Source organism: Narcine bancroftii, unplaced genomic scaffold, assembly GCF_036971445.1.
Source record: "Narcine bancroftii isolate sNarBan1 unplaced genomic scaffold, sNarBan1.hap1 Scaffold_157, whole genome shotgun sequence".
Classification (NCBI taxonomy): Eukaryota; Metazoa; Chordata; class Chondrichthyes; order Torpediniformes; family Narcinidae; genus Narcine; species Narcine bancroftii.
In genome coordinates this window covers 3063333-3134810 of record NW_027211892.1, presented here as the reverse complement: position 1 = coordinate 3134810, position 71478 = coordinate 3063333, and positions in this window count along the sequence as shown.

Here is a 71478-nt window from a genome sequence, read left to right as displayed (position 1 = left end):
ACCAAAGGAGGCAGGGGGAACAGCTCGGAAAAGTGGGAAACCGTGTGGAACAATGCAGAACAGTGGGGAACCAAAGGGAGCATGGGGAACAGATTGGAAAAAGTGGGGAATCGTGGGAAGTTCTGCAGATCACTGGGGAACCAAAGGGAGCAGGGTGAAAGGATTGGAAAAATTGGGAAACAGTGGGGAACACTGCAGAACAGAGGCGAACCAAAGGGAGCAGGGGGAACTGACTGGAAAAAGTGGGGAATCGTGCGGAACACTGCAGGACAGAGGGGAACCAAAGGGAGAAGGGCGAACAGTTTGGAAAAAATGTGGAGAACCATGGGGAAACTGCAAAACAGAGGGGAACCAAAGTGAGCAGGGGGTACAGGTTGGAAAAAGTGGGGAATAGTGGGGAACACTGCAGGACAGAGGGGAGCCAAAGAGAGCAGGGGAAATGGATTGGAAAAAGTGGGAAAGCGTGGGGAACAGAGAAGAACGAAAGGGAGCAGGTTTTACAGATTGGAAAATGTGGAGAACCGTGGGAACACTGCAGAACAGAGGTGAACCAAAGGAAGTAGGGGGAACGGAATGGAAAAAGTGGGGAACCATGGGGAAGACTGCAGGGCAGATGGGAACCAGAGGGAGCAGGGGGAACAGATTGGAAAAAATGTGGAGAACCGTGGGGAAACTGCAGGACAGAGGGGAACAAAAGGGAGCAGGAGGAACGGATTGTTAAAATTGGGCCCATGGGGAACACTGCAGGACAGAGGGGAACCAAAGGGAGCAGGGGGTAAAAGTTGGAAAAAGTGGGGAACCTTGGGAAACACTGCAAAACAGAGAGGAATCAAAGGAGGAAGGGGGAGCGGATTGCAAAAATTGGGGTACTGTGGGGAAAACTGCAGAACAGAGTGGAACAAAAGGGAGCAGGGGGTACGGATCGGAAAAAGTGGGGAACTGTGGGGAATACTGCAGAACAGAGGGGAACAAAAGGGAGCAGGGGAAATGGATTGGAAAAACTCGGGAACCATGGGGAACACTGCAGAACAGTGGGGAACCAAAGGGAGCAGGGAAAATGGATTGGAAAAAGTGGGGAACCATGGGGAACACTGCAGAACAGTGGGGAAGCAAAGGGAGCAAGGGCAACGGATTGAAAAAAGTGGGGAACAGAGTGGAAAAATGCAGAACAGTGAGTAAACAAAGGGAGCAGGGGAAATGGATTGGAAGAAGTGGGGAACCGTGTGGAAAAATGCAGAACAGAGGGGAACCAAAGGGAGCAGGGTGAATGGATTGGTGAAGTGGGGAACCGTGGGGTAAAATGCAGGACAGAGGGGAACGAAAGGGAGCAGGGGGAACGGAAATGAAAAAGTGGGGAACCGTGATGAAAAATGCAGGACAGAGGGGAACGAAAGGGAGCAGGTAGAACGGATTGGAAAAAGTGGGGAACCGTGGGGAACAAGGCAGGACAGAGGGGAACCAAAGGGAACAGGGGGTACAGGTTGGAAAAGGTGTGGAATCGTGGGGAACATTGCAGAACAGAGGGGAACCAAAGGGAGCCGGGGGAATGGGTTGGAAAAAGTGGGGAACCGTGGGGATCATTGCAGAACAGAGGGGAACCAAAGGGAGCAGCGGTAAAGGATTCGAAAAAGAGGGGAACCGTGCAGAACACTGCAGGACAAAGGGGAACCAAAGGAAGCAGGTGGAACGGATTGGAAAAAGTGGGGAACCGTGTTGAAAAATGCAGAACAGAGGGGAACCAAAGGGTGCAGGGGGAACAGACTGGAAAAAGTGGAGAACCGTGGGGTACACTGCAGAACAGAGGAGAACCAAAGGAAGTAGGGGGAACGTATTGGAAAAAGTGGTGAACCATGGGGAACACTGCAGGGCAGAGGGGAGCCATAGGGAGCAGGGGGTACAGAATGGAAAAAAAGTGGAGAATCGTGGGGAACACGGCATATAGAGAGGAACCAAAGGGAGCAGGGGGAACGGATTGGAAAAAGTGGGGAAGCGTAGGGAACACTGCAGAACGGAGGAGAACCAAAGGGAGCAGGTGGAACAGATTGGAAAAAATGTGGAGAACCGTGGGGAAAACAGCAGAACAGAGGGGAGCCAAAGGAGCAGGGGGAACAGATTAGAAAAAAGTGGAGAATTGGGGAAAACTGAAGAACAGTGGGGAACCAAAGGAACAGGGGAAACAGATTTGAAAAAGTGGAGAACAGTGTGGAAAAATGCAGAAGAGTGGGGAAACAAAGGGAGCAGGGGGAACAGATTGTAAAAAGTGGGGAACCCTGTGGAAAAATGCAGAAGAGTGGGGAACCAAAGGGAGCAGGGGGAACGGATTGGAAAAAGTGGGGAATCGAGGGGAACACTGCTGGACAGAGGGGAACCAAAGGGAGAAGGGCAAACAGTTTGGAAAAAATGTGGAGAACCGTGGGGAAACTGCAAAACAGAGGGGAACCAAAGTGAGCAGGGGGTACAGGTTGGAAAAAGTGGGGAATAGTGGGGAACACTGCAGGACAGAGGGGAGCCAAAGAGAGCAGGGGAAATGGATTGGAAAAAGTGGGAAAGCGTGGGGAACAGAGAGGAACGAAAGGGAGCAGGTTGTACAGATTGGAAAATGTGGAGAACCGTGGGGAACACTGCAGAACAGAGGTGAACCAAAGGAAGTAGGGGGAACGGAATGGAAAAAGTGGGGAACCATGGGGAAGACTGCAGGGCAGATGGGAACCAAAGGGAGCAGGGGGAACAGATTGGAAAAAATGTGGAGAACCGTGGGGAAACTGCAGGACAGAGGGGAACAAAAGGGAGCAGGAGGAACGGATTGTTAAAATTGGGCCCATGGGGAACACTGCAGGACAGAGTGGAACAAAAGGGAGCAGTGGGTACGGATCGGAAAAAGTGGGGAACTGTGGGGAACACTGCAGAACAGAGGGGAACAAAAGGGAGCAGTGGAAATGGATTGGAAAAAGTGGGGAACCATGGGGAACACTGCAGGTCAGTGGGGAACCAAAGGGAGCAGGGGAAATGGATTGGAAAAAGTGGGGAACCATGGGGAACACTGCAGAACAGTGGGGAACCAAAGGGAGCAGGGGGAATGGATTGGTGAAGTGGGGAACCGTGGGGAAAAATGCAGGACAGAGGGGAACGAAAGGGAGCAGGGGGAACGGAAATGAAAAAGTGGGGAACCGTGATGAAAAATGCAGGACAGAGGGGAACGAAAGGGAGCAGGTAGAACGGATTGGAAAAAGTGGGGAACTGTGGGGAACACTGCAGGACAGAGGGAAACCAAAGGGAACAGGGGGTACAGGTTGGAAAAGGTGTGGAATCGTGGGAAACACTGCAGAACAGAGGGGAACCAAAGGGAGCAGGGGGAACAGATTGGAAAAAATGTGGAGAACCATGGGGAAACTGCAGAACAGAGATGAAACAAAGGGAGCATAGGAACAGATTAGAAAAAATGTGGGGAACCGTGGGGAACATTGCAGAACAGAGGGGAAACAAAGGGAGCCGGGGGAATGGGTTGGAAAAAGTGGGGAACCGTGGGGATCATTGCAGAACAGAGGGGAACCAAAGGGAGCAGCGGTAACGGATTCGAAAAAGAGGGGAACCGTGCAGAACACTGCAGGACAGAGGGGAACCAAAGGAAGCAGGTGGAACGGATTGGAAAAAGTGGGGAACCGTGCAGAACACTGCAGAACAGAGGGGAACAAAAGGGAGCAGGGGGAAAATATTGGAAAAATTGGAGAACCGTGGGGAACACTGCAGGACAGAGGGGAACCAAAGGGAGCATGGTGTACAGGTTGGAAAAAGCGAGCAATCGTGGTGAGCACTGCACAATAGAGTGGAACCAAAGGGAGCAGGGGAAATGGATTGGAAAAACTGGGAAGCGTGGGGAACACTCCAGAACAGAGGGGAACCAAAGGGTGCAGGGGGAACAGACTGGAAAAAGTGGAGAACCGTGGGGTACACTGCAGAACAGAGGAGAACCAAAGGAAGTAGGGGGAATGGGTTGGAAAAAGTGGGGAACCGTGGGGATCATTGCAGAACAGAGGGGAACCAAAGGGAGCCGGGGGAATGGGTTGGAAAAAGTGGGGAACCGTGGGGATCATTGCAGAACAGAGGGGAACCAAAGGGAGCAGCGGTAAAGGATTCGAAAAAGAGGGGAACCGTGCAGAACACTGCAGGACAAAGGGGAACCAAAGGAAGCAGGTGGAACGGATTGGAAAAAGTGGGGAACCGTGTTGAAAAATGCAGAACAGAGGGGAACCAAAGGGTGCAGGGGGAACAGACTGGAAAAAGTGGAGAACCGTGGGGTACACTGCAGAACAGAGGAGAACCAAAGGAAGTAGGGGGAACGTATTGGAAAAAGTGGTGAACCATGGGGAACACTGCAGGGCAGAGGGGAGCCATAGGGAGCAGGGGGTACAGAATGGAAAAAAAGTGGAGAATCGTGGGGAACATTGCATATAGAGAGGAACCAAAGGGAGCAGGGGGAACGGATTGGAAAAAGTGGGGAAGCGTAGGGAACACTGCAGAACGGAGGAGAACCAAAGGGAGCAGGTGGAACAGATTGGAAAAAATGTGGAGAACCGTGGGGAAAACAGCAGAACAGAGGGGAGCCAAAGGAGCAGGGGGAACAGATTAGAAAAAAGTGGAGAATTGGGGAAAACTGAAGAACAGTGGGGAACCAAAGGAGCAGGGGAAACAGATTTGAAAAAGTGGAGAACAGTGTGGAAAAATGCAGAAGAGTGGGGAAACAAAGGGAGCAGGGGGAACAGATTGTAAAAAGTGGGGAACCCTGTGGAAAAATGCAGAAGAGTGGGGAACCAAAGGGAGCAGGGGGAACGGATTGGAAAAAGTGGGGAATCGTGGGGAACACTGCTGGACAGAGGGGAACCAAAGGGAGAAGGGCAAACAGTTTGGAAAAAATGTGGAGAACCGTGGGGAAACTGCAAAACAGAGGGGAACCAAAGTGAGCAGGGGGTACAGGTTGGAAAAAGTGGGGAATAGTGGGGAACACTGCAGGACAGAGGGGAGCCAAAGAGAGCAGGGGAAATGGATTGGAAAAAGTGGGAAAGCGTGGGGAACAGAGAGGAACGAAAGGGAGCAGGTTGTACAGATTGGAAAATGTGGAGAACCGTGGGGAACACTGCAGAACAGAGGTGAACCAAAGGAAGTAGGGGGAACGGAATGGAAAAAGTGGGGAACCATGGGGAAGACTGCAGGGCAGATGGGAACCAAAGGGAGCAGGGGGAACAGATTGGAAAAAATGTGGAGAACCGTGGGGAAACTGCAGGACAGAGGGGAACAAAAGGGAGCAGGAGGAACGGATTGTTAAAATTGGGCCCATGGGGAACACTGCAGGACAGAGTGGAACAAAAGGGAGCAGTGGGTACGGATCGGAAAAAGTGGGGAACTGTGGGGAACACTGCAGAACAGAGGGGAACAAAAGGGAGCAGTGGAAATGGATTGGAAAAAGTGGGGAACCATGGGGAACACTGCAGGTCAGTGGGGAACCAAAGGGAGCAGGGGAAATGGATTGGAAAAAGTGGGGAACCATGGGGAACACTGCAGAACAGTGGGGAACCAAAGGGAGCAGGGGGAATGGATTGGTGAAGTGGGGAACCGTGGGGAAAAATGCAGGACAGAGGGGAACCAAAGGGAACAGGGGGTACAGGTTGGAAAAGGTGTGGAATCGTGGGAAACACTGCAGAACAGAGGGGAACCAAAGGGAGCAGGGGGAACAGATTGGAAAAAATGTGGAGAACCATGGGGAAACTGCAGAACAGAGATGAAACAAAGGGAGCATAGGAACAGATTAGAAAAAATGTGGGGAACCGTGGGGAACATTGCAGAACAGAGGGGAACCAAAGGGTGCAGGGGGAACAGACTGGAAAAAGTGGAGAACCGTGGGGTACACTGCAGAACAGAGGAGAACCAAAGGAAGTAGGGGGAACGTATTGGAAAAAGTGGTGAACCATGGGGAACACTGCAGGGCAGAGGGGAGCCATAGGGAGCAGGGGGTACAGAATGGAAAAAAAGTGGAGAATCGTGGGGAACACGGCATATAGAGAGGAACCAAAGGGAGCAGGGGGAACGGATTGGAAAAAGTGGGGAAGCGTAGGGAACACTGCAGAACGGAGGAGAACCAAAGGGAGCAGGTGGAACAGATTGGAAAAAATGTGGAGAACCGTGGGGAAAACAGCAGAACAGAGGGGAGCCAAAGGAGCAGGGGGAACAGATTAGAAAAAAGTGGAGAATTGGGGAAAACTGAAGAACAGTGGGGAACCAAAGGAACAGGGGAAACAGATTTGAAAAAGTGGAGAACAGTGTGGAAAAATGCAGAAGAGTGGGGAAACAAAGGGAGCAGGGGGAACAAATTGTAAAAAGTGGGGAACCCTGTGGAAAAATGCAGAAGAGTGGGGAACCAAAGGGAGCAGGGGGAACGGATTGGAAAAAGTGGGGAATCGTGGGGAACACTGCTGGACAGAGGGGAACCAAAGGGAGAAGGGCAAACAGTTTGGAAAAAATGTGGAGAACCGTGGGGAAACTGCAAAACAGAGGGGAACCAAAGTGAGCAGGGGGTACAGGTTGGAAAAAGTGGGGAATAGTGGGGAACACTGCAGGACAGAGGGGAGCCAAAGAGAGCAGGGGAAATGGATTGGAAAAAGTGGGAAAGCGTGGGGAACAGAGAGGAACGAAAGGGAGCAGGTTGTACAGATTGGAAAATGTGGAGAACCGTGGGGAACACTGCAGAACAGAGGTGAACCAAAGGAAGTAGGGGGAACGGAATGGAAAAAGTGGGGAACCATGGGGAAGACTGCAGGGCAGATGGGAACCAAAGGGAGCAGGGGGAACAGATTGGAAAAAATGTGGAGAACCGTGGGGAAACTGCAGGACAGAGGGGAACAAAAGGGAGCAGGAGGAACGGATTGTTAAAATTGGGCCCATGGGGAACACTGCAGGACAGAGTGGAACAAAAGGGAGCAGTGGGTACGGATCGGAAAAAGTGGGGAACTGTGGGGAACACTGCAGAACAGAGTGGAACAAAAGGGAGCAGGGGGTACGGATCGGAAAAAGTGGGGAACTGTGGGGAACACTGCAGAACAGAGGGGAACAAAAGGGAGCAGTGGAAATGGATTGGAAAAAGTGGGGAACCATGGGGAACACTGCAGGACAGTGGGGAACCAAAGGGAGCAGGGGAAATGGATTGGAAAAAGTGGGGAACCATGGGGAACACTGCAGAACAGTGGGGAACCAAAGGGAGCAGGGGGAATGGATTGGTGAAGTGGGGAACCGTGGGGAAAAATGCAGGACAGAGGGGAACGAAAGGGAGCAGGGGGAACGGAAATGAAAAAGTGGGGAACCGTGATGAAAAATGCAGGACAGAGGGGAACGAAAGGGAGCAGGTAGAACGGATTGGAAAAAGTGGGGAACTGTGGGGAACACTGCAGGACAGAGGGGAACCAAAGGGAACAGGGGGTACAGGTTGGAAAAGGTGTGGAATCGTGAAAAACACTGCAGAACAGAGGGGAACAAAAGGGAGCATGGGGAACGGATTGAAAAAAGTGGGGAACCGTGAGGAACAATGCAGAAGAGAGGGGAACGAAAGGGAGCAGGGGGAATTGATTGGTAAAGTGGGGAACCGTGGGGAAAAATGCAGGACAGAGGGGAACGAAAGGGAGCAGGGGGAACGGATTTGAAAAAGTGGGGAACCATGGGTAAAAATGCAGGACAGAGATGAACGAAAGGGAGCAGGTGGAAAGGATTGGAAAAAGTGGGGAACCGTGAGGAACACTGCAGGACAGAGGGGAACCAAAGGGAGTAGGGGGTACAGGTTGGAAATGTGTGGAATCGTGGGAAACACTGCAGAACAGAGGCGAACCAAAGGGAGCAGGGGGAACAGATTGGAAAAAATGTGGAGAACCATGGGGAAACTGCAGAACAGAGGTGAACCATAGGGAGCATGGGAACAGATTAGAAAAAATGTGGAGAACTGTGGGAAACAATGCAGAACAGAGGGGAACCAAACGGAGCCGGGGGAATGGGTTGGAAAAAGTGGGAAAGCGTGGGGAACAGAGTGGAACGAAAGGGAGCAGGTTGTACAGATTGGAAAATGTGGAGAACCGTGGGGAACACTGCAGAACAGAGGTGAACCAAAGGAAGTAGGGAGAACGGAATGGAAAAAGTGGGGAACCATGGGGAAGACTGCAGGGCAGATGGGAACCAGAGGGAGCAGGGGGTACAGATTGGAAAAAATGTGGAGAACCGTGGGGAAACTGCAGGACAGAGGGGAACAAAAGGGAGCAGGAGGAATGGATTGTTAAAATTGGGCCCATGGGGAACACTGCAGGACAGAGGGGAACCAAAGGGAGCAGGGGGTAAAAGTTGGAAAAAGTGGGGAACCTTGGGAAACACTGCAGAACAGAGAGGAATCAAAGGAGGCAGCGGGAGCGGATTGCAAAAAGTGGGGTATTGTGGGGAAAACTGCAGAACAGAGTGGAACAAAAGGGAGCAGGGGGTACGGATCGGAAAAAGTGGGGAACTGTGGGGAACACTGCAGAACAGAGGGGAACAAAAGGGAGCAGTGGAAATGGATTGGAAAAAGTGGGGAACCATGGGGAACACTGCAGGACAGTGGGGAACCAAAGGGAGCAGGGGAAATGGATTGGAAAAAGTGGGGAACCATGGGGAACACTGCAGAACAGTGGGGAACCAAAGGGAGCAGGGGGAATGGATTGGTGAAGTGGGGAACCGTGGGGAAAAATGCAGGACAGAGGGGAACGAAAGGGAGCAGGGGGAACGGAAATGAAAAAGTGGGGAACCGTGATGAAAAATGCAGGACAGAGGGGAACGAAAGGGAGCAGGTAGAACGGATTGGAAAAAGTGGGGAACTGTGGGGAACACTGCAGGACAGAGGGGAACCAAAGGGAACAGGGGGTACAGGTTGGAAAAGGTGTGGAATCGTGGGAAACACTGCAGAACAGAGGGGAACCAAAGGGAGCAGGGGGAACAGATTGGAAAAAATGTGGAGAACCATGGGGAAACTGCAGAACAGAGATGAAACAAAGGGAGCATAGGAACAGATTGGAAAAAATGTGGAGAACCATGGGGAAACTGCAGAACAGAGATGAAACAAAGGGAGCATAGGAACAGATTAGAAAAAATGTGGGGAACCGTGGGGAACATTGCAGAACAGAGGGGAACCAAAGGGAGCCGGGGGAATGGGTTGGAAAAAGTGGGGAACCGTGGGGATCATTGCAGAACAGAGGGGAACCAAAGGGAGCAGCGGTAACGGATTCGAAAAAGAGGGGAACCGTGCAGAACACTGCAGGACAGAGGGGAACCAAAGGGAGCCGGGGGAATGGGTTGGAAAAAGTGGGGAACCGTGGGGATCATTGCAGAACAGAGGGGAACAAAAGGGAGCAGGGGGAAAATATTGGAAAAATTGGAGAACCGTGGGGAACACTGCAGGACAGAGGGGAACCAAAGGGAGCATGGTGTATAGGTTGGAAAAAGCGAGCAATCGTGGGGAGCACTGCACAATAGAGTGGAACCAAAGGGAGCAGGGGAAATGGATTGGAAAAACTGGGAAGCGTGGGGAACACTCCAGAACAGAGGGGAACCAAAGGGTGCAGGGGGAACAGACTGGAAAAAGTGGAGAACCGTGGGGTACACTGCAGAACAGAGGAGAACCAAAGGAAGTAGGGGGAACGTATTGGAAAAAGTGGTGAACCATGGCGAACACTGTAGGGCAGAGGGGAGCCATAGGGAGCAGGGGGTACAGAATGGAAAAAAAGTGGAGAATCGTGGGGAACACTGCATATAGAGAGGAACCAAAGGGAGCAGGGGGAACGGATTGGAAAAAGTGGGGAAGCGTAGGGAACACTGCAGAACGGAGGAGAACCAAAGGGAGCAGGTGGAACAGATTGGAAAAAATGTGGAGAACCATGGGGAAACTGCAGAACAGAGATGAAACAAAGGGAGCATAGGAACAGATTGGAAAAAATGTGGAGAACCATGGGGAAACTGCAGAACAGAGATGAAACAAAGGGAGCATAGGAACAGATTAGAAAAAATGTGGGGAACCGTGGGGAACATTGCAGAACAGAGGGGAACCAAAGGGAGCCGGGGGAATGGGTTGGAAAAAGTGGGGAACCGTGGGGATCATTGCAGAACAGAGGGGAACCAAAGGGAGCAGCGGTAACGGATTCGAAAAAGAGGGGAACCGTGCAGAACACTGCAGGACAGAGGGGAACCAAAGGGAGCCGGGGGAATGGGTTGGAAAAAGTGGGGAACCGTGGGGATCATTGCAGAACAGAGGGGAACAAAAGGGAGCAGGGGGAAAATATTGGAAAAATTGGAGAACCGTGGGGAACACTGCAGGACAGAGGGGAACCAAAGGGAGCATGGTGTATAGGTTGGAAAAAGCGAGCAATCGTGGGGAGCACTGCACAATAGAGTGGAACCAAAGGGAGCAGGGGAAATGGATTGGAAAAACTGGGAAGCGTGGGGAACACTCCAGAACAGAGGGGAACCAAAGGGTGCAGGGGGAACAGACTGGAAAAAGTGGAGAACGGTGGGGTACACTGCAGAACAGAGGAGAACCAAAGGAAGTAGGGGGAACGTATTGGAAAAAGTGGTGAACCATGGCGAACACTGTAGGGCAGAGGGGAGCCATAGGGAGCAGGGGGTACAGAATGGAAAAAAAGTGGAGAATCGTGGGGAACACTGCATATAGAGAGGAACCAAAGGGAGCAGGGGGAACGGATTGGAAAAAGTGGGGAAGCGTAGGGAACACTGCAGAACGGAGGAGAACCAAAGGGAGCAGGTGGAACAGATTGGAAAAAATGTGGAGAACCGTGGGGAAAACAGCAGAACAGAGGGGAGCCAAAGGAGCAGGGGGAACAGATTAGAAAAAAGTGGAGAATTGGGGAAAACTGAAGAACAGTGGGGAACCAAAGGGAGCAGGGGAAACAGATTTGAAAAAGTGGAGAACAGTGTGGAAAAATGCAGAAGAGTGGGGAAACAAAGGGAGCAGGGGGAACAGATTGTAAAAAGTGGGGAACCCTGTGGAAAAATGCAGAAGAGTGGGGAACCAAAGGGAGCAGGGGGAACGGATTGGAAAAAGTGGGGAATCGTGGGGAACACTGCAGGACAGAGGGGAACCAAAGGGAGCACGCGGAACAGATTGGAAAAAGTGGGGAATCGTGAGGAGAACTGCACAATAGATTGGAACCAAAGGGAGCAGGGGAAATGGATTGGAAAAAGTGGGGAAAAGTGGGGAACACTGCAGAACAGAGGTGAATCAAAGGAAGTAGGGGGAACGGAATGGAAAAAGTGGGGAACCATGGGGAACACTGCAGGGCAGAGGGGAACCAAAGGGGGCAGGGGGTACAGAATGTAAAAAATGTGGAGAATCCTGGGGAACACTGCAGAACAGAGGGGAACCAAAGGGAGCAGGGGGTACAGATTGGAAAAAATGTGGAGAACCGTGGGGAAACTGCAGGACAGAGGGGAACCAAAGGGAGCAGGAGGAACGGATTGTTAAAATTGGGTCCATGGGGAACACTGCAGGACAGAGGGGAACCAAAGGGAGCAGGGGGTAAAAGTTGGAAAAAGTGGGGAACCTTGGGAAACACTGCAGAACAGAGAGGAATCAAAGGAGGCAGGGGGAGCGGATTGCAAAAAGTTGGGTACTGTGGGGAATACTGCAGAACAGAGTGGAACAAAAGGGAGCAGGGGGAACGGTTTGGAAAAAGTGGGGAACTGTGGGGAACACTGCAGAACAGAGGGGAACAAAAGGGAGCATGGGGAACGGATTGAAAAAAGTGGGGAACCGTGAGGAACAATGCAGAAGAGAGGGGAACGAAAGGGAGCAGGGGGAATTGATTGGTAAAGTGGGGAACCATGGGGAAAAATGCAGGACAGAGGGGAACGAAAGGGAGCAGGGGGAACGGATTTGAAAAAGTGGGGAACCATGGGTAAAAATGCAGGACAGAGGGGAACGAAAGGAAGCAGGTGGAAAGGATTGGAAAAAGTGGGGAACCGTGAGGAACACTGCAGGACAGAGGGGAACCAAAGGGAGTAGGGGGTACAGGTTGGAAATGTGTGGAATCGTGGGAAACACTGCAGAACAGAGGCGAACCAAAGGGAGCAGGGGGAACAGATTGGAAAAAATGTGGAGAACCATGGGGAAACTGCAGAACAGAGGTGAACCATTGGGAGCATGGGAACAGATTAGAAAAAATGTGGAGAACTGTGGGAAACAATGCAGAACAGAGGGGAACCAAACGGAGCCGGGGGAATGGGTTGGAAAAAGTGGGAAAGCGTGGGGAACAGAGTGGAACGAAAGGGAGCAGGTTGTACAGATTGGAAAATGTGGAGAACCGTGGGGAACACTGCAGAACAGAGGTGAACCAAAGGAAGTAGGGGGAACGGAATGGAAAAAGTGGGGAACCATGGGGAAGACTGCAGGGCAGATGGGAACCAGAGGGAGCAGGGGGAACAGATTGGAAAAAATGTGGAGAACCGTGGGGAAACTGCAGGACAGAGGGGAACAAAAGGGAGCAGGAGGAACGGATTGTTAAAATTGGGCCCATGGGGAACACTGCAGGACAGAGGGGAACCAAAGGGAGCAGGGGGTAAAAGTTGGAAAAAGTGGGGAACCTTGGGAAACACTGTAGAACAGAGAGGAATCAAAGGAGGCAGCGGGAGCGGATTGCAAAAAGTGGGGTATTGTGGGGAAAACTGCAGAACAGAGTGGAACAAAAGGGAGCAGGGGGTACGGATCGGAAAAAGTGGGGAACTGTGGGGAACACTGCAGAACAGAGGGGAACAAAAGGGAGCAGTGGAAATGGATTGGAAAAAGTGGGGAACCATGGGGAACACTGCAGGACAGTGGGGAACCAAAGGGAGCAGGGGAAATGGATTGGAAAAAGTGGGGAACCATGGGGAACACTGCAGAACAGTGGGGAACCAAAGGGAGCAGGGGGAATGGATTAGAAAAAATGTGGGGAACCGTGGGGAACAATGCAGAACAGAGGGGAACCAAAGGGAGCCGGGGGAATGGGTTGGAAAAAGTGGGGAACCGTGGGGATCATTGCAGAACAGAGGGGAACCAAAGGGAGCAGCGGTAACGGATTCGAAAAAGAGGGGAACCGTGCAGAACACTGCAGGACAGAGGGGAACCAAAGGGAGCCGGGGGAATGGGTTGGAAAAAGTGGGGAACCGTGGGGATCATTGCAGAACAGAGGGGAACAAAAGGGAGCAGGGGGAAAATATTGGAAAAATTGGAGAACCGTGGGGAACACTGCAGGACAGAGGGGAACCAAAGGGAGCATGGTGTATAGGTTGGAAAAAGCGAGCAATCGTGGGGAGCACTGCACAATAGAGTGGAACCAAAGGGAGCAGGGGAAATGGATTGGAAAAACTGGGAAGCGTGTGGAACACTCCAGAACAGAGGGGAACCAAAGGGTGCAGGGGGAACAGACTGGAAAAAGTGGAGAACCGTGGGGTACACTGCAGAACAGAGGAGAACCAAAGGAAGTAGGGGGAACGTATTGGAAAAAGTGGTGAACCATGGCGAACACTGTAGGGCAGAGGGGAGCCATAGGGAGCAGGGGGTACAGAATGGAAAAAAAGTGGAGAATCGTGGGGAACACTGCATATAGAGAGGAACCAAAGGGAGCAGGGGGAACGGATTGGAAAAAGTGGGGAAGCGTAGGGAACACTGCAGAACGGAGGAGAACCAAAGGGAGCAGGTGGAACAGATTGGAAAAAATGTGGAGAACCGTGGGGAAAACAGCAGAACAGAGGGGAGCCAAAGGAGCAGGGGGAACAGATTAGAAAAAAGTGGAGAATTGGGGAAAACTGAAGAACAGTGGGGAACCAAAGGGAGCAGGGGAAACAGATTTGAAAAAGTGGAGAACAGTGTGGAAAAATGCAGAAGAGTGGGGAAACAAAGGGAGCAGGGGGAACAGATTGTAAAAAGTGGGGAACCCTGTGGAAAAATGCAGAAGAGTGGGGAACCAAAGGGAGCAGGGGGAACGGATTGGAAAAAGTGGGGAATCGTGGGGAACACTGCAGGACAGAGGGGAACCAAAGGGAGCACGCGGAACAGATTGGAAAAAGTGGGGAATCGTGAGGAGAACTGCACAATAGATTGGAACCAAAGGGAGCAGGGGAAATGGATTGGAAAAAGTGGGGAAAAGTGGGGAACACTGCAGAACAGAGGTGAATCAAAGGAAGTAGGGGGAACGGAATGGAAAAAGTGGGGAACCATGGGGAACACTGCAGGGCAGAGGGGAACCAAAGGGGGCAGGGGGTACAGAATGTAAAAAATGTGGAGAATCCTGGGGAACACTGCAGAACAGAGGGGAACCAAAGGGAGCAGGGGGTACAGATTGGAAAAAATGTGGAGAACCGTGGGGAAACTGCAGGACAGAGGGGAACCAAAGGGAGCAGGAGGAACGGATTGTTAAAATTGGGTCCATGGGGAACACTGCAGGACAGAGGGGAACCAAAGGGAGCAGGGGGTAAAAGTTGGAAAAAGTGGGGAACCTTGGGAAACACTGCAGAACAGAGAGGAATCAAAGGAGGCAGGGGGAGCAGATTGCAAAAAGTTGGGTACTGTGGGGAATACTGCAGAACAGAGTGGAACAAAAGGGAGCAGGGGGAACGGTTTGGAAAAAGTGGGGAACTGTGGGGAACACTGCAGAACAGAGGGGAACAAAAGGGAGCATGGGGAACGGATTGAAAAAAGTGGGGAACCGTGAGGAACAATGCAGAAGAGAGGGGAACGAAAGGGAGCAGGGGGAATTGATTGGTAAAGTGGGGAACCGTGGGGAAAAATGCAGGACAGAGGGGAACGAAAGGGAGCAGGGGGAACGGATTTGAAAAAGTGGGGAACCATGGGTAAAAATGCAGGACAGAGGGGAACGAAAGGGAGCAGGTGGAAAGGATTGGAAAAAGTGGGGAACCGTGAGGAACACTGCAGGACAGAGGGGAACCAAAGGGAGTAGGGGGTACAGGTTGGAAATGTGTGGAATCGTGGGAAACACTGCAGAACAGAGGCGAACCAAAGGGAGCAGGGGGAACAGATTGGAAAAAATGTGGAGAACCATGGGGAAACTGCAGAACAGAGGTGAACCATAGGGAGCATGGGAACAGATTAGAAAAAATGTGGAGAACTGTGGGAAACAATGCAGAACAGAGGGGAACCAAATGGAGCCGGGGGAATGGGTTGGAAAAAGTGGGGAACCGTGGGGATCATTGCAGAACAGAGGGGAGCCAAAGGGAGGAGGGTTAACGGATTCGAAAAAGAGGGGCCCGTTGAGAACACTGCAGGACAGAGGGGAACCAAAGGAAGCAGGGTGAACGGATTGGAAAAAGTGGAGAACCGTGTTGAAAAATGCAGAACAGAGGGGAACAAAAGTGAGCAGGGGGAAAATATTGGAAAAATTGGAGAACCGTGGGGATCACTGCAGGACAGAGGGGAACCAAAGGGAGCATGGTATACAGGTTGGAAAAAGTGAGCAATCGTGGGGAGCACTGCACAATAGAGTGGAACCAAAGGGAGCAGGGGAAATGGATTGGAAAAAGTGGGAAGTGTGGGGAACACTCCAGAACAGAGGGAACCAAAGGGTGCAGGGGGAACAGACTGGAAAAAGTGGAGAACCGTGGGGAACACTGCAGAACAGAGGAGAACCAAAGGAAGTAGGGGGAACGGATTGGAAAAAGTGGTGAACCATGGGGAACACTGCAGGGCAGAGGGGAGCCATAGGGAGCAGGGGGTACAGAATGGAAAAAAAGTGGAAAATCGTGGGGAACACTGCATATAGAGAGGAACCAAAGGGAGCAGGGGGAACGGATTGGAAAAAGTGGGGATGCGTAGGAAAAACTGCAGAACAGAGGAGAACCAAAGGGAGCAGTTGGAACAGATTGGAAAAAATGTGGAGAACCGTGGGGAAAACAGCAGAACAGAGGGGAGCCAAAGGAGCAGGGGGAACAGATTAGAAAAAAGTGGAGAATTGGGGAAAACTGCAGAACAGTGGGGAACCAAAGGGAGCAGGGGAAACAGATTTGAAAAAGTGGAGAACAGTGTGGAAAAATGCAGAAGAGTGGGGAAACAAAGGGAGCAGGGGGAACAGATTGTAAAAAGTGGGGAACCCTGTGGAAAAATGCAGAAGAGTGGGGAACCAAAGGGAGCAGGGGGAATGGATTGGAAAAAGTGGGGAATCGTGGGGAACACTGCATAACAGAGGGGAACCAAAGGGAGCACGCGGAACAGATTGGAAAAAGTGGGGAACCGTGGCGAACACTGCAGAAAAAAGGGGAGCCAAAGGGAGAACGGGGTACGGATTGGAAAAAGTGGGGAAGCGTGGGGAACACTGCATAACAGAGGGGAACCAAAGGGAGCAGGGGGAACAGATTGGAAAAAATGTGGAGAACCGTGGGGAAACTGCAGAACAGAGGGGAACCAAAGGGAGCAGGGGGTACAGGTTGGAAAAAGTGGGGAATCGTGGGGAACACTGCAGAACAGAGGGGAACCAAAGGTAACAGGGGGAACAGATTGGAAAAAATGTGGAGAACGGTGGGGAACACTGCGGAACCAAAGGAGGCAGGGGGAACTGCTCGGAAATGTGGGAAACCGTGTGGAACAATGCAGAACAGTGGGGAACCAAAGGGAGCAGGGGGAATGTGTTGGAAAAGGTGGAGAACTGTGGGGAACACTGCAGAACAGAGGTGAACCAAAGGGAGCAGGGGGAACGGATTGGAAAAAGTGGGGAATCGTGGGGAACACTGCAGGACAGAGGGGAACCAAAGGGAGAAGGAGGAACAGATTGGAAAAAATGTGGAGAACCGTGGGGAAACTGCAAAACAGAGGGGAACAAAAATGAGCAGGGGGTACAGGATGGAAAAAGTGGGAAATAGTGGGGAACACTGCAGGACAGAGGGGAGCCAAAGGGAGCAGGTGAAATGGATTGGAAAAAGTGGGAAGCGTGGGGAACACTCCAGAACAGAGAGGAACGAAAGGGAGCAGGGGGAACAGATTGGAAAAAGTGGGGAAAAGTGGGGAAAACTGCAGAACAGAGGTGAACCAAAGGAAGTAGGGGGAACGGAATGGAAAAAGTGGGGAACCATGGGGAATACTGCAGGGCAGAGGGGAACCAGAGGGAGCAGTGGGTACAGAATGTAAAAAATGTGGAGAATCATGGGGAACACTGCAGAACAGAGGGGAACCAAAGGGAGCAGGGGGAACAGATTGGAAAAAATGTGGAGAACCGTGGGGAAACTGCAGGACAGAGGGGAACCAAAGGGAGCAGGAGGAACGGATTGTTAAAATTGGGCCCATGGGGAACACTGCAGGACAGAGGGGAACCAAAGGGAGCAGGGGGTAAAAGTTGGAAAAAGTGGGGAACCTTGGGAAACACTGCAGAACAGAGAGGAATCAAAGGAGGCAGGGGGAGCAGATTGTAAAAAGTGGGGTACTGTGGGGAAAACTGCAGAACAGAGTGGAACAAAAGGGAGCTGGGGGAACAGATTGGAAAAAATGTGGAGAACCGTGGGGAAAACAGCAGAACAGAGGGGAGCCAAAGGAGCAGGGGGAACAGATTAGAAAAAAGTGGAGAATTGGGGAAAACTGAAGAACAGTGGGGAACCAAAGGGAGCAGGGGAAACAGATTTGAAAAAGTGGAGAACAGTGTGGAAAAATGCAGAAGAGTGGGGAAACAAAGGGAGCAGGGGGAATTGATTGGTAAAGTGGGGAACCGTGGGGAAAAATGCAGGACAGAGGGGAACGAAAGGGAGCAGGGGGAACGGATTTGAAAAAGTGGGGAACCATGGGTAAAAATGCAGGACAGAGGGGAACGAAAGGGAGCAGGTGGAAAGGATTGGAAAAAGTGGGGAACCGTGAGGAACACTGCAGGACAGAGGGGAACCAAAGGGAGTAGGGGGTACAGGTTGGAAATGTGTGGAATCGTGGGAAACACTGCAGAACAGAGGCGAACCAAAGGGAGCAGGGGGAACAGATTGGAAAAAATGTGGAGAACCATGGGGAAACTGCAGAACAGAGGTGAACCATAGGGAGCATGGGAACAGATTAGAAAAAATGTGGAGAACTGTGGGAAACAATGCAGAACAGAGGGGAACCAAACGGAGCCGGGGGAATGGGTTGGAAAAAGTGGGGAACCGTGGGGATCATTGCAGAACAGAGGGGAGCCAAAGGGAGGAGTGTTAACGGATTCGAAAAAGAGGGGCCCGTTGAGAACACTGCAGGACAGAGGGGAACCAAAGGAAGCAGGGTGAACGGATTGGAAAAAGTGGAGAACCGTGTTGAAAAATGCAGAACAGAGGGGAACAAAAGTGAGCAGGGGGAAAATATTGGAAAAATTGGAGAACCGTGGGGATCACTGCAGGACAGAGGGGAACCAAAGGGAGCATGGTATACAGGTTGGAAAAAGTGAGCAATCGTGGGGAGCACTGCACAATAGAGTGGAACCAAAGGGAGCAGGGGAAATGGATTGGAAAAAGTGGGAAGTGTGGGGAACACTCCAGAACAGAGGGAACCAAAGGGTGCAGGGGGAACAGACTGGAAAAAGTGGAGAACTGTGGGGAACACTGCAGAACAGAGGAGAACCAAAGGAAGTAGGGGGAACGGATTGGAAAAAGTGGTGAACCATGGGGAACACTGCAGGGCAGAGGGGAGCCATAGGGAGCAGGGGGTACAGAATGGAAAAAAAGTGGAAAATCGTGGGGAACACTGCATATAGAGAGGAACCAAAGGGAGCAGGGGGAACGGATTGGAAAAAGTGGGGAAGCGTAGGAAAAACTGCAGAACAGAGGAGAACCAAAGGGAGCAGGTGGAACAGATTGGAAAAAATGTGGAGAACCGTGGGGAAAACAGCAGAACAGAGGGGAGCCAAAGGAGCAGGGGGAACAGATTAGAAAAAAGTGGAGAATTGGGGAATACTGCAGAACAGTGGGGAACTAAAGGGAGCAGGGGAAACAGATTTGAAAAAGTGGAGAACAGTGTGGAAAAATGCAGAAGAGTGGGGAAACAAAGGGAGCAGGGGGAACAGATTGTAAAAAGTGGGGAACCCTGTGGAAAAATGCAGAAGAGTGGGGAACCAAAGGGAGCAGGGGGAACGGATTGGAAAAAGTGGGGAATCGTGGGGAACAATGCAGAAGAGAGGGGAACGAAAGGGAGCAGGGGGAATTGATTGGTAAAGTGGGGAACCGTGGGGAACACTGCAGAAAAAAGGGGAGCCAAAGGGAGAACGGGGTACGGATTGGAAAAAGTGGGGAAGCGTGGGGAACACTGCATAACAGAGGGGAACCAAAGGGAGCAGGGGGAACAGATTGGAAAAAATGTGGAGAACCGTGGGGAAACTGCAGAACAGAGGGGAACCAAAGGGAGCAGGGGGTACAGGTTGGAAAAAGTGGGGAATCGTGGGGAACACTGCAGAACAGAGGGGAACCAAAGGTAACAGGGGGAACAGATTGGAAAAAATGTGGAGAACGGTGGGGAACACTGCGGAACCAAAGGAGGCAGGGGGAACAGCTCGGAAATGTGGGAAGCTGTGTGGAACAATGCAGAACAGTGGGGAACCAAAGGGAGCAGGGGGAACAGATTGGAAAAAGTGGGGAATCGTGGGAAGTTCTGCAGATCACTGGGGAACCAAAGGGAGCAGGGGGAAAGGATTGGAAGAAGTGGGGAACCATGTGGAAAAATGCAGAAGAGTGGGGAACAAAAGTGAGAAGGGGGAACGGATTAGAAATGGTGGACAACTGTGGGGAACACTGCAGAACAGAGGGGAACCAAAGGGAGCTGGTAAAATGGATTGGAAAAAGTGGGGATGCGTGGGGAACACTCCAGAACAGAGGGGAACCAAAGGGAGCAGGGGGAACAGATTGGAAAAAATGTGGAGAACCGTGGGGAAACTGCAGAACAGAGGGGAACCAAAGGGAGCAGGGGGTACAGGTTGGAAAAAGTGGGGAATCGTGGGGAACACTGAAGTACAGAGGGGAACCAAAGGTAACAGGGCGAACAGATTGGAAAAAATGTGGAGAACGGTGGGGAACACTGCGGAACCAAAGGAGGCAGGGGGAACAGCTCGGAAAAGTGGGAAACCGTGTGGAACAATGCAGAACAGTGGGGAACCAAAGGGAGCATGGGGAACAGATTGGAAAAAGTGGGGAATCGTGGGAAGTTCTGCAGATCACTGGGGAACCAAAGGGAGCAGGGTGAAAGGATTGGAAAAATTGGGAAACAGTGGGGAACACTGCAGAACAGAGGCGAACCAAAGGGAGCAGGGGGAACTGACTGGAAAAAGTGGGGAATCGTGCGGAACACTGCAGGACAGAGGGGAACCAAAGGGAGAAGGGCGAACAGTTTGGAAAAAATGTGGAGAACCATGGGGAAACTGCAAAACAGAGGGGAACCAAAGTGAGCAGGGGGTACAGGTTGGAAAAAGTGGGGAATAGTGGGGAACACTGCAGGACAGAGGGGAGCCAAAGAGAGCAGGGGAAATGGATTGGAAAAAGTGGGAAAGCGTGGGGAACAGAGAAGAACGAAAGGGAGCAGGTTTTACAGATTGGAAAATGTGGAGAACCGTGGGAACACTGCAGAACAGAGGTGAACCAAAGGAAGTAGGGGGAACGGAATGGAAAAAGTGGGGAACCATGGGGAAGACTGCAGGGCAGATGGGAACCAGAGGGAGCAGGGGGAACAGATTGGAAAAAATGTGGAGAACCGTGGGGAAACTGCAGGACAGAGGGGAACAAAAGGGAGCAGGAGGAACGGATTGTTAAAATTGGGCCCATGGGGAACACTGCAGGACAGAGGGGAACCAAAGGGAGCAGGGGGTAAAAGTTGGAAAAAGTGGGGAACCTTGGGAAACACTGCAAAACAGAGAGGAATCAAAGGAGGAAGGGGGAGCGGATTGCAAAAATTGGGGTACTGTGGGGAAAACTGCAGAACAGAGTGGAACAAAATGGAGCAGGGGGTACGGATCGGAAAAAGTGGGGAAATGTGGGGAATACTGCAGAACAGAGGGGAACAAAAGGGAGCAGGGGAAATGGATTGGAAAAAGTCGGGAACCATGGGGAACACTGCAGAACAGTGGGGAACCAAAGGGAGCAGGGAAAATGGATTGGAAAAAGTGGGGAACCATGGGGAACACTGCAGAACAGTGGGGAAGCAAAGGGAGCAAGGGCAACGGATTGAAAAAAGTGGGGAACAGAGTGGAAAAATGCAGAACAGTGAGTAAACAAAGGGAGCAGGGGAAATGGATTGGAAGAAGTGGGGAACCGTGTGGAAAAATGCAGAACAGAGGGGAACCAAAGGGAGCAGGGTGAATGGATTGGTGAAGTGGGGAACCGTGGGGTAAAATGCAGGACAGAGGGGAACGAAAGGGAGCAGGGGGAACGGAAATGAAAAAGTGGGGAACCGTGATGAAAAATGCAGGACAGAGGGGAACGAAAGGGAGCAGGTAGAACGGATTGGAAAAAGTGGGGAACCGTGGGGAACAAGGCAGGACAGAGGGGAACCAAAGGGAACAGGGGGTACAGGTTGGAAAAGGTGTGGAATCGTGGGGAACATTGCAGAACAGAGGGGAACCAAAGGGAGCCGGGGGAATGGGTTGGAAAAAGTGGGGAACCGTGGGGATCATTGCAGAACAGAGGGGAACCAAAGGGAGCAGCGGTAAAGGATTCGAAAAAGAGGGGAACCGTGCAGAACACTGCAGGACAAAGGGGAACCAAAGGAAGCAGGTGGAACGGATTGGAAAAAGTGGGGAACCGTGTTGAAAAATGCAGAACAGAGGGGAACCAAAGGGTGCAGGGGGAACAGACTGGAAAAAGTGGAGAACCGTGGGGTACACTGCAGAACAGAGGAGAACCAAAGGAAGTAGGGGGAACGTATTGGAAAAAGTGGTGAACCATGGGGAACACTGCAGGGCAGAGGGGAGCCATAGGGAGCAGGGGGTACAGAATGGAAAAAAAGTGGAGAATAGTGGGGAACACGGCATATAGAGAGGAACCAAAGGGAGCAGGGGGAACGGATTGGAAAAAGTGGGGAACCATGGGGAAGACTGCAGGGCAGATGGGAACCAGAGGGAGCAGGGGGAACAGATTGGAAAAAATGTGGAGAACCGTGGGGAAACTGCAGGACAGAGGGGAACAAAAGGGAGCAGGAGGAACGGATTGTTAAAATTGGGCCCATGGGGAACACTGCAGGACAGAGGGGAACCAAAGGGAGCAGGGGGTAAAAGTTGGAAAAAGTGGGGAACCTTGGGAAACACTGCAAAACAGAGAGGAATCAAAGGAGGAAGGGGGAGCGGATTGCAAAAATTGGGGTACTGTGGGGAAAACTGCAGAACAGAGTGGAACAAAATGGAGCAGGGGGTACGGATCGGAAAAAGTGGGGAAATGTGGGGAATACTGCAGAACAGAGGGGAACAAAAGGGAGCAGGGGAAATGGATTGGAAAAAGTCGGGAACCATGGGGAACACTGCAGAACAGTGGGGAACCAAAGGGAGCAGGGAAAATGGATTGGAAAAAGTGGGGAACCATGGGGAACACTGCAGAACAGTGGGGAAGCAAAGGGAGCAAGGGCAACGGATTGAAAAAAGTGGGGAACAGAGTGGAAAAATGCAGAACAGTGAGTAAACAAAGGGAGCAGGGGAAATGGATTGGAAGAAGTGGGGAACCGTGTGGAAAAATGCAGAACAGAGGGGAACCAAAGGGAGCAGGGTGAATGGATTGGTGAAGTGGGGAACCGTGGGGTAAAATGCAGGACAGAGGGGAACGAAAGGGAGCAGGGGGAACGGAAATGAAAAAGTGGGGAACCGTGATGAAAAATGCAGGACAGAGGGGAACGAAAGGGAGCAGGTAGAACGGATTGGAAAAAGTGGGGAACCGTGGGGAACAAGGCAGGACAGAGGGGAACCAAAGGGAACAGGGGGTACAGGTTGGAAAAGGTGTGGAATCGTGGGGAACATTGCAGAACAGAGGGGAACCAAAGGGAGCCGGGGGAATGGGTTGGAAAAAGTGGGGAACCGTGGGGATCATTGCAGAACAGAGGGGAACCAAAGGGAGCAGCGGTAAAGGATTCGAAAAAGAGGGGAACCGTGCAGAACACTGCAGGACAAAGGGGAACCAAAGGAAGCAGGTGGAACGGATTGGAAAAAGTGGGGAACCGTGTTGAAAAATGCAGAACAGAGGGGAACCAAAGGGTGCAGGGGGAACAGACTGGAAAAAGTGGAGAACCGTGGGGTACACTGCAGAACAGAGGAGAACCAAAGGAAGTAGGGGGAACGTATTGGAAAAAGTGGTGAACCATGGGGAACACTGCAGGGCAGAGGGGAGCCATAGGGAGCAGGGGGTACAGAATGGAAAAAAAGTGGAGAATCGTGGGGAACACGGCATATAGAGAGGAACCAAAGGGAGCAGGGGGAACGGATTGGAAAAAGTGGGGAAGCGTAGGGAACACTGCAGAACGGAGGAGAACCAAAGGGAGCAGGTGGAACAGATTGGAAAAAATGTGGAGAACCGTGGGGAAAACAGCAGAACAGAGGGGAGCCAAAGGAGCAGGGGGAACAGATTAGAAAAAAGTGGAGAATTGGGGAAAACTGAAGAACAGTGGGGAACCAAAGGAACAGGGGAAACAGATTTGAAAAAGTGGAGAACAGTGTGGAAAAATGCAGAAGAGTGGGGAAACAAAGGGAGCAGGGGGAACAGATTGTAAAAAGTGGGGAACCCTGTGGAAAAATGCAGAAGAGTGGGGAACCAAAGGGAGCAGGGGGAACGGATTGGAAAAAGTGGGGAATCGTGGGGAACACTGCTGGACAGAGGGGAACCAAAGGGAGAAGGGCAAACAGTTTGGAAAAAATGTGGAGAACCGTGGGGAAACTGCAAAACAGAGGGGAACCAAAGTGAGCAGGGGGTACAGGTTGGAAAAAGTGGGGAATAGTGGGGAACACTGCAGGACAGAGGGGAGCCAAAGAGAGCAGGGGAAATGGATTGGAAAAAGTGGGAAAGCGTGGGGAACAGAGAGGAACGAAAGGGAGCAGGTTGTACAGATTGGAAAATGTGGAGAACCGTGGGGAACACTGCAGAACAGAGGTGAACCAAAGGAAGTAGGGGGAACGGAATGGAAAAAGTGGGGAACCATGGGGAAGACTGCAGGGCAGATGGGAACCAAAGGGAGCAGGGGGAACAGATTGTTAAAATTGGGCCCATGGGGAACACTGCAGGACAGAGTGGAACAAAAGGGAGCAGTGGGTACGGATCGGAAAAAGTGGGGAACTGTGGGGAACACTGCAGAACAGAGGGGAACAAAAGGGAGCAGTGGAAATGGATTGGAAAAAGTGGGGAACCATGGGGAACACTGCAGGTCAGTGGGGAACCAAAGGGAGCAGGGGAAATGGATTGGAAAAAGTGGGGAACCATGGGGAACACTGCAGAACAGTGGGGAACCAAAGGGAGCAGGGGGAATGGATTGGTGAAGTGGGGAACCGTGGGGAAAAATGCAGGACAGAGGGGAACGAAAGGGAGCAGGGGGAACGGAAATGAAAAAGTGGGGAACCGTGATGAAAAATGCAGGACAGAGGGGAACGAAAGGGAGCAGGTAGAACGGATTGGAAAAAGTGGGGAACTGTGGGGAACACTGCAGGACAGAGGGGAACCAAAGGGAACAGGGGGTACAGGTTGGAAAAGGTGTGGAATCGTGGGAAACACTGCAGAACAGAGGGGAACCAAAGGGAGCAGGGGGAACAGATTGGAAAAAATGTGGAGAACCATGGGGAAACTGCAGAACAGAGATGAAACAAAGGTAGCATAGGAACAGATTAGAAAAAATGTGGGGAACCGTGGGGAACATTGCAGAACAGAGGGGAACCAAAGGGAGCCGGGGGAATGGGTTGGAAAAAGTGGGGAACCGTGGGGATCATTGCAGAACAGAGGGGAACCAAAGGGAGCAGCGGTAACGGATTCGAAAAAGAGGGGAACCGTGCAGAACACTGCAGGACAGAGGGGAACCAAAGGAAGCAGGTGGAACGGATTGGAAAAAGTGGGGAACCGTGCAGAACACTGCAGAACAGAGGGGAACAAAAGGGAGCAGGGGGAAAATATTGGAAAAATTGGAGAACCGTGGGGAACACTGCAGGACAGAGGGGAACCAAAGGGAGCATGGTGTACAGGTTGGAAAAAGCGAGCAATCGTGGTGAGCACTGCACAATAGAGTGGAACCAAAGGGAGCAGGGGAAATGGATTGGAAAAACTGGGAAGCGTGGGGAACACTCCAGAACAGAGGGGAACCAAAGGGTGCAGGGGGAACAGACTGGAAAAAGTGGAGAACCGTGGGGTACACTGCAGAACAGAGGAGAACCAAAGGAAGTAGGGGGAATGGGTTGGAAAAAGTGGGGAACCGTGGGGATCATTGCAGAACAGAGGGGAACCAAAGGGAGCCGGGGGAATGGGTTGGAAAAAGTGGGGAACCGTGGGGATCATTGCAGAACAGAGGGGAACCAAAGGGAGCAGCGGTAAAGGATTCGAAAAAGAGGGGAACCGTGCAGAACACTGCAGGACAAAGGGGAACCAAAGGAAGCAGGTGGAACGGATTGGAAAAAGTGGGGAACCGTGTTGAAAAATGCAGAACAGAGGGGAACCAAAGGGTGCAGGGGGAACAGACTGGAAAAAGTGGAGAACCGTGGGGTACACTGCAGAACAGAGGAGAACCAAAGGAAGTAGGGGGAACGTATTGGAAAAAGTGGTGAACCATGGGGAACACTGCAGGGCAGAGGGGAGCCATAGGGAGCAGGGGGTACAGAATGGAAAAAAAGTGGAGAATCGTGGGGAACATTGCATATAGAGAGGAACCAAAGGGAGCAGGGGGAACGGATTGGAAAAAGTGGGGAAGCGTAGGGAACACTGCAGAACGGAGGAGAACCAAAGGGAGCAGGTGGAACAGATTGGAAAAAATGTGGAGAACCGTGGGGAAAACAGCAGAACAGAGGGGAGCCAAAGGAGCAGGGGGAACAGATTAGAAAAAAGTGGAGAATTGGGGAAAACTGAAGAACAGTGGGGAACCAAAGGAGCAGGGGAAACAGATTTGAAAAAGTGGAGAACAGTGTGGAAAAATGCAGAAGAGTGGGGAAACAAAGGGAGCAGGGGGAACAGATTGTAAAAAGTGGGGAACCCTGTGGAAAAATGCAGAAGAGTGGGGAACCAAAGGGAGCAGGGGGAATGGGTTGGAAAAAGTGGGGAACCGTGGGGATCATTGCAGAACAGAGGGGAGCCAAAGGGAGGAGTGTTAACGGATTCGAAAAAGAGGGGCCCGTTGAGAACACTGCAGGACAGAGGGGAACCAAAGGAAGCAGGGTGAACGGATTGGAAAAAGTGGAGAACCGTGTTGAAAAATGCAGAACAGAGGGGAACAAAAGTGAGCAGGGGGAAAATATTGGAAAAATTGGAGAACCGTGGGGATCACTGCAGGACAGAGGGGAACCAAAGGGAGCATGGTATACAGGTTGGAAAAAGTGAGCAATCGTGGGGAGCACTGCACAATAGAGTGGAACCAAAGGGAGCAGGGGAAATGGATTGGAAAAAGTGGGAAGTGTGGGGAACACTCCAGAACAGAGGGAACCAAAGGGTGCAGGGGGAACAGACTGGAAAAAGTGGAGAACTGTGGGGAACACTGCAGAACAGAGGAGAACCAAAGGAAGTAGGGGGAACGGATTGGAAAAAGTGGTGAACCATGGGGAACACTGCAGGGCAGAGGGGAGCCATAGGGAGCAGGGGGTACAGAATGGAAAAAAAGTGGAAAATCGTGGGGAACACTGCATATAGAGAGGAACCAAAGGGAGCAGGGGGAACGGATTGGAAAAAGTGGGGAAGCGTAGGAAAAACTGCAGAACAGAGGAGAACCAAAGGGAGCAGGTGGAACAGATTGGAAAAAATGTGGAGAACCGTGGGGAAAACAGCAGAACAGAGGGGAGCCAAAGGAGCAGGGGGAACAGATTAGAAAAAAGTGGAGAATTGGGGAATACTGCAGAACAGTGGGGAACTAAAGGGAGCAGGGGAAACAGATTTGAAAAAGTGGAGAACAGTGTGGAAAAATGCAGAAGAGTGGGGAAACAAAGGGAGCAGGGGGAACAGATTGTAAAAAGTGGGGAACCCTGTGGAAAAATGCAGAAGAGTGGGGAACCAAAGGGAGCAGGGGGAACGGATTGGAAAAAGTGGGGAATCGTGGGGAACAATGCAGAAGAGAGGGGAACGAAAGGGAGCAGGGGGAATTGATTGGTAAAGTGGGGAACCGTGGGGAACACTGCAGAAAAAAGGGGAGCCAAAGGGAGAACGGGGTACGGATTGGAAAAAGTGGGGAAGCGTGGGGAACACTGCATAACAGAGGGGAACCAAAGGGAGCAGGGGGAACAGATTGGAAAAAATGTGGAGAACCGTGGGGAAACTGCAGAACAGAGGGGAACCAAAGGGAGCAGGGGGTACAGGTTGGAAAAAGTGGGGAATCGTGGGGAACACTGCAGAACAGAGGGGAACCAAAGGTAACAGGGGGAACAGATTGGAAAAAATGTGGAGAACGGTGGGGAACACTGCGGAACCAAAGGAGGCAGGGGGAACAGCTCGGAAATGTGGGAAGCTGTGTGGAACAATGCAGAACAGTGGGGAACCAAAGGGAGCAGGGGGAACAGATTGGAAAAAGTGGGGAATCGTGGGAAGTTCTGCAGATCACTGGGGAACCAAAGGGAGCAGGGGGAAAGGATTGGAAGAAGTGGGGAACCATGTGGAAAAATGCAGAAGAGTGGGGAACAAAAGTGAGAAGGGGGAACGGATTAGAAATGGTGGACAACTGTGGGGAACACTGCAGAACAGAGGGGAACCAAAGGGAGCTGGTAAAATGGATTGGAAAAAGTGGGGATGCGTGGGGAACACTCCAGAACAGAGGGGAACCAAAGGGAGCAGGGGGAACAGATTGGAAAAAATGTGGAGAACCGTGGGGAAACTGCAGAACAGAGGGGAACCAAAGGGAGCAGGGGGTACAGGTTGGAAAAAGTGGGGAATCGTGGGGAACACTGAAGTACAGAGGGGAACCAAAGGTAACAGGGCGAACAGATTGGAAAAAATGTGGAGAACGGTGGGGAACACTGCGGAACCAAAGGAGGCAGGGGGAACAGCTCGGAAAAGTGGGAAACCGTGTGGAACAATGCAGAACAGTGGGGAACCAAAGGGAGCATGGGGAACAGATTGGAAAAAGTGGGGAATCGTGGGAAGTTCTGCAGATCACTGGGGAACCAAAGGGAGCAGGGTGAAAGGATTGGAAAAATTGGGAAACAGTGGGGAACACTGCAGAACAGAGGCGAACCAAAGGGAGCAGGGGGAACTGACTGGAAAAAGTGGGGAATCGTGCGGAACACTGCAGGACAGAGGGGAACCAAAGGGAGAAGGGCGAACAGTTTGGAAAAAATGTGGAGAACCATGGGGAAACTGCAAAACAGAGGGGAACCAAAGTGAGCAGGGGGTACAGGTTGGAAAAAGTGGGGAATAGTGGGGAACACTGCAGGACAGAGGGGAGCCAAAGAGAGCAGGGGAAATGGATTGGAAAAAGTGGGAAAGCGTGGGGAACAGAGAAGAACGAAAGGGAGCAGGTTTTACAGATTGGAAAATGTGGAGAACCGTGGGAACACTGCAGAACAGAGGTGAACCAAAGGAAGTAGGGGGAACGGAATGGAAAAAGTGGGGAACCATGGGGAAGACTGCAGGGCAGATGGGAACCAGAGGGAGCAGGGGGAACAGATTGGAAAAAATGTGGAGAACCGTGGGGAAACTGCAGGACAGAGGGGAACAAAAGGGAGCAGGAGGAACGGATTGTTAAAATTGGGCCCATGGGGAACACTGCAGGACAGAGGGGAACCAAAGGGAGCAGGGGGTAAAAGTTGGAAAAAGTGGGGAACCTTGGGAAACACTGCAAAACAGAGAGGAATCAAAGGAGGAAGGGGGAGCGGATTGCAAAAATTGGGGTACTGTGGGGAAAACTGCAGAACAGAGTGGAACAAAATGGAGCAGGGGGTACGGATCGGAAAAAGTGGGGAAATGTGGGGAATACTGCAGAACAGAGGGGAACAAAAGGGAGCAGGGGAAATGGATTGGAAAAAGTCGGGAACCATGGGGAACACTGCAGAACAGTGGGGAACCAAAGGGAGCAGGGAAAATGGATTGGAAAAAGTGGGGAACCATGGGGAACACTGCAGAACAGTGGGGAAGCAAAGGGAGCAAGGGCAACGGATTGAAAAAAGTGGGGAACAGAGTGGAAAAATGCAGAACAGTGAGTAAACAAAGGGAGCAGGGGAAATGGATTGGAAGAAGTGGGGAACCGTGTGGAAAAATGCAGAACAGAGGGGAACCAAAGGGAGCAGGGTGAATGGATTGGTGAAGTGGGGAACCGTGGGGTAAAATGCAGGACAGAGGGGAACGAAAGGGAGCAGGGGGAACGGAAATGAAAAAGTGGGGAACCGTGATGAAAAATGCAGGACAGAGGGGAACGAAAGGGAGCAGGTAGAACGGATTGGAAAAAGTGGGGAACCGTGGGGAACAAGGCAGGACAGAGGGGAACCAAAGGGAACAGGGGGTACAGGTTGGAAAAGGTGTGGAATCGTGGGGAACATTGCAGAACAGAGGGGAACCAAAGGGAGCCGGGGGAATGGGTTGGAAAAAGTGGGGAACCGTGGGGATCATTGCAGAACAGAGGGGAACCAAAGGGAGCAGCGGTAAAGGATTCGAAAAAGAGGGGAACCGTGCAGAACACTGCAGGACAAAGGGGAACCAAAGGAAGCAGGTGGAACGGATTGGAAAAAGTGGGGAACCGTGTTGAAAAATGCAGAACAGAGGGGAACCAAAGGGTGCAGGGGGAACAGACTGGAAAAAGTGGAGAACCGTGGGGTACACTGCAGAACAGAGGAGAACCAAAGGAAGTAGGGGGAACGTATTGGAAAAAGTGGTGAACCATGGGGAACACTGCAGGGCAGAGGGGAGCCATAGGGAGCAGGGGGTACAGAATGGAAAAAAAGTGGAGAATAGTGGGGAACACGGCATATAGAGAGGAACCAAAGGGAGCAGGGGGAACGGATTGGAAAAAGTGGGGAACCATGGGGAAGACTGCAGGGCAGATGGGAACCAGAGGGAGCAGGGGGAACAGATTGGAAAAAATGTGGAGAACCGTGGGGAAACTGCAGGACAGAGGGGAACAAAAGGGAGCAGGAGGAACGGATTGTTAAAATTGGGCCCATGGGGAACACTGCAGGACAGAGGGGAACCAAAGGGAGCAGGGGGTAAAAGTTGGAAAAAGTGGGGAACCTTGGGAAACACTGCAAAACAGAGAGGAATCAAAGGAGGAAGGGGGAGCGGATTGCAAAAATTGGGGTACTGTGGGGAAAACTGCAGAACAGAGTGGAACAAAATGGAGCAGGGGGTACGGATCGGAAAAAGTGGGGAAATGTGGGGAATACTGCAGAACAGAGGGGAACAAAAGGGAGCAGGGGAAATGGATTGGAAAAAGTCGGGAACCATGGGGAACACTGCAGAACAGTGGGGAACCAAAGGGAGCAGGGAAAATGGATTGGAAAAAGTGGGGAACCATGGGGAACACTGCAGAACAGTGGGGAAGCAAAGGGAGCAAGGGCAACGGATTGAAAAAAGTGGGGAACAGAGTGGAAAAATGCAGAACAGTGAGTAAACAAAGGGAGCAGGGGAAATGGATTGGAAGAAGTGGGGAACCGTGTGGAAAAATGCAGAACAGAGGGGAACCAAAGGGAGCAGGGTGAATGGATTGGTGAAGTGGGGAACCGTGGGGTAAAATGCAGGACAGAGGGGAACGAAAGGGAGCAGGGGGAACGGAAATGAAAAAGTGGGGAACCGTGATGAAAAATGCAGGACAGAGGGGAACGAAAGGGAGCAGGTAGAACGGATTGGAAAAAGTGGGGAACCGTGGGGAACAAGGCAGGACAGAGGGGAACCAAAGGGAACAGGGGGTACAGGTTGGAAAAGGTGTGGAATCGTGGGGAACATTGCAGAACAGAGGGGAACCAAAGGGAGCCGGGGGAATGGGTTGGAAAAAGTGGGGAACCGTGGGGATCATTGCAGAACAGAGGGGAACCAAAGGGAGCAGCGGTAAAGGATTCGAAAAAGAGGGGAACCGTGCAGAACACTGCAGGACAAAGGGGAACCAAAGGAAGCAGGTGGAACGGATTGGAAAAAGTGGGGAACCGTGTTGAAAAATGCAGAACAGAGGGGAACCAAAGGGTGCAGGGGGAACAGACTGGAAAAAGTGGAGAACCGTGGGGTACACTGCAGAACAGAGGAGAACCAAAGGAAGTAGGGGGAACGTATTGGAAAAAGTGGTGAACCATGGGGAACACTGCAGGGCAGAGGGGAGCCATAGGGAGCAGGGGGTACAGAATGGAAAAAAAGTGGAGAATCGTGGGGAACACGGCATATAGAGAGGAACCAAAGGGAGCAGGGGGAACGGATTGGAAAAAGTGGGGAAGCGTAGGGAACACTGCAGAACGGAGGAGAACCAAAGGGAGCAGGTGGAACAGATTGGAAAAAATGTGGAGAACCGTGGGGAAAACAGCAGAACAGAGGGGAGCCAAAGGAGCAGGGGGAACAGATTAGAAAAAAGTGGAGAATTGGGGAAAACTGAAGAACAGTGGGGAACCAAAGGAACAGGGGAAACAGATTTGAAAAAGTGGAGAACAGTGTGGAAAAATGCAGAAGAGTGGGGAAACAAAGGGAGCAGGGGGAACAGATTGTAAAAAGTGGGGAACCCTGTGGAAAAATGCAGAAGAGTGGGGAACCAAAGGGAGCAGGGGGAACGGATTGGAAAAAGTGGGGAATCGTGGGGAACACTGCTGGACAGAGGGGAACCAAAGGGAGAAGGGCAAACAGTTTGGAAAAAATGTGGAGAACCGTGGGGAAACTGCAAAACAGAGGGGAACCAAAGTGAGCAGGGGGTACAGGTTGGAAAAAGTGGGGAATAGTGGGGAACACTGCAGGACAGAGGGGAGCCAAAGAGAGCAGGGGAAATGGATTGGAAAAAGTGGGAAAGCGTGGGGAACAGAGAGGAACGAAAGGGAGCAGGTTGTACAGATTGGAAAATGTGGAGAACCGTGGGGAACACTGCAGAACAGAGGTGAACCAAAGGAAGTAGGGGGAACGGAATGGAAAAAGTGGGGAACCATGGGGAAGACTGCAGGGCAGATGGGAACCAAAGGGAGCAGGGGGAACAGATTGTTAAAATTGGGCCCATGGGGAACACTGCAGGACAGAGTGGAACAAAAGGGAGCAGTGGGTACGGATCGGAAAAAGTGGGGAACTGTGGGGAACACTGCAGAACAGAGGGGAACAAAAGGGAGCAGTGGAAATGGATTGGAAAAAGTGGGGAACCATGGGGAACACTGCAGGTCAGTGGGGAACCAAAGGGAGCAGGGGAAATGGATTGGAAAAAGTGGGGAACCATGGGGAACACTGCAGAACAGTGGGGAACCAAAGGGAGCAGGGGGAATGGATTGGTGAAGTGGGGAACCGTGGGGAAAAATGCAGGACAGAGGGGAACGAAAGGGAGCAGGGGGAACGGAAATGAAAAAGTGGGGAACCGTGATGAAAAATGCAGGACAGAGGGGAACGAAAGGGAGCAGGTAGAACGGATTGGAAAAAGTGGGGAACTGTGGGGAACACTGCAGGACAGAGGGGAACCAAAGGGAACAGGGGGTACAGGTTGGAAAAGGTGTGGAATCGTGGGAAACACTGCAGAACAGAGGGGAACCAAAGGGAGCAGGGGGAACAGATTGGAAAAAATGTGGAGAACCATGGGGAAACTGCAGAACAGAGATGAAACAAAGGTAGCATAGGAACAGATTAGAAAAAATGTGGGGAACCGTGGGGAACATTGCAGAACAGAGGGGAACCAAAGGGAGCCGGGGGAATGGGTTGGAAAAAGTGGGGAACCGTGGGGATCATTGCAGAACAGAGGGGAACCAAAGGGAGCAGCGGTAACGGATTCGAAAAAGAGGGGAACCGTGCAGAACACTGCAGGACAGAGGGGAACCAAAGGAAGCAGGTGGAACGGATTGGAAAAAGTGGGGAACCGTGCAGAACACTGCAGAACAGAGGGGAACAAAAGGGAGCAGGGGGAAAATATTGGAAAAATTGGAGAACCGTGGGGAACACTGCAGGACAGAGGGGAACCAAAGGGAGCATGGTGTACAGGTTGGAAAAAGCGAGCAATCGTGGTGAGCACTGCACAATAGAGTGGAACCAAAGGGAGCAGGGGAAATGGATTGGAAAAACTGGGAAGCGTGGGGAACACTCCAGAACAGAGGGGAACCAAAGGGTGCAGGGGGAACAGACTGGAAAAAGTGGAGAACCGTGGGGTACACTGCAGAACAGAGGAGAACCAAAGGAAGTAGGGGGAATGGGTTGGAAAAAGTGGGGAACCGTGGGGATCATTGCAGAACAGAGGGGAACCAAAGGGAGCCGGGGGAATGGGTTGGAAAAAGTGGGGAACCGTGGGGATCATTGCAGAACAGAGGGGAACCAAAGGGAGCAGCGGTAAAGGATTCGAAAAAGAGGGGAACCGTGCAGAACACTGCAGGACAAAGGGGAACCAAAGGAAGCAGGTGGAACGGATTGGAAAAAGTGGGGAACCGTGTTGAAAAATGCAGAACAGAGGGGAACCAAAGGGTGCAGGGGGAACAGACTGGAAAAAGTGGAGAACCGTGGGGTACACTGCAGAACAGAGGAGAACCAAAGGAAGTAGGGGGAACGTATTGGAAAAAGTGGTGAACCATGGGGAACACTGCAGGGCAGAGGGGAGCCATAGGGAGCAGGGGGTACAGAATGGAAAAAAAGTGGAGAATCGTGGGGAACATTGCATATAGAGAGGAACCAAAGGGAGCAGGGGGAACGGATTGGAAAAAGTGGGGAAGCGTAGGGAACACTGCAGAACGGAGGAGAACCAAAGGGAGCAGGTGGAACAGATTGGAAAAAATGTGGAGAACCGTGGGGAAAACAGCAGAACAGAGGGGAGCCAAAGGAGCAGGGGGAACAGATTAGAAAAAAGTGGAGAATTGGGGAAAACTGAAGAACAGTGGGGAACCAAAGGAGCAGGGGAAACAGATTTGAAAAAGTGGAGAACAGTGTGGAAAAATGCAGAAGAGTGGGGAAACAAAGGGAGCAGGGGGAACAGATTGTAAAAAGTGGGGAACCCTGTGGAAAAATGCAGAAGAGTGGGGAACCAAAGGGAGCAGGGGGAACGGATTGGAAAAAGTGGGGAATCGTGGGGAACACTGCTGGACAGAGGGGAACCAAAGGGAGAAGGGCAAACAGTTTGGAAAAAATGTGGAGAACCGTGGGGAAACTGCAAAACAGAGGGGAACCAAAGTGAGCAGGGGGTACAGGTTGGAAAATGTGGGGAATAGTGGGGAACACTGCAGGACAGAGGGGAGCCAAAGAGAGCAGGGGAAATGGATTGGAAAAAGTGGGAAAGCGTGGGGAACAGAGAGGAACGAAAGGGAGCAGGTTGTACAGATTGGAAAATGTGGAGAACCGTGGGGAACACTGCAGAACAGAGGTGAACCAAAGGAAGTAGGGGGAACGGAATGGAAAAAGTGGGGAACCATGGGGAAGACTGCAGGGCAGATGGGAACCAAAGGGAGCAGGGGGAACAGATTGGAAAAAATGTGGAGAACCGTGGGGAAACTGCAGGACAGAGGGGAACAAAAGGGAGCAGGAGGAACGGATTGTTAAAATTGGGCCCATGGGGAACACTGCAGGACAGAGTGGAACAAAAGGGAGCAGTGGGTACGGATCGGAAAAAGTGGGGAACTGTGGGGAACACTGCAGAACAGAGGGGAACAAAAGGGAGCAGTGGAAATGGATTGGAAAAAGTGGGGAACCATGGGGAACACTGCAGGTCAGTGGGGAACCATGGGGAACACTGCAGGTCAGTGGGGAACCAAAGGGAGCAGGGGAAATGGATTGGAAAAAGTGGGGAACCATGGGGAACACTGCAGAACAGTGGGGAACCAAAGGGAGCAGGGGGAATGGATTGGTGAAGTGGGGAACCGTGGGGAAAAATGCAGGACAGAGGGGAACCAAAGGGAACAGGGGGTACAGGTTGGAAAAGGTGTGGAATCGTGGGAAACACTGCAGAACAGAGGGGAACCAAAGGGAGCAGGGGGAACAGATTGGAAAAAATGTGGAGAACCATGGGGAAACTGCAGAACAGAGATGAAACAAAGGGAGCATAGGAACAGATTAGAAAAAATGTGGGGAACCGTGGGGAACATTGCAGAACAGAGGGGAACCAAAGGGTGCAGGGGGAACAGACTGGAAAAAGTGGAGAACCGTGGGGTACACTGCAGAACAGAGGAGAACCAAAGGAAGTAGGGGGAACGTATTGGAAAAAGTGGTGAACCATGGGGAACACTGCAGGGCAGAGGGGAGCCATAGGGAGCAGGGGGTACAGAATGGAAAAAAAGTGGAGAATCGTGGGGAACACGGCATATAGAGAGGAACCAAAGGGAGCAGGGGGAACGGATTGGAAAAAGTGGGGAAGCGTAGGGAACACTGCAGAACGGAGGAGAACCAAAGGGAGCAGGTGGAACAGATTGGAAAAAATGTGGAGAACCGTGGGGAAAACAGCAGAACAGAGGGGAGCCAAAGGAGCAGGGGGAACAGATTAGAAAAAAGTGGAGAATTGGGGAAAACTGAAGAACAGTGGGGAACCAAAGGAACAGGGGAAACAGATTTGAAAAAGTGGAGAACAGTGTGGAAAAATGCAGAAGAGTGGGGAAACAAAGGGAGCAGGGGGAACAGATTGTAAAAAGTGGGGAACCCTGTGGAAAAATGCAGAAGAGTGGGGAACCAAAGGGAGCAGGGGGAACGGATTGGAAAAAGTGGGGAATCGTGGGGAACACTGCTGGACAGAGGGGAACCAAAGGGAGAAGGGCAAACAGTTTGGAAAAAATGTGGAGAACCGTGGGGAAACTGCAAAACAGAGGGGAACCAAAGTGAGCAGGGGGTACAGGTTGGAAAAAGTGGGGAATAGTGGGGAACACTGCAGGACAGAGGGGAGCCAAAGAGAGCAGGGGAAATGGATTGGAAAAAGTGGGAAAGCGTGGGGAACAGAGAGGAACGAAAGGGAGCAGGTTGTACAGATTGGAAAATGTGGAGAACCGTGGGGAACACTGCAGAACAGAGGTGAACCAAAGGAAGTAGGGGGAACGGAATGGAAAAAGTGGGGAACCATGGGGAAGACTGCAGGGCAGATGGGAACCAAAGGGAGCAGGGGGAACAGATTGGAAAAAATGTGGAGAACCGTGGGGAAACTGCAGGACAGAGGGGAACGAAAGGGAGCAGGAGGAACGGATTGTTAAAATTGGGCCCATGGGGAACACTGCAGGACAGAGTGGAACAAAAGTGAGCAGTGGGTACGGATCGGAAAAAGTGGGGAACTGTGGGGAACACTGCAGAACAGAGGGGAACAAAAGGGAGCAGTGGAAATGGATTGGAAAAAGTGGGGAACCATGGGGAACACTGCAGGTCAGTGGGGAACCAAAGGGAGCAGGGGAAATGGATTGGAAAAAGTGGGGAACCATGGGGAACACTGCAGAACAGTGGGGAACCAAAGGGAGCAGGGGGAATGGATTGGTGAAGTGGGGAACCGTGGGGAAAAATGCAGGACAGAGGGGAACGAAAGGGAGCAGGGGGAACGGAAATGAAAAAGTGGGGAACCGTGATGAAAAATGCAGGACAGAGGGGAACGAAAGGGAGCAGGTAGAACGGATTGGAAAAAGTGGGGAACTGTGGGGAACACTGCAGGACAGAGGGGAACCAAAGGGAACAGGGGGTACAGGTTGGAAAAGGTGTGGAATCGTGGGAAACACTGCAGAACAGAGGGGAACCAAAGGGAGCAGGGGGAACAGATTGGAAAAAATGTGGAGAACCATGGGGAAACTGCAGAACAGAGATGAAACAAAGGGAGCATAGGAACAGATTAGAAAAAATGTGGGGAACCGTGGGGAACATTGCAGAACAGAGGGGAACCAAAGGGAGCCGGGGGAATGGGTTGGAAAAAGTGGGGAACCGTGGGGATCATTGCAGAACAGAGGGGAACCAAAGGGAGCAGCGGTAACGGATTCGAAAAAGAGGGGAACCGTGCAGAACACTGCAGGACAGAGGGGAACAAAAGGAAGCAGGTGGAACGGATTGGAAAAAGTGGGGAACCGTGCAGAACACTGCAGAACAGAGGGGAACAAAAGGGAGCAGGGGGAAAATATTGGAAAAATTGGAGAACCGTGGGGAACACTGCAGGACAGAGGGGAACCAAAGGGAGCATGGTGTACAGGTTGGAAAAAGCGAGCAATCGTGGTGAGCACTGCACAATAGAGTGGAACCAAAGGGAGCAGGGGAAATGGATTGGAAAAACTGGGAAGCGTGGGGAACACTCCAGAACAGAGGGGAACCAAAGGGTGCAGGGGGAACAGACTGGAAAAAGTGGAGAACCGTGGGGTACACTGCAGAACAGAGGAGAACCAAAGGAAGTAGGGGGAATGGGTTGGAAAAAGTGGGGAACCGTGGGGATCATTGCAGAACAGAGGGGAACCAAAGGGAGCCGGGGGAATGGGTTGGAAAAAGTGGGGAACCGTGGGGATCATTGCAGAACAGAGGGGAACCAAAGGGAGCAGCGGTAAAGGATTCGAAAAAGAGGGGAACCGTGCAGAACACTGCAGGACAAAGGGGAACCAAAGGAAGCAGGTGGAACGGATTGGAAAAAGTGGGGAACCGTGTTGAAAAATGCAGAACAGAGGGGAACCAAAGGGTGCAGGGGGAACAGACTGGAAAAAGTGGAGAACCGTGGGGTACACTGCAGAACAGAGGAGAACCAAAGGAAGTAGGGGGAACGTATTGGAAAAAGTGGTGAACCATGGGGAACACTGCAGGGCAGAGGGGAGCCATAGGGAGCAGGGGGTACAGAATGGAAAAAAAGTGGAGAATCGTGGGGAACATTGCATATAGAGAGGAACCAAAGGGAGCAGGGGGAACGGATTGGAAAAAGTGGGGAAGCGTAGGGAACACTGCAGAACGGAGGAGAACCAAAGGGAGCAGGTGGAACAGATTGGAAAAAATGTGGAGAACCGTGGGGAAAACAGCAGAACAGAGGGGAGCCAAAGGAGCAGGGGGAACAGATTAGAAAAAAGTGGAGAATTGGGGAAAACTGAAGAACAGTGGGGAACCAAAGGAGCAGGGGAAACAGATTTGAAAAAGTGGAGAACAGTGTGGAAAAATGCAGAAGAGTGGGGAAACAAAGGGAGCAGGGGGAACAGATTGTAAAAAGTGGGGAACCCTGTGGAAAAATGCAGAAGAGTGGGGAACCAAAGGGAGCAGGGGGAACGGATTGGAAAAAGTGGGGAATCGTGGGGAACACTGCTGGACAGAGGGGAACCAAAGGGAGAAGGGCAAACAGTTTGGAAAAAATGTGGAGAACCGTGGGGAAACTGCAAAACAGAGGGGAACCAAAGTGAGCAGGGGGTACAGGTTGGAAAAAGTGGGGAATAGTGGGGAACACTGCAGGACAGAGGGGAGCCAAAGAGAGCAGGGGAAATGGATTGGAAAAAGTGGGAAAGCGTGGGGAACAGAGAGGAACGAAAGGGAGCAGGTTGTACAGATTGGAAAATGTGGAGAACCGTGGGGAACACTGCAGAACAGAGGTGAACCAAAGGAAGTAGGGGGAACGGAATGGAAAAAGTGGGGAACCATGGGGAAGACTGCAGGGCAGATGGGAACCAAAGGGAGCAGGGGGAACAGATTGGAAAAAATGTGGAGAACCGTGGGGAAACTGCAGGACAGAGGGGAACAAAAGGGAGCAGGAGGAACGGATTGTTAAAATTGGGCCCATGGGGAACACTGCAGGACAGAGTGGAACAAAAGGGAGCAGTGGGTACGGATCGGAAAAAGTGGGGAACTGTGGGGAACACTGCAGAACAGAGGGGAACAAAAGGGAGCAGTGGAAATGGATTGGAAAAAGTGGGGAACCATGGGGAACACTGCAGGTCAGTGGGGAACCAAAGGGAGCAGGGGAAATGGATTGGAAAAAGTGGGGAACCATGGGGAACACTGCAGAACAGTGGGGAACCAAAGGGAGCAGGGGGAATGGATTGGTGAAGTGGGGAACCGTGGGGAAAAATGCAGGACAGAGGGGAACCAAAGGGAACAGGGGGTACAGGTTGGAAAAGGTGTGGAATCGTGGGAAACACTGCAGAACAGAGGGGAACCAAAGGGAGCAGGAGGTACAGATTGGAAAAAATGTGGAGAACCATGGGGAAACTGCAGAACAGAGATGAAACAAAGGGAGCATAGGAACAGATTAGAAAAAATGTGGGGAACCGTGGGGAACATTGCAGAACAGAGGGGAACCAAAGGGTGCAGGGGGAACAGACTGGAAAAAGTGGAGAACCGTGGGGTACACTGCAGAACAGAGGAGAACCAAAGGAAGTAGGGGGAACGTATTGGAAAAAGTGGTGAACCATGGGGAACACTGCAGGGCGGAGGGGAGCCATAGGGAGCAGGGGGTACAGAATGGAAAAAAAGTGGAGAATCGTGGGGAACACGGCATATAGAGAGGAACCAAAGGGAGCAGGGGGAACGGATTGGAAAAAGTGGGGAAGCGTAGGGAACACTGCAGAACGGAGGAGAACCAAAGGGAGCAGGTGGAACAGATTGGAAAAAATGTGGAGAACCGTGGGGAAAACAGCAGAACAGAGGGGAGCCAAAGGAGCAGGGGGAACAGATTAGAAAAAAGTGGAGAATTGGGGAAAACTGAAGAACAGTGGGGAACCAAAGGAACAGGGGAAACAGATTTGAAAAAGTGGAGAACAGTGTGGAAAAATGCAGAAGAGTGGGGAAACAAAGGGAGCAGGGGGAACAGATTGTAAAAAGTGGGGAACCCTGTGGAAAAATGCAGAAGAGTGGGGAACCAAAGGGAGCAGGGGGAACGGATTGGAAAAAGTGGGGAATCGTGGGGAACACTGCTGGACAGAGGGGAACCAAAGGGAGAAGGGCAAACAGTTTGGAAAAAATGTGGAGAACCGTGGGGAAACTGCAAAACAGAGGGGAACCAAAGTGAGCAGGGGGTACAGGTTGGAAAAAGTGGGGAATAGTGGGGAACACTGCAGGACAGAGGGGAGCCAAAGAGAGCAGGGGAAATGGATTGGAAAAAGTGGGAAAGCGTGGGGAACAGAGAGGAACGAAAGGGAGCAGGTTGTACAGATTGGAAAATGTGGAGAACCGTGGGGAACACTGCAGAACAGAGGTGAACCAAAGGAAGTAGGGGGAACGGAATGGAAAAAGTGGGGAACCATGGGGAAGACTGCAGGGCAGATGGGAACCAAAGGGAGCAGGGGGAACAGATTGGAAAAAATGTGGAGAACCGTGGGGAAACTGCAGGACAGAGGGGAACAAAAGGGAGCAGGAGGAACGGATTGTTAAAATTGGGCCCATGGGGAACACTGCAGGACAGAGTGGAACAAAAGGGAGCAGTGGGTACGGATCGGAAAAAGTGGGGAACTGTGGGGAACACTGCAGAACAGAGGGGAACAAAAGGGAGCAGTGGAAATGGATTGGAAAAAGTGGGGAACCATGGGGAACACTGCAGGTCAGTGGGGAACCAAAGGGAGCAGGGGAAATGGATTGGAAAAAGTGGGGAACCATGGGGAACACTGCAGAACAGTGGGGAACCAAAGGGAGCAGGGGGAATGGATTGGTGAAGTGGGGAACCGTGGGGAAAAATGCAGGACAGAGGGGAACGAAAGGGAGCAGGGGGAACGGAAATGAAAAAGTGGGGAACCGTGATGAAAAATGCAGGACAGAGGGGAACGAAAGGGAGCAGGTAGAACGGATTGGAAAAAGTGGGGAACTGTGGGGAACACTGCAGGACAGAGGGGAACCAAAGGGAACAGGGGGTACAGGTTGGAAAAGGTGTGGAATCGTGGGAAACACTGCAGAACAGAGGGGAACCAAAGGGAGCAGGGGGAACAGATTGGAAAAAATGTGGAGAACCATGGGGAAACTGCAGAACAGAGATGAAACAAAGGGAGCATAGGAACAGATTAGAAAAAATGTGGGGAACCGTGGGGAACATTGCAGAACAGAGGGGAACCAAAGGGAGCCGGGGGAATGGGTTGGAAAAAGTGGGGAACCGTGGGGATCATTGCAGAACAGAGGGGAACCAAAGGGAGCAGCGGTAACGGATTCGAAAAAGAGGGGAACCGTGCAGAACACTGCAGGACAGAGGGGAACCAAAGGAAGCAGGTGGAACGGATTGGAAAAAGTGGGGAACCGTGCAGAACACTGCAGAACAGAGGGGAACAAAAGGGAGCAGGGGGAAAATATTGGAAAAATTGGAGAACCGTGGGGAACACTGCAGGACAGAGGGGAACCAAAGGGAGCATGGTGTACAGGTTGGAAAAAGCGAGCAATCGTGGTGAGCACTGCACAATAGAGTGGAACCAAAGGGAGCAGGGGAAATGGATTGGAAAATCTGGGAAGCGTGGGGAACACTCCAGAACAGAGGGGAACCAAAGGGTGCAGGGGGAACAGACTGGAAAAAGTGGAGAACCGTGGGGTACACTGCAGAACAGAGGAGAACCAAAGGAAGTAGGGGGAACGTATTGGAAAAAGTGGTGAACCATGGGGAACACTGTAGGGCAGAGGGGAGCCATAGGGAGCAGGGGGTACAGAATGGAAAAAAAGTGGAGAATCGTGGGGAACACTGCATATAGAGAGGAACCAAAGGGAGCAGGGGGAACGGATTGGAAAAAGTGGGGAAGCGTAGGGAACACTGCAGAACGGAGGAGAACCAAAGGGAGCAGGTGGAACAGATTGGAAAAAATGTGGAGAACCGTGGGGAAAACAGCAGAACAGAGGGGAGCCAAAGGAGCAGGGGGAACAGATTAGAAAAAAGTGGAGAATTGGGGAAAACTGAAGAACAGTGGGGAACCAAAGGGAGCAGGGGAAACAGATTTGAAAAAGTGGAGAACAGTGTGGAAAAATGCAGAAGAGTGGGGAAACAAAGGGAGCAGGGGGAACAGATTGTAAAAAGTGGGGAACCCTGTGGAAAAATGCAGAAGAGTGGGGAACCAAAGGGAGCAGGGGGAACGGATTGGAAAAAGTGGGGAATCGTGGGGAACACTGCAGGACAGAGGGGAACCAAAGGGAGCACGCGGAACAGATTGGAAAAAGTGGGGAATCGTGAGGAGAACTGCACAATAGATTGGAACCAAAGGGAGCAGGGGAAATGGATTGGAAAAAGTGGGGAACCATGGGGAACACTGCAGGGCAGAGGGGAACCAAAGGGGGCAGGGGGTACAGAATGTAAAAAATGTGGAGAATCCTGGGGAACACTGCAGAACAGAGGGGAACCAAAGGGAGAAGGGGGTACAGATTGGAAAAAATGTGGAGAACCGTGGGGAAACTGCAGGACAGAGGGGAACCAAAGGGAGCAGGAGGAACGGATTGTTAAAATTGGGTCCATGGGGAACACTGCAGGACAGAGGGGAACCAAAGGGAGCAGGGGGTAAAAGTTGGAAAAAGTGGGGAACCTTGGGAAACACTGCAGAACAGAGAGGAATCAAAGGAGGCAGGGGGAGCGGATTGCAAAAAGTTGGGTACTGTGGGGAATACTGCAGAACAGAGTGGAACAAAAGGGAGCAGGGGGAACGGTTTGGAAAAAGTGGGGAACTGTGGGGAACACTGCAGAACAGAGGGGAACAAAAGGGAGCATGGGGAACGGATTGAAAAAAGTGGGGAACCGTGAGGAACAATGCAGAAGAGAGGGGAACGAAAGGGAGCAGGGGGAATTGATTGGTAAAGTGGGGAACCGTGGGGAAAAATGCAGGACAGAGGGGAACGAAAGGGAGCAGGGGGAACGGATTTGAAAAAGTGGGGAACCATGGGTAAAAATGCAGGACAGAGATGAACGAAAGGGAGCAGGTGGAAAGGATTGGAAAAAGTGGGGAACCGTGAGGAACACTGCAGGACAGAGGGGAACCAAAGGGAGTAGGGGGTACAGGTTGGAAATGTGTGGAATCGTGGGAAACACTGCAGAACAGAGGCGAACCAAAGGGAGCAGGGGGAACAGATTGGAAAAAATGTGGAGAACCATGGGGAAACTGCAGAACAGAGGTGAACCATAGGGAGCATGGGAACAGATTAGAAAAAATGTGGAGAACTGTGGGAAACAATGCAGAACAGAGGGGAACCAAACGGAGCCGGGGGAATGGGTTGGAAAAAGTGGGAAAGCGTGGGGAACAGAGAGGAACGAAAGGGAGCAGGTTGTACAGATTGGAAAATGTGGAGAACCGTGGGGAACACTGCAGAACAGAGGTGAACCAAAGGAAGTAGGGGGAACGGAATGGAAAAAGTGGGGAACCATGGGGAAGACTGCAGGGCAGATGGGAACCAGAGGGAGCAGGGGGAACAGATTGGAAAAAATGTGGAGAACCGTGGGGAAACTGCAGGACAGAGGGGAACAAAAGGGAGCAGGAGGAACGGATTGTTAAAATTGGGCCCATGGGGAACACTGCAGGACAGAGGGGAACCAAAGGGAGCAGGGGGTAAAAGTTGGAAAAAGTGGGGAACCTTGGGAAACACTGCAGAACAGAGAGGAATCAAAGGAGGCAGCGGGAGCGGATTGCAAAAAGTGGGGTATTGTGGGGAAAACTGCAGAACAGAGTGGAACAAAAGGGAGCAGGGGGTACGGATCGGAAAAAGTGGGGAACTGTGGGGAACACTGCAGAACAGAGGGGAACAAAAGGGAGCAGTGGAAATGGATTGGAAAAAGTGGGGAACCATGGGGAACACTGCAGGACAGTGGGGAACCAAAGGGAGCAGGGGAAATGGATTGGAAAAAGTGGGGAACCATGGGGAACACTGCAGAACAGTGGGGAACCAAAGGGAGCAGGGGGAATGGATTGGTGAAGTGGGGAACCGTGGGGAAAAATGCAGGACAGAGGGGAACGAAAGGGAGCAGGGGGAACGGAAATGAAAAAGTGGGGAACCGTGATGAAAAATGCAGGACAGAGGGGAACGAAAGGGAGCAGGTAGAACGGATTGGAAAAAGTGGGGAACTGTGGGGAACACTGCAGGACAGAGGGGAACCAAAGGGAACAGGGGGTACAGGTTGGAAAAGGTGTGGAATCGTGGGAAACACTGCAGAACAGAGGGGAACCAAAGGGAGCAGGGGGAACAGATTGGAAAAAATGTGGAGAACCATGGGGAAACTGCAGAACAGAGATGAAACAAAGGGAGCATAGGAACAGATTGGAAAAAATGTGGAGAACCATGGGGAAACTGCAGAACAGAGATGAAACAAAGGGAGCATAGGAACAGATTAGAAAAAATGTGGGGAACCGTGGGGAACATTGCAGAACAGAGGGGAACCAAAGGGAGCCGGGGGAATGGGTTGGAAAAAGTGGGGAACCGTGGGGATCATTGCAGAACAGAGGGGAACCAAAGGGAGCAGCGGTAACGGATTCGAAAAAGAGGGGAACCGTGCAGAACACTGCAGGACAGAGGGGAACCAAAGGGAGCCGGGGGAATGGGTTGGAAAAAGTGGGGAACCGTGGGGATCATTGCAGAACAGAGGGGAACAAAAGGGAGCAGGGGGAAAATATTGGAAAAATTGGAGAACCGTGGGGAACACTGCAGGACAGAGGGGAACCAAAGGGAGCATGGTGTATAGGTTGGAAAAAGCGAGCAATCGTGGGGAGCACTGCACAATAGAGTGGAACCAAAGGGAGCAGGGGAAATGGATTGGAAAAACTGGGAAGCGTGGGGAACACTCCAGAACAGAGGGGAACCAAAGGGTGCAGGGGGAACAGACTGGAAAAAGTGGAGAACCGTGGGGTACACTGCAGAACAGAGGAGAACCAAAGGAAGTAGGGGGAACGTATTGGAAAAAGTGGTGAACCATGGCGAACACTGTAGGGCAGAGGGGAGCCATAGGGAGCAGGGGGTACAGAATGGAAAAAAAGTGGAGAATCGTGGGGAACACTGCATATAGAGAGGAACCAAAGGGAGCAGGGGGAACGGATTGGAAAAAGTGGGGAAGCGTAGGGAACACTGCAGAACGGAGGAGAACCAAAGGGAGCAGGTGGAACAGATTGGAAAAAATGTGGAGAACCGTGGGGAAAACAGCAGAACAGAGGGGAGCCAAAGGAGCAGGGGGAACAGATTAGAAAAAAGTGGAGAATTGGGGAAAACTGAAGAACAGTGGGGAACCAAAGGGAGCAGGGGAAACAGATTTGAAAAAGTGGAGAACAGTGTGGAAAAATGCAGAAGAGTGGGGAAACAAAGGGAGCAGGGGGAACAGATTGTAAAAAGTGGGGAACCCTGTGGAAAAATGCAGAAGAGTGGGGAACCAAAGGGAGCAGGGGGAACGGATTGGAAAAAGTGGGGAATCGTGGGGAACACTGCAGGACAGAGGGGAACCAAAGGGAGCACGCGGAACAGATTGGAAAAAGTGGGGAATCGTGAGGAGAACTGCACAATAGATTGGAACCAAAGGGAGCAGGGGAAATGGATTGGGAAAAGTGGGGAAAAGTGGGGAACACTGCAGAACAGAGGTGAATCAAAGGAAGTAGGGGGAACGGAATGGAAAAAGTGGGGAACCATGGGGAACACTGCAGGGCAGAGGGGAACCAAAGGGGGCAGGGGGTACAGAATGTAAAAAATTTGGAGAATCCTGGGGAACACTGCAGAACAGAGGGGAACCAAAGGGAGCAGGGGGTACAGATTGGAAAAAATGTGGAGAACCGTGGGGAAACTGCAGGACAGAGGGGAACCAAAGGGAGCAGGAGAAACGGATTGTTAAAATTGGGTCCATGGGGAACACTGCAGGACAGAGGGGAACCAAAGGGAGCAGGGGGTAAAAGTTGGAAAAAGTGGGGAACCTTGGGAAACACTGCAGAACAGAGAGGAATCAAAGGAGGCAGGGGGAGCGGATTGCAAAAAGTTGGGTACTGTGGGGAATACTGCAGAACAGAGTGGAACAAAAGGGAGCAGGGGGAACGGTTTGGAAAAAGTGGGGAACTGTGGGGAACACTGCAGAACAGAGGGGAACAAAAGGGAGCATGGGGAACGGATTGAAAAAAGTGGGGAACCGTGAGGAACAATGCAGAAGAGAGGGGAACGAAAGGGAGCAGGGGGAATTGATTGGTAAAGTGGGGAACCGTGGGGAAAAATGCAGGACAGAGGGGAACGAAAGGGAGCAGGGGGAACGGATTTGAAAAAGTGGGGAACCATGGGTAAAAATGCAGGACAGAGGGGAACGAAAGGGAGCAGGTGGAAAGGATTGGAAAAAGTGGGGAACCGTGAGGAACACTACAGGACAGAGGGGAACCAAAGGGAGTAGGGGGTACAGGTTGGAAATGTGTGGAATCGTGGGAAACACTGCAGAACAGAGGCGAACCAAAGGGAGCAGGGGGAACAGATTGGAAAAAATGTGGAGAACCATGGGGAAACTGCAGAACAGAGGTGAACCATAGGGAGCATGGGAACAGATTAGAAAAAATGTGGAGAACTGTGGGAAACAATGCAGAACAGAGGGGAACCAAACGGAGCCGGGGGAATGGGTTGGAAAAAGTGGGGAACCGTGGGGATCATTGCAGAACAGAGGGGAGCCAAAGGGAGGAGGGTTAACGGATTCGAAAAAGAGGGGCCCGTTGAGAACACTGCAGGACAGAGGGGAACCAAAGGAAGCAGGGTGAACGGATTGGAAAAAGTGGAGAACCGTGTTGAAAAATGCAGAACAGAGGGGAACAAAAGTGAGCAGGGGGAAAATATTGGAAAAATTGGAGAACCGTGGGGATCACTGCAGGACAGAGGGGAACCAAAGGGAGCATGGTATACAGGTTGGAAAAAGTGAGCAATCGTGGGGAGCACTGCACAATAGAGTGGAACCAAAGGGAGCAGGGGAAATGGATTGGAAAATCTGGGAAGCGTGGGGAACACTCCAGAACAGAGGGGAACCAAAGGGTGCAGGGGGAACAGACTGGAAAAAGTGGAGAACCGTGGGGTACACTGCAGAACAGAGGAGAACCAAAGGAAGTAGGGGGAACGTATTGGAAAAAGTGGTGAACCATGGGGAACACTGTAGGGCAGAGGGGAGCCATAGGGAGCAGGGGGTACAGAATGGAAAAAAAGTGGAGAATCGTGGGGAACACTGCATATAGAGAGGAACCAAAGGGAGCAGGGGGAACGGATTGGAAAAAGTGGGGAAGCGTAGGGAACACTGCAGAACGGAGGAGAACCAAAGGGAGCAGGTGGAACAGATTGGAAAAAATGTGGAGAACCGTGGGGAAAACAGCAGAACAGAGGGGAGCCAAAGGAGCAGGGGGAACAGATTAGAAAAAAGTGGAGAATTGGGGAAAACTGAAGAACAGTGGGGAACCAAAGGGAGCAGGGGAAACAGATTTGAAAAAGTGGAGAACAGTGTGGAAAAATGCAGAAGAGTGGGGAAACAAAGGGAGCAGGGGGAACAGATTGTAAAAAGTGGGGAACCCTGTGGAAAAATGCAGAAGAGTGGGGAACCAAAGGGAGCAGGGGGAACGGATTGGAAAAAGTGGGGAATCGTGGGGAACACTGCAGGACAGAGGGGAACCAAAGGGAGCACGCGGAACAGATTGGAAAAAGTGGGGAATCGTGAGGAGAACTGCACAATAGATTGGAACCAAAGGGAGCAGGGGAAATGGATTGGAAAAAGTGGGGAACCATGGGGAACACTGCAGGGCAGAGGGGAACCAAAGGGGGCAGGGGGTACAGAATGTAAAAAATGTGGAGAATCCTGGGGAACACTGCAGAACAGAGGGGAACCAAAGGGAGCAGGGGGTACAGATTGGAAAAAATGTGGAGAACCGTGGGGAAACTGCAGGACAGAGGGGAACCAAAGGGAGCAGGAGGAACGGATTGTTAAAATTGGGTCCATGGGGAACACTGCAGGACAGAGGGGAACCAAAGGGAGCAGGGGGTAAAAGTTGGAAAAAGTGGGGAACCTTGGGAAACACTGCAGAACAGAGAGGAATCAAAGGAGGCAGGGGGAGCGGATTGCAAAAAGTTGGGTACTGTGGGGAATACTGCAGAACAGAGTGGAACAAAAGGGAGCAGGGGGAACGGTTTGGAAAAAGTGGGGAACTGTGGGGAACACTGCAGAACAGAGGGGAACAAAAGGGAGCATGGGGAACGGATTGAAAAAAGTGGGGAACCGTGAGGAACAATGCAGAAGAGAGGGGAACGAAAGGGAGCAGGGGGAATTGATTGGTAAAGTGGGGAACCGTGGGGAAAAATGCAGGACAGAGGGGAACGAAAGGGAGCAGGGGGAACGGATTTGAAAAAGTGGGGAACCATGGGTAAAAATGCAGGACAGAGATGAACGAAAGGGAGCAGGTGGAAAGGATTGGAAAAAGTGGGGAACCGTGAGGAACACTGCAGGACAGAGGGGAACCAAAGGGAGTAGGGGGTACAGGTTGGAAATGTGTGGAATCGTGGGAAACACTGCAGAACAGAGGCGAACCAAAGGGAGCAGGGGGAACAGATTGGAAAAAATGTGGAGAACCATGGGGAAACTGCAGAACAGAGGTGAACCATAGGGAGCATGGGAACAGATTAGAAAAAATGTGGAGAACTGTGGGAAACAATGCAGAACAGAGGGGAACCAAACGGAGCCGGGGGAATGGGTTGGAAAAAGTGGGAAAGCGTGGGGAACAGAGAGGAACGAAAGGGAGCAGGTTGTACAGATTGGAAAATGTGGAGAACCGTGGGGAACACTGCAGAACAGAGGTGAACCAAAGGAAGTAGGGGGAACGGAATGGAAAAAGTGGGGAACCATGGGGAAGACTGCAGGGCAGATGGGAACCAGAGGGAGCAGGGGGAACAGATTGGAAAAAATGTGGAGAACCGTGGGGAAACTGCAGGACAGAGGGGAACAAAAGGGAGCAGGAGGAACGGATTGTTAAAATTGGGCCCATGGGGAACACTGCAGGACAGAGGGGAACCAAAGGGAGCAGGGGGTAAAAGTTGGAAAAAGTGGGGAACCTTGGGAAACACTGCAGAACAGAGAGGAATCAAAGGAGGCAGCGGGAGCGGATTGCAAAAAGTGGGGTATTGTGGGGAAAACTGCAGAACAGAGTGGAACAAAAGGGAGCAGGGGGTACGGATCGGAAAAAGTGGGGAACTGTGGGGAACACTGCAGAACAGAGGGGAACAAAAGGGAGCAGTGGAAATGGATTGGAAAAAGTGGGGAACCATGGGGAACACTGCAGGACAGTGGGGAACCAAAGGGAGCAGGGGAAATGGATTGGAAAAAGTGGGGAACCATGGGGAACACTGCAGAACAGTGGGGAACCAAAGGGAGCAGGGGGAATGGATTGGTGAAGTGGGGAACCGTGGGGAAAAATGCAGGACAGAGGGGAACGAAAGGGAGCAGGGGGAACGGAAATGAAAAAGTGGGGAACCGTGATGAAAAATGCAGGACAGAGGGGAACGAAAGGGAGCAGGTAGAACGGATTGGAAAAAGTGGGGAACTGTGGGGAACACTGCAGGACAGAGGGGAACCAAAGGGAACAGGGGGTACAGGTTGGAAAAGGTGTGGAATCGTGGGAAACACTGCAGAACAGAGGGGAACCAAAGGGAGCAGGGGGAACAGATTGGAAAAAATGTGGAGAACCATGGGGAAACTGCAGAACAGAGATGAAACAAAGGGAGCATAGGAACAGATTGGAAAAAATGTGGAGAACCATGGGGAAACTGCAGAACAGAGATGAAACAAAGGGAGCATAGGAACAGATTAGAAAAAATGTGGGGAACCGTGGGGAACATTGCAGAACAGAGGGGAACCAAAGGGAGCCGGGGGAATGGGTTGGAAAAAGTGGGGAACCGTGGGGATCATTGCAGAACAGAGGGGAACCAAAGGGAGCAGCGGTAACGGATTCGAAAAAGAGGGGAACCGTGCAGAACACTGCAGGACAGAGGGGAACCAAAGGGAGCCGGGGGAATGGGTTGGAAAAAGTGGGGAACCGTGGGGATCATTGCAGAACAGAGGGGAACAAAAGGGAGCAGGGGGAAAATATTGGAAAAATTGGAGAACCGTGGGGAACACTGCAGGACAGAGGGGAACCAAAGGGAGCATGGTGTATAGGTTGGAAAAAGCGAGCAATCGTGGGGAGCACTGCACAATAGAGTGGAACCAAAGGGAGCAGGGGAAATGGATTGGAAAAACTGGGAAGCGTGGGGAACACTCCAGAACAGAGGGGAACCAAAGGGTGCAGGGGGAACAGACTGGAAAAAGTGGAGAACCGTGGGGTACACTGCAGAACAGAGGAGAACCAAAGGAAGTAGGGGGAACGTATTGGAAAAAGTGGTGAACCATGGCGAACACTGTAGGGCAGAGGGGAGCCATAGGGAGCAGGGGGTACAGAATGGAAAAAAAGTGGAGAATCGTGGGGAACACTGCATATAGAGAGGAACCAAAGGGAGCAGGGGGAACGGATTGGAAAAAGTGGGGAAGCGTAGGGAACACTGCAGAACGGAGGAGAACCAAAGGGAGCAGGTGGAACAGATTGGAAAAAATGTGGAGAACCGTGGGGAAAACAGCAGAACAGAGGGGAGCCAAAGGAGCAGGGGGAACAGATTAGAAAAAAGTGGAGAATTGGGGAAAACTGAAGAACAGTGGGGAACCAAAGGGAGCAGGGGAAACAGATTTGAAAAAGTGGAGAACAGTGTGGAAAAATGCAGAAGAGTGGGGAAACAAAGGGAGCAGGGGGAACAGATTGTAAAAAGTGGGGAACCCTGTGGAAAAATGCAGAAGAGTGGGGAACCAAAGGGAGCAGGGGGAACGGATTGGAAAAAGTGGGGAATCGTGGGGAACACTGCAGGACAGAGGGGAACCAAAGGGAGCACGCGGAACAGATTGGAAAAAGTGGGGAATCGTGAGGAGAACTGCACAATAGATTGGAACCAAAGGGAGCAGGGGAAATGGATTGGGAAAAGTGGGGAAAAGTGGGGAACACTGCAGAACAGAGGTGAATCAAAGGAAGTAGGGGGAACGGAATGGAAAAAGTGGGGAACCATGGGGAACACTGCAGGGCAGAGGGGAACCAAAGGGGGCAGGGGGTACAGAATGTAAAAAATTTGGAGAATCCTGGGGAACACTGCAGAACAGAGGGGAACCAAAGGGAGCAGGGGGTACAGATTGGAAAAAATGTGGAGAACCGTGGGGAAACTGCAGGACAGAGGGGAACCAAAGGGAGCAGGAGGAACGGATTGTTAAAATTGGGTCCATGGGGAACACTGCAGGACAGAGGGGAACCAAAGGGAGCAGGGGGTAAAAGTTGGAAAAAGTGGGCAACCTTGGGAAACACTGCAGAACAGAGAGGAATCAAAGGAGGCAGGGGGAGCGGATTGCAAAAAGTTGGGTACTGTGGGGAATACTGCAGAACAGAGTGGAACAAAAGGGAGCAGGGGGAACGGTTTGGAAAAAGTGGGGAACTGTGGGGAACACTGCAGAACAGAGGGGAACAAAAGGGAGCATGGGGAACGGATTGAAAAAAGTGGGGAACCGTGAGGAACAATGCAGAAGAGAGGGGAACGAAAGGGAGCAGGGGGAATTGATTGGTAAAGTGGGGAACCGTGGGGAAAAATGCAGGACAGAGGGGAACGAAAGGGAGCAGGGGGAACGGATTTGAAAAAGTGGGGAACCATGGGTAAAAATGCAGGACAGAGGGGAACGAAAGGGAGCAGGTGGAAAGGATTGGAAAAAGTGGGGAACCGTGAGGAACACTGCAGGACAGAGGGGAACCAAAGGGAGTAGGGGGTACAGGTTGGAAATGTGTGGAATCGTGGGAAACACTGCAGAACAGAGGCGAACCAAAGGGAGCAGGGGGAACAGATTGGAAAAAATGTGGAGAACCATGGGGAAACTGCAGAACAGAGGTGAACCATAGGGATCATGGGAACAGATTAGAAAAAATGTGGAGAACTGTGGGAAACAATGCAGAACAGAGGGGAACCAAACGGAGCCGGGGGAATGGGTTGGAAAAAGTGGGAAAGCGTGGGGAACAGAGAGGAACGAAAGGGAGCAGGTTGTACAGATTGGAAAATGTGGAGAACCGTGGGGAACACTGCAGAACAGAGGTGAACCAAAGGAAGTAGGGGGAACGGAATGGAAAAAGTGGGGAACCATGGGGAAGACTGCAGGGCAGATGGGAACCAGAGGGAGCAGGGGGAACAGATTGGAAAAAATGTGGAGAACCGTGGGGAAACTGCAGAACAGAGGGGAACAAAAGGGAGCAGGAGGAACGGATTGTTAAAATTGGGCCCATGGCGAACACTGCAGGACAGAGGGGAACCAAAGGGAGCAGGGGGTAAAAGTTGGAAAAAGTGGGGAACCTTGGGAAACACTGCAGAACAGAGAGGAATCAAAGGAGGCAGCGGGAGCGGATTGCAAAAAGTGGGGTATTGTGGGGAAAACTGCAGAACAGAGTGGAACAAAAGGGAGCAGGGGGTACGGATCGGAAAAAGTGGGGAACTGTGGGGAACACTGCAGAACAGAGGGGAACAAAAGGGAGCAGTGGAAATGGATTGGAAAAAGTGGGGAACCATGGGGAACACTGCAGGACAGTGGGGAACCAAAGGGAGCAGGGGAAATGGATTGGAAAAAGTGGGGAACCATGGGGAACACTGCAGAACAGTGGGGAACCAAAGGGAGCAGGGGGAATGGATTGGTGAAGTGGGGAACCGTGGGGAAAAATGCAGGACAGAGGGGAACGAAAGGGAGCAGGGGGAACGGAAATGAAAAAGTGGGGAACCGTGATGAAAAATGCAGGACAGAGGGGAACGAAAGGGAGCAGGTAGAACGGATTGGAAAAAGTGGGGAACTGTGGGGAACACTGCAGGACAGAGGGGAACCAAAGGGAACAGGGGGTACAGGTTGGAAAAGGTGTGGAATCGTGGGAAACACTGCAGAACAGAGGGGAACCAAAGGGAGCAGGGGGAACAGATTGGAAAAAATGTGGAGAACCATGGGGAAACTGCAGAACAGAGATGAAACAAAGGGAGCATAGGAACAGATTGGAAAAAATGTGGAGAACCATGGGGAAACTGCAGAACAGAGATGAAACAAAGGGAGCATAGGAACAGATTAGAAAAAATGTGGGGAACCGTGGGGAACATTGCAGAACAGAGGGGAACCAAAGGGAGCCGGGGGAATGGGTTGGAAAAAGTGGGGAACCGTGGGGATCATTGCAGAACAGAGGGGAACCAAAGGGAGCAGCGGTAACGGATTCGAAAAAGAGGGGAACCGTGCAGAACACTGCAGGACAGAGGGGAACCAAAGGGAGCCGGGGGAATGGGTTGGAAAAAGTGGGGAACCGTGGGGATCATTGCAGAACAGAGGGGAACAAAAGGGAGCAGGGGGAAAATATTGGAAAAATTGGAGAACCATGGGGAACACTGCAGGACAGAGGGGAACCAAAGGGAGCATGGTGTATAGGTTGGAAAAAGCGAGCAATCGTGGGGAGCACTGCACAATAGAGTGGAACCAAAGGGAGCAGGGGAAATGGATTGGAAAAACTGGGAAGCGTGGGGAACACTCCAGAACAGAGGGGAACCAAAGGGTGCAGGGGGAACAGACTGGAAAAAGTGGAGAACGGTGGGGTACACTGCAGAACAGAGGAGAACCAAAGGAAGTAGGGGGAACGTATTGGAAAAAGTGGTGAACCATGGCGAACACTGTAGGGCAGAGGGGAGCCATAGGGAGCAGGGGGTACAGAATGGAAAAAAAGTGGAGAATCGTGGGGAACACTGCATATAGAGAGGAACCAAAGGGAGCAGGGGGAACGGATTGGAAAAAGTGGGGAAGCGTAGGGAACACTGCAGAACGGAGGAGAACCAAAGGGAGCAGGTGGAACAGATTGGAAAAAATGTGGAGAACCGTGGGGAAAACAGCAGAACAGAGGGGAGCCAAAGGAGCAGGGGGAACAGATTAGAAAAAAGTGGAGAATTGGGGAAAACTGAAGAACAGTGGGGAACCAAAGGGAGCAGGGGAAACAGATTTGAAAAAGTGGAGAACAGTGTGGAAAAATGCAGAAGAGTGGGGAAACAAAGGGAGCAGGGGGAACAGATTGTAAAAAGTGGGGAACCCTGTGGAAAAATGCAGAAGAGTGGGGAACCAAAGGGAGCAGGGGGAACGGATTGGAAAAAGTGGGGAATCGTGGGGAACACTGCAGGACAGAGGGGAACCAAAGGGAGCACGCGGAACAGATTGGAAAAAGTGGGGAATCGTGAGGAGAACTGCACAATAGATTGGAACCAAAGGGAGCAGGGGAAATGGATTGGGAAAAGTGGGGAAAAGTGGGGAACACTGCAGAACAGAGGTGAATCAAAGGAAGTAGGGGGAACGGAATGGAAAAAGTGGGGAACCATGGGGAACACTGCAGGGCAGAGGGGAACCAAAGGGGGCAGGGGGTACAGAATGTAAAAAATGTGGAGAATCCTGGGGAACACTGCAGAACAGAGGGGAACCAAAGGGAGCAGGGGGTACAGATTGGAAAAAATGTGGAGAACCGTGGGGAAACTGCAGGACAGAGGGGAACCAAAGGGAGCAGGAGGAACGGATTGTTAAAATTGGGTCCATGGGGAACACTGCAGGACAGAGGGGAACCAAAGGGAGCAGGGGGTAAAAGTTGGAAAAAGTGGGGAACCTTGGGAAACACTGCAGAACAGAGAGGAATCAAAGGAGGCAGGGGGAGCGGATTGCAAAAAGTTGGGTACTGTGGGGAATACTGCAGAACAGAGTGGAACAAAAGGGAGCAGGGGGAACGGTTTGGAAAAAGTGGGGAACTGTGGGGAACACTGCAGAACAGAGGGGAACAAAAGGGAGCATGGGGAACGGATTGAAAAAAGTGGGGAACCGTGAGGAACAATGCAGAAGAGAGGGGAACGAAAGGGAGCAGGGGGAATTGATTGGTAAAGTGGGGAACCGTGGGGAAAAATGCAGGACAGAGGGGAACGAAAGGGAGCAGGGGGAACGGATTTGAAAAAGTGGGGAACCATGGGTAAAAATGCAGGACAGAGGGGAACGAAAGGGAGCAGGTGGAAAGGATTGGAAAAAGTGGGGAACCGTGAGGAACACTGCAGGACAGAGGGGAACCAAAGGGAGTAGGGGGTACAGGTTGGAAATGTGTGGAATCGTGGGAAACACTGCAGAACAGAGGCGAACCAAAGGGAGCAGGGGGAACAGATTGGAAAAAATGTGGAGAACCATGGGGAAACTGCAGAACAGAGGTGAACCATAGGGAGCATGGGAACAGATTAGAAAAAATGTGGAGAACTGTGGGAAACAATGCAGAACAGAGGGGAACCAAACGGAGCCGGGGGAATGGGTTGGAAAAAGTGGGGAACCGTGGGGATCATTGCAGAACAGAGGGGAGCCAAAGGGAGGAGGGTTAACGGATTCGAAAAAGAGGGGCCCGTTGAGAACACTGCAGGACAGAGGGGAACCAAAGGAAGCAGGGTGAACGGATTGGAAAAAGTGGAGAACCGTGTTGAAAAATGCAGAACAGAGGGGAACAAAAGTGAGCAGGGGGAAAATATTGGAAAAATTGGAGAACCGTGGGGATCACTGCAGGACAGAGGGGAACCAAAGGGAGCATGGTGTACAGGTTGGAAAAAGCGAGCAATCGTGGTGAGCACCGCACAATAGAGTGGAACCAAAGGGAGCAGGGGAAATGGATTGGAAAAACTGGGAAGCGTGGGGAACACTCCAGAACAGAGGGGAACCAAAGGGTGCAGGGGGAACAGACTGGAAAAAGTGGAGAACCGTGGGGTACACTGCAGAACAGAGGAGAACCAAAGGAAGTAGGGGGAACGTATTGGAAAAAGTGGTGAACCATGGGGAACACTGTAGGGCAGAGGGGAGCCATAGGGAGCAGGGGGTACAGAATGGAAAAAAAGTGGAGAATCGTGGGGAACACTGCATATAGAGAGGAACCAAAGGGAGCAGGGGGAACGGATTGGAAAAAGTGGGGAAGCGTAGGGAACACTGCAGAACGGAGGAGAACCAAAGGGAGCAGGTGGAACAGATTGGAAAAAATGTGGAGAACCGTGGGGAAAACAGCAGAACAGAGGGGAGCCAAAGGAGCAGGGGGAACAGATTAGAAAAAAGTGGAGAATTGGGGAAAACTGAAGAACAGTGGGGAACCAAAGGGAGCAGGGGAAACAGATTTGAAAAAGTGGAGAACAGTGTGGAAAAATGCAGAAGAGTGGGGAAACAAAGGGAGCAGGGGGAACAGATTGTAAAAAGTGGGGAACCCTGTGGAAAAATGCAGAAGAGTGGGGAACCAAAGGGAGCAGGGGGAACGGATTGGAAAAAGTGGGGAATCGTGGGGAACACTGCAGGACAGAGGGGAACCAAAGGGAGCACGCGGAACAGATTGGAAAAAGTGGGGAATCGTGAGGAGAACTGCACAATAGATTGGAACCAAAGGGAGCAGGGGAAATGGATTGGAAAAAGTGGGGAAAAGTGGGGAACACTGCAGAACAGAGGTGAATCAAAGGAAGTAGGGGGAACGGAATGGAAAAAGTGGGGAACCATGGGGAACACTGCAGGGCAGAGGGGAACCAAAGGGGGCAGGGGGTACAGAATGTAAAAAATGTGGAGAATCCTGGGGAACACTGCAGAACAGAGGGGAACCAAAGGGAGAAGGGGGTACAGATTGGAAAAAATGTGGAGAACCGTGGGGAAACTGCAGGACAGAGGGGAACCAAAGGGAGCAGGAGGAACGGATTGTTAAAATTGGGTCCATGGGGAACACTGCAGGACAGAGGGGAACCAAAGGGAGCAGGGGGTAAAAGTTGGAAAAAGTGGGGAACCTTGGGAAACACTGCAGAACAGAGAGGAATCAAAGGAGGCAGGGGGAGCGGATTGCAAAAAGTTGGGTACTGTGGGGAATACTGCAGAACAGAGTGGAACAAAAGGGAGCAGGGGGAACGGTTTGGAAAAAGTGGGGAACAGTGGGGAACACTGCAGAACAGAGGGGAACAAAAGGGAGCATGGGGAACGGATTGAAAAAAGTGGGGAACCGTGAGGAACAATGCAGAAGAGAGGGGAACGAAAGGGAGCAGGGGGAATTGATTGGTAAAGTGGGGAACCGTGGGGAAAAATGCAGGACAGAGGGGAACGAAAGGGAGCAGGGGGAACGGATTTGAAAAAGTGGGGAACCATGGGTAAAAATGCAGGACAGAGATGAACGAAAGGGAGCAGGTGGAAAGGATTGGAAAAAGTGGGGAACCGTGAGGAACACTGCAGGACAGAGGGGAACCAAAGGGAGTAGGGGGTACAGGTTGGAAATGTGTGGAATCGTGGGAAACACTGCAGAACAGAGGCGAACCAAAGGGAGCAGGGGGAACAGATTGGAAAAAATGTGGAGAACCATGGGGAAACTGCAGAACAGAGGTGAACCATAGGGAGCATGGGAACAGATTAGAAAAAATGTGGAGAACTGTGGGAAACAATGCAGAACAGAGGGGAACCAAACGGAGCCGGGGGAATGGGTTGGAAAAAGTGGGAAAGCGTGGGGAACAGAGAGGAACGAAAGGGAGCAGGTTGTACAGATTGGAAAATGTGGAGAACCGTGGGGAACACTGCAGAACAGAGGTGAACCAAAGGAAGTAGGGGGAACGGAATGGAAAAAGTGGGGAACCATGGGGAAGACTGCAGGGCAGATGGGAACCAGAGGGAGCAGGGGGAACAGATTGGAAAAAATGTGGAGAACCGTGGGGAAACTGCAGGACAGAGGGGAACAAAAGGGAGCAGGAGGAACGGATTGTTAAAATTGGGCCCATGGGGAACACTGCAGGACAGAGGGAAACCAAAGGGAGCAGGGGGTAAAAGTTGGAAAAAGTGGGGAACCTTGGGAAACACTGCAGAACAGAGAGGAATCAAAGGAGGCAGCGGGAGCGGATTGCAAAAAGTGGGGTATTGTGGGGAAAACTGCAGAACAGAGTGGAACAAAAGGGAGCAGGGGGTACGGATCGGAAAAAGTGGGGAACTGTGGGGAACACTGCAGAACAGAGGGGAACAAAAGGGAGCAGTGGAAATGGATTGGAAAAAGTGGGGAACCATGGGGAACACTGCAGGACAGTGGGGAACCAAAGGGAGCAGGGGAAATGGATTGGAAAAAGTGGGGAACCATGGGGAACACTGCAGAACAGTGGGGAACCAAAGGGAGCAGGGGGAATGGATTGGTGAAGTGGGGAACCGTGGGGAAAAATGCAGGACAGAGGGGAACGAAAGGGAGCAGGGGGAACGGAAATGAAAAAGTGGGGAACCGTGATGAAAAATGCAGGACAGAGGGGAACGAAAGGGAGCAGGTAGAACGGATTGGAAAAAGTGGGGAACTGTGGGGAACACTGCAGGACAGAGGGGAACCAAAGGGAACAGGGGGTACAGGTTGGAAAAGGTGTGGAATCGTGGGAAACACTGCAGAACAGAGGGGAACCAAAGGGAGCAGGGGGAACAGATTGGAAAAAATGTGGAGAACCATGGGGAAACTGCAGAACAGAGATGAAACAAAGGGAGCATAGGAACAGATTGGAAAAAATGTGGAGAACCATGGGGAAACTGCAGAACAGAGATGAAACAAAGGGAGCATAGGAACAGATTAGAAAAAATGTGGGGAACCGTGGGGAACATTGCAGAACAGAGGGGAACCAAAGGGAGCCGGGGGAATGGGTTGGAAAAAGTGGGGAACCGTGGGGATCATTGCAGAACAGAGGGGAACCAAAGGGAGCAGCGGTAACGGATTCGAAAAAGAGGGGAACCGTGCAGAACACTGCAGGACAGAGGGGAACCAAAGGGAGCCGGGGAAATGGGTTGGAAAAAGTGGGGAACCGTGGGGATCATTGCAGAACAGAGGGGAACAAAAGGGAGCAGGGGGAAAATATTGGAAAAATTGGAGAACCGTGGGGAACACTGCAGGACAGAGGGGAACCAAAGGGAGCATGGTGTATAGGTTGGAAAAAGCGAGCAATCGTGGGGAGCACTGCACAATAGAGTGGAACCAAAGGGAGCAGGGGAAATGGATTGGAAAAACTGGGAAGCGTGGGGAACACTCCAGAACAGAGGGGAACCAAAGGGTGCAGGGGGAACAGACTGGAAAAAGTGGAGAACCGTGGGGTACACTGCAGAACAGAGGAGAACCAAAGGAAGTAGGGGGAACGTATTGGAAAAAGTGGTGAACCATGGCGAACACTGTAGGGCAGAGGGGAGCCATAGGGAGCAGGGGGTACAGAATGGAAAAAAAGTGGAGAATCGTGGGGAACACTGCATATAGAGAGGAACCAAAGGGAGCAGGGGGAACGGATTGGAAAAAGTGGGGAAGCGTAGGGAACACTGCAGAACGGAGGAGAACCAAAGGGAGCAGGTGGAACAGATTGGAAAAAATGTGGAGAACCGTGGGGAAAACAGCAGAACAGAGGGGAGCCAAAGGAGCAGGGGGAACAGATTAGAAAAAAGTGGAGAATTGGGGAAAACTGAAGAACAGTGGGGAACCAAAGGGAGCAGGGGAAACAGATTTGAAAAAGTGGAGAACAGTGTGGAAAAATGCAGAAGAGTGGGGAAACAAAGGGAGCAGGGGGAACAGATTGTAAAAAGTGGGGAACCCTGTGGAAAAATGCAGAAGAGTGGGGAACCAAAGGGAGCAGGGGGAACGGATTGGAAAAAGTGGGGAATCGTGGGGAACACTGCAGGACAGAGGGGAACCAAAGGGAGCACGCGGAACAGATTGGAAAAAGTGGGGAATCGTGAGGAGAACTGCACAATAGATTGGAACCAAAGGGAGCAGGGGAAATGGATTGGGAAAAGTGGGGAAAAGTGGGGAACACTGCAGAACAGAGGTGAATCAAAGGAAGTAGGGGGAACGGAATGGAAAAAGTGGGGAACCATGGGGAAGACTGCAGGGCAGATGGGAACCAGAGGGAGCAGGGGGAACAGATTGGAAAAAATGTGGAGAACCGTGGGGAAACTGCAGAACAGAGGGGAACAAAAGGGAGCAGGAGGAACGGATTGTTAAAATTGGGCCCATGGCGAACACTGCAGGACAGAGGGGAACCAAAGGGAGCAGGGGGTAAAAGTTGGAAAAAGTGGGGAACCTTGGGAAACACTGCAGAACAGAGAGGAATCAAAGGAGGCAGCGGGAGCGGATTGCAAAAAGTGGGGTATTGTGGGGAAAACTGCAGAACAGAGTGGAACAAAAGGGAGCAGGGGGTACGGATCGGAAAAAGTGGGGAACTGTGGGGAACACTGCAGAACAGAGGGGAACAAAAGGGAGCAGTGGAAATGGATTGGAAAAAGTGGGGAACCATGGGGAACACTGCAGGACAGTGGGGAACCAAAGGGAGCAGGGGAAATGGATTGGAAAAAGTGGGGAACCATGGGGAACACTGCAGAACAGTGGGGAACCAAAGGGAGCAGGGGGAATGGATTGGTGAAGTGGGGAACCGTGGGGAAAAATGCAGGACAGAGGGGAACGAAAGGGAGCAGGGGGAACGGAAATGAAAAAGTGGGGAACCGTGATGAAAAATGCAGGACAGAGGGGAACGAAAGGGAGCAGGTAGAACGGATTGGAAAAAGTGGGGAACTGTGGGGAACACTGCAGGACAGAGGGGAACCAAAGGGAACAGGGGGTACAGGTTGGAAAAGGTGTGGAATCGTGGGAAACACTGCAGAACAGAGGGGAACCAAAGGGAGCAGGGGGAACAGATTGGAAAAAATGTGGAGAACCATGGGGAAACTGCAGAACAGAGATGAAACAAAGGGAGCATAGGAACAGATTGGAAAAAATGTGGAGAACCATGGGGAAACTGCAGAACAGAGATGAAACAAAGGGAGCATAGGAACAGATTAGAAAAAATGTGGGGAACCGTGGGGAACATTGCAGAACAGAGGGGAACCAAAGGGAGCCGGGGGAATGGGTTGGAAAAAGTGGGGAACCGTGGGGATCATTGCAGAACAGAGGGGAACCAAAGGGAGCAGCGGTAACGGATTCGAAAAAGAGGGGAACCGTGCAGAACACTGCAGGACAGAGGGGAACCAAAGGGAGCCGGGGGAATGGGTTGGAAAAAGTGGGGAACCGTGGGGATCATTGCAGAACAGAGGGGAACAAAAGGGAGCAGGGGGAAAATATTGGAAAAATTGGAGAACCATGGGGAACACTGCAGGACAGAGGGGAACCAAAGGGAGCATGGTGTATAGGTTGGAAAAAGCGAGCAATCGTGGGGAGCACTGCACAATAGAGTGGAACCAAGGGAGCAGGGGAAATGGATTGGAAAAACTGGGAAGCGTGGGGAACACTCCAGAACAGAGGGGAACCAAAGGGTGCAGGGGGAACAGACTGGAAAAAGTGGAGAACCGTGGGGTACACTGCAGAACAGAGGAGAACCAAAGGAAGTAGGGGGAACGTATTGGAAAAAGTGGTGAACCATGGCGAACACTGTAGGGCAGAGGGGAGCCATAGGGAGCAGGGGGTACAGAATGGAAAAAAAGTGGAGAATCGTGGGGAACACTGCATATAGAGAGGAACCAAAGGGAGCAGGGGGAACGGATTGGAAAAAGTGGGGAAGCGTAGGGAACACTGCAGAACGGAGGAGAACCAAAGGGAGCAGGTGGAACAGATTGGAAAAAATGTGGAGAACCGTGGGGAAAACAGCAGAACAGAGGGGAGCCAAAGGAGCAGGGGGAACAGATTAGAAAAAAGTGGAGAATTGGGGAAAACTGAAGAACAGTGGGGAACCAAAGGGAGCAGGGGAAACAGATTTGAAAAAGTGGAGAACAGTGTGGAAAAATGCAGAAGAGTGGGGAAACAAAGGGAGCAGGGGGAACAGATTGTAAAAAGTGGGGAACCCTGTGGAAAAATGCAGAAGAGTGGGGAACCAAAGGGAGCAGGGGGAACGGATTGGAAAAAGTGGGGAATCGTGGGGAACACTGCAGGACAGAGGGGAACCAAAGGGAGCACGCGGAACAGATTGGAAAAAGTGGGGAATCGTGAGGAGAACTGCACAATAGATTGGAACCAAAGGGAGCAGGGGAAATGGATTGGGAAAAGTGGGGAAAAGTGGGGAACACTGCAGAACAGAGGTGAATCAAAGGAAGTAGGGGGAACGGAATGGAAAAAGTGGGGAACCATGGGGAACACTGCAGGGCAGAGGGGAACCAAAGGGGGCAGGGGGTACAGAATGTAAAAAATGTGGAGAATCCTGGGGAACACTGCAGAACAGAGGGGAACCAAAGGGAGCAGGGGGTACAGATTGGAAAAAATGTGGAGAACCGTGGGGAAACTGCAGGACAGAGGGGAACCAAAGGGAGCAGGAGGAACGGATTGTTAAAATTGGGTCCATGGGGAACACTGCAGGACAGAGGGGAACCAAAGGGAGCAGGGGGTAAAAGTTGGAAAAAGTGGGGAACCTTGGGAAACACTGCAGAACAGAGAGGAATCAAAGGAGGCAGGGGGAGCGGATTGCAAAAAGTTGGGTACTGTGGGGAATACTGCAGAACAGAGTGGAACAAAAGGGAGCAGGGGGAACGGTTTGGAAAAAGTGGGGAACTGTGGGGAACACTGCAGAACAGAGGGGAACAAAAGGGAGCATGGGGAACGGATTGAAAAAAGTGGGGAACCGTGAGGAACAATGCAGAAGAGAGGGGAACGAAAGGGAGCAGGGGGAATTGATTGGTAAAGTGGGGAACCGTGGGGAAAAATGCAGGACAGAGGGGAACGAAAGGGAGCAGGGGGAACGGATTTGAAAAAGTGGGGAACCATGGGTAAAAATGCAGGACAGAGGGGAACGAAAGGGAGCAGGTGGAAAGGATTGGAAAAAGTGGGGAACCGTGAGGAACACTGCAGGACAGAGGGGAACCAAAGGGAGTAGGGGGTACAGGTTGGAAATGTGTGGAATCGTGGGAAACACTGCAGAACAGAGGCGAACCAAAGGGAGCAGGGGGAACAGATTGGAAAAAATGTGGAGAACCATGGGGAAACTGCAGAACAGAGGTGAACCATAGGGAGCATGGGAACAGATTAGAAAAAATGTGGAGAACTGTGGGAAACAATGCAGAACAGAGGGGAACCAAACGGAGCCGGGGGAATGGGTTGGAAAAAGTGGGGAACCGTGGGGATCATTGCAGAACAGAGGGGAGCCAAAGGGAGGAGGGTTAACGGATTCGAAAAAGAGGGGCCCGTTGAGAACACTGCAGGACAGAGGGGAACCAAAGGAAGCAGGGTGAACGGATTGGAAAAAGTGGAGAACCGTGTTGAAAAATGCAGAACAGAGGGGAACAAAAGTGAGCAGGGGGAAAATATTGGAAAAATTGGAGAACCGTGGGGATCACTGCAGGACAGAGGGGAACCAAAGGGAGCATGGTGTACAGGTTGGAAAAAGCGAGCAATCGTGGTGAGCACCGCACAATAGAGTGGAACCAAAGGGAGCAGGGGAAATGGATTGGAAAAACTGGGAAGCGTGGGGAACACTCCAGAACAGAGGGGAACCAAAGGGTGCAGGGGGAACAGACTGGAAAAAGTGGAGAACCGTGGGGTACACTGCAGAACAGAGGAGAACCAAAGGAAGTAGGGGGAACGTATTGGAAAAAGTGGTGAACCATGGGGAACACTGTAGGGCAGAGGGGAGCCATAGGGAGCAGGGGGTACAGAATGGAAAAAAAGTGGAGAATCGTGGGGAACACTGCATATAGAGAGGAACCAAAGGGAGCAGGGGGAACGGATTGGAAAAAGTGGGGAAGCGTAGGGAACACTGCAGAACGGAGGAGAACCAAAGGGAGCAGGTGGAACAGATTGGAAAAAATGTGGAGAACCGTGGGGAAAACAGCAGAACAGAGGGGAGCCAAAGGAGCAGGGGGAACAGATTAGAAAAAAGTGGAGAATTGGGGAAAACTGAAGAACAGTGGGGAACCAAAGGGAGCAGGGGAAACAGATTTGAAAAAGTGGAGAACAGTGTGGAAAAATGCAGAAGAGTGGGGAAACAAAGGGAGCAGGGGGAACAGATTGTAAAAAGTGGGGAACCCTGTGGAAAAATGCAGAAGAGTGGGGAACCAAAGGGAGCAGGGGGAACGGATTGGAAAAAGTGGGGAATCGTGGGGAACACTGCAGGACAGAGGGGAACCAAAGGGAGCACGCGGAACAGATTGGAAAAAGTGGGGAATCGTGAGGAGAACTGCACAATAGATTGGAACCAAAGGGAGCAGGGGAAATGGATTGGAAAAAGTGGGGAAAAGTGGGGAACACTGCAGAACAGAGGTGAATCAAAGGAAGTAGGGGGAACGGAATGGAAAAAGTGGGGAACCATGGGGAACACTGCAGGGCAGAGGGGAACCAAAGGGGGCAGGGGGTACAGAATGTAAAAAATGTGGAGAATCCTGGGGAACACTGCAGAACAGAGGGGAACCAAAGGGAGAAGGGGGTACAGATTGGAAAAAATGTGGAGAACCGTGGGGAAACTGCAGGACAGAGGGGAACCAAAGGGAGCAGGAGGAACGGATTGTTAAAATTGGGTCCATGGGGAACACTGCAGGACAGAGGGGAACCAAAGGGAGCAGGGGGTAAAAGTTGGAAAAAGTGGGGAACCTTGGGAAACACTGCAGAACAGAGAGGAATCAAAGGAGGCAGGGGGAGCGGATTGCAAAAAGTTGGGTACTGTGGGGAATACTGCAGAACAGAGTGGAACAAAAGGGAGCAGGGGGAACGGTTTGGAAAAAGTGGGGAACAGTGGGGAACACTGCAGAACAGAGGGGAACAAAAGGGAGCATGGGGAACGGATTGAAAAAAGTGGGGAACCGTGAGGAACAATGCAGAAGAGAGGGGAACGAAAGGGAGCAGGGGGAATTGATTGGTAAAGTGGGGAACCGTGGGGAAAAATGCAGGACAGAGGGGAACGAAAGGGAGCAGGGGGAACGGATTTGAAAAAGTGGGGAACCATGGGTAAAAATGCAGGACAGAGATGAACGAAAGGGAGCAGGTGGAAAGGATTGGAAAAAGTGGGGAACCGTGAGGAACACTGCAGGACAGAGGGGAACCAAAGGGAGTAGGGGGTACAGGTTGGAAATGTGTGGAATCGTGGGAAACACTGCAGAACAGAGGCGAACCAAAGGGAGCAGGGGGAACAGATTGGAAAAAATGTGGAGAACCATGGGGAAACTGCAGAACAGAGGTGAACCATAGGGAGCATGGGAACAGATTAGAAAAAATGTGGAGAACTGTGGGAAACAATGCAGAACAGAGGGGAACCAAACGGAGCCGGGGGAATGGGTTGGAAAAAGTGGGAAAGCGTGGGGAACAGAGAGGAACGAAAGGGAGCAGGTTGTACAGATTGGAAAATGTGGAGAACCGTGGGGAACACTGCAGAACAGAGGTGAACCAAAGGAAGTAGGGGGAACGGAATGGAAAAAGTGGGGAACCATGGGGAAGACTGCAGGGCAGATGGGAACCAGAGGGAGCAGGGGGAACAGATTGGAAAAAATGTGGAGAACCGTGGGGAAACTGCAGGACAGAGGGGAACAAAAGGGAGCAGGAGGAACGGATTGTTAAAATTGGGCCCATGGGGAACACTGCAGGACAGAGGGAAACCAAAGGGAGCAGGGGGTAAAAGTTGGAAAAAGTGGGGAACCTTGGGAAACACTGCAGAACAGAGAGGAATCAAAGGAGGCAGCGGGAGCGGATTGCAAAAAGTGGGGTATTGTGGGGAAAACTGCAGAACAGAGTGGAACAAAAGGGAGCAGGGGGTACGGATCGGAAAAAGTGGGGAACTGTGGGGAACACTGCAGAACAGAGGGGAACAAAAGGGAGCAGTGGAAATGGATTGGAAAAAGTGGGGAACCATGGGGAACACTGCAGGACAGTGGGGAACCAAAGGGAGCAGGGGAAATGGATTGGAAAAAGTGGGGAACCATGGGGAACACTGCAGAACAGTGGGGAACCAAAGGGAGCAGGGGGAATGGATTGGTGAAGTGGGGAACCGTGGGGAAAAATGCAGGACAGAGGGGAACGAAAGGGAGCAGGGGGAACGGAAATGAAAAAGTGGGGAACCGTGATGAAAAATGCAGGACAGAGGGGAACGAAAGGGAGCAGGTAGAACGGATTGGAAAAAGTGGGGAACTGTGGGGAACACTGCAGGACAGAGGGGAACCAAAGGGAACAGGGGGTACAGGTTGGAAAAGGTGTGGAATCGTGGGAAACACTGCAGAACAGAGGGGAACCAAAGGGAGCAGGGGGAACAGATTGGAAAAAATGTGGAGAACCATGGGGAAACTGCAGAACAGAGATGAAACAAAGGGAGCATAGGAACAGATTGGAAAAAATGTGGAGAACCATGGGGAAACTGCAGAACAGAGATGAAACAAAGGGAGCATAGGAACAGATTAGAAAAAATGTGGGGAACCGTGGGGAACATTGCAGAACAGAGGGGAACCAAAGGGAGCCGGGGGAATGGGTTGGAAAAAGTGGGGAACCGTGGGGATCATTGCAGAACAGAGGGGAACCAAAGGGAGCAGCGGTAACGGATTCGAAAAAGAGGGGAACCGTGCAGAACACTGCAGGACAGAGGGGAACCAAAGGGAGCCGGGGAAATGGGTTGGAAAAAGTGGGGAACCGTGGGGATCATTGCAGAACAGAGGGGAACAAAAGGGAGCAGGGGGAAAATATTGGAAAAATTGGAGAACCGTGGGGAACACTGCAGGACAGAGGGGAACCAAAGGGAGCATGGTGTATAGGTTGGAAAAAGCGAGCAATCGTGGGGAGCACTGCACAATAGAGTGGAACCAAAGGGAGCAGGGGAAATGGATTGGAAAAACTGGGAAGCGTGGGGAACACTCCAGAACAGAGGGGAACCAAAGGGTGCAGGGGGAACAGACTGGAAAAAGTGGAGAACCGTGGGGTACACTGCAGAACAGAGGAGAACCAAAGGAAGTAGGGGGAACGTATTGGAAAAAGTGGTGAACCATGGCGAACACTGTAGGGCAGAGGGGAGCCATAGGGAGCAGGGGGTACAGAATGGAAAAAAAGTGGAGAATCGTGGGGAACACTGCATATAGAGAGGAACCAAAGGGAGCAGGGGGAACGGATTGGAAAAAGTGGGGAAGCGTAGGGAACACTGCAGAACGGAGGAGAACCAAAGGGAGCAGGTGGAACAGATTGGAAAAAATGTGGAGAACCGTGGGGAAAACAGCAGAACAGAGGGGAGCCAAAGGAGCAGGGGGAACAGATTAGAAAAAAGTGGAGAATTGGGGAAAACTGAAGAACAGTGGGGAACCAAAGGGAGCAGGGGAAACAGATTTGAAAAAGTGGAGAACAGTGTGGAAAAATGCAGAAGAGTGGGGAAACAAAGGGAGCAGGGGGAACAGATTGTAAAAAGTGGGGAACCCTGTGGAAAAATGCAGAAGAGTGGGGAACCAAAGGGAGCAGGGGGAACGGATTGGAAAAAGTGGGGAATCGTGGGGAACACTGCAGGACAGAGGGGAACCAAAGGGAGCACGCGGAACAGATTGGAAAAAGTGGGGAATCGTGAGGAGAACTGCACAATAGATTGGAACCAAAGGGAGCAGGGGAAATGGATTGGGAAAAGTGGGGAAAAGTGGGGAACACTGCAGAACAGAGGTGAATCAAAGGAAGTAGGGGGAACGGAATGGAAAAAGTGGGGAACCATGGGGAACACTGCAGGGCAGAGGGGAACCAAAGGGGGCAGGGGGTACAGAATGTAAAAAATTTGGAGAATCCTGGGGAACACTGCAGAACAGAGGGGAACCAAAGGGAGCAGGGGGTACAGATTGGAAAAAATGTGGAGAACCGTGGGGAAACTGCAGGACAGAGGGGAACCAAAGGGAGCAGGAGGAACGGATTGTTAAAATTGGGTCCATGGGGAACACTGCAGGACAGAGGGGAACCAAAGGGAGCAGGGGGTAAAAGTTGGAAAAAGTGGGGAACCTTGGGAAACACTGCAGAACAGAGAGGAATCAAAGGAGGCAGGGGGAGCGGATTGCAAAAAGTTGGGTACTGTGGGGAATACTGCAGAACAGAGTGGAACAAAAGGGAGCAGGGGGAACGGTTTGGAAAAAGTGGGGAACTGTGGGGAACACTGCAGAACAGAGGGGAACAAAAGGGAGCATGGGGAACGGATTGAAAAAAGTGGGGAACCGTGAGGAACAATGCAGAAGAGAGGGGAACGAAAGGGAGCAGGGGGAATTGATTGGTAAAGTGGGGAACCGTGGGGAAAAATGCAGGACAGAGGGGAACGAAAGGGAGCAGGGGGAACGGATTTGAAAAAGTGGGGAACCATGGGTAAAAATGCAGGACAGAGGGGAACGAAAGGGAGCAGGTGGAAAGGATTGGAAAAAGTGGGGAACCGTGAGGAACACTGCAGGACAGAGGGGAACCAAAGGGAGTAGGGGGTACAGGTTGGAAATGTGTGGAATCGTGGGAAACACTGCAGAACAGAGGCGAACCAAAGGGAGCAGGGGGAACAGATTGGAAAAAATGTGGAGAACCATGGGGAAACTGCAGAACAGAGGTGAACCATAGGGAGCATGGGAACAGATTAGAAAAAATGTGGAGAACTGTGGGAAACAATGCAGAACAGAGGGGAACCAAACGGAGCCGGGGGAATGGGTTGGAAAAAGTGGGGAACCGTGGGGATCATTGCAGAACAGAGGGGAGCCAAAGGGAGGAGGGTTAACGGATTCGAAAAAGAGGGGCCCGTTGAGAACACTGCAGGACAGAGGGGAACCAAAGGAAGCAGGGTGAACGGATTGGAAAAAGTGGAGAACCGTGTTGAAAAATGCAGAACAGAGGGGAACAAAAGTGAGCAGGGGGAAAATATTGGAAAAATTGGAGAACCGTGGGGATCACTGCAGGACAGAGGGGAACCAAAGGGAGCATGGTATACAGGTTGGAAAAAGTGAGCAATCGTGGGGAGCACTGCACAATAGAGTGGAACCAAAGGGAGCAGGGGAAATGGATTGGAAAAAGTGGGAAGTGTGGGGAACACTCCAGAACAGAGGGAACCAAAGGGTGCAGGGGGAACAGACTGGAAAAAGTGGAGAACCGTGGGGAACACTGCAGAACAGAGGGGAACCAAAGGGAGAAGGGGGTACAGATTGGAAAAAATGTGGAGAACCGTGGGGAAACTGCAGGACAGAGGGGAACCAAAGGGAGCAGGAGGAACGGATTGTTAAAATTGGGTCCATGGGGAACACTGCAGGACAGAGGGGAACCAAAGGGAGCAGGGGGTAAAAGTTGGAAAAAGTGGGGAACCTTGGGAAACACTGCAGAACAGAGAGGAATCAAAGGAGGCAGGGGGAGCGGATTGCAAAAAGTTGGGTACTGTGGGGAATACTGCAGAACAGAGTGGAACAAAAGGGAGCAGGGGGAACGGTTTAGAAAAAGTGGGGAACTGTGGGGAACACTGCAGAACAGAGGGGAACAAAAGGGAGCATGGGGAACGGATTGAAAAAAGTGGGGAACCGTGAGGAACAATGCAGAAGAGAGGGGAACGAAAGGGAGCAGGGGGAATTGATTGGTAAAGTGGGGAACCGTGGGGAAAAATGCAGGACAGAGGGGAACGAAAGGGAGCAGGGGGAACGGATTTGAAAAAGTGGGGAACCATGGGTAAAAATGCAGGACAGAGATGAACGAAAGGGAGCAGGTGGAAAGGATTGGAAAAAGTGGGGAACCGTGAGGAACACTGCAGGACAGAGGGGAACCAAAGGGAGTAGGGGGTACAGGTTGGAAATGTGTGGAATCGTGGGAAACACTGCAGAACAGAGGCGAACCAAAGGGAGCAGGGGGAACAGATTGGAAAAAATGTGGAGAACCATGGGGAAACTGCAGAACAGAGGTGAACCATAGGGAGCATGGGAACAGATTAGAAAAAATGTGGAGAACTGTGGGAAACAATGCAGAACAGAGGGGAACCAAACGGAGCCGGGGGAATGGGTTGGAAAAAGTGGGAAAGCGTGGGGAACAGAGAGGAACGAAAGGGAGCAGGTTGTACAGATTGGAAAATGTGGAGAACCGTGGGGAACACTGCAGAACAGAGGTGAACCAAAGGAAGTAGGGGGAACGGAATGGAAAAAGTGGGGAACCATGGGGAAGACTGCAGGGCAGATGGGAACCAGAGGGAGCAGGGGGAACAGATTGGAAAAAATGTGGAGAACCGTGGGGAAACTGCAGGACAGAGGGGAACAAAAGGGAGCAGGAGGAACGGATTGTTAAAATTGGGCCCATGGGGAACACTGCAGGACAGAGGGAAACCAAAGCGAGCAGGGGGTAAAAGTTGGAAAAAGTGGGGAACCTTGGGAAACACTGCAGAACAGAGAGGAATCAAAGGAGGCAGCGGGAGCGGATTGCAAAAAGTGGGGTATTGTGGGGAAAACTGCAGAACAGAGTGGAACAAAAGGGAGCAGGGGGTACGGATCGGAAAAAGTGGGGAACTGTGGGGAACACTGCAGAACAGAGGGGAACAAAAGGGAGCAGTGGAAATGGATTGGAAAAAGTGGGGAACCATGGGGAACACTGCAGGACAGTGGGGAACCAAAGGGAGCAGGGGAAATGGATTGGAAAAAGTGGGGAACCATGGGGAACACTGCAGAACAGTGGGGAACCAAAGGGAGCAGGGGGAATGGATTGGTGAAGTGGGGAACCGTGGGGAAAAATGCAGGACAGAGGGGAACGAAAGGGAGCAGGGGGAACGGAAATGAAAAAGTGGGGAACCGTGATGAAAAATGCAGGACAGAGGGGAACGAAAGGGAGCAGGTAGAACGGATTGGAAAAAGTGGGGAACTGTGGGGAACACTGCAGGACAGAGGGGAACCAAAGGGAACAGGGGGTACAGGTTGGAAAAGGTGTGGAATCGTGGGAAACACTGCAGAACAGAGGGGAACCAAAGGGAGCAGGGGGAACAGATTGGAAAAAATGTGGAGAACCATGGGGAAACTGCAGAACAGAGATGAAACAAAGGGAGCATAGGAACAGATTGGAAAAAATGTGGAGAACCATGGGGAAACTGCAGAACAGAGATGAAACAAAGGGAGCATAGGAACAGATTAGAAAAAATGTGGGGAACCGTGGGGAACATTGCAGAACAGAGGGGAACCAAAGGGAGCCGGGGGAATGGGTTGGAAAAAGTGGGGAACCGTGGGGATCATTGCAGAACAGAGGGGAACCAAAGGGAGCAGCGGTAACGGATTCGAAAAAGAGGGGAACCGTGCAGAACACTGCAGGACAGAGGGGAACCAAAGGGAGCCGGGGGAATGGGTTGGAAAAAGTGGGGAACCGTGGGGATCATTGCAGAACAGAGGGGAACAAAAGGGAGCAGGGG